Source organism: Coloeus monedula (assembly GCF_965178545.1).
Source record: "Coloeus monedula genome assembly, chromosome: 32".
NCBI lineage: Eukaryota > Metazoa > Chordata > Aves > Passeriformes > Corvidae > Coloeus > Coloeus monedula.
Genome location: NC_138812.1, coordinates 1,937,898 through 1,990,884, shown reverse-complemented (window position 1 = coordinate 1,990,884; position 52,987 = coordinate 1,937,898). Strand labels below are relative to the sequence as shown.

At 57.3% G+C, this 52,987-nt stretch overlaps 1 protein-coding gene across 1 annotated transcript; it reads left to right on the top strand.

The window, feature by feature from the left end:
- Positions 1-39,028: 39,028 nt before the first annotated feature.
- Positions 39,029-39,877, top strand: LOC309583755 (olfactory receptor 14J1-like; the record flags this gene model as incomplete). Its single annotated transcript, XM_082299547.1, has 1 exon — positions 39,029-39,877. One exon carries the CDS (start codon positions 39,029-39,031, stop codon positions 39,875-39,877), a length of 849 nt encoding a protein of 282 aa, XP_082155673.1.
- Between the last annotated feature and the right edge of the window lie 13,110 nt (positions 39,878-52,987).

Genomic DNA, 52,987 nt, shown 5'->3' with positions numbered 1-52,987 from the left:
TCTTTCCCATCAAACAAAGCCTCTTAGAACCTACACAGCATCACCACAAAGGCCCCTGCACCAGGGATTCTTCCCAGCAAAAGGAGCACCCAAACGTGGCCAGCACAGGATCACACCTCTCATCCTCACTAAGGGGGGAGACTTTGTCATCCCTCTTCTTTTAGAAATCTTGCTTGATCAACAAGAATTCAATCACTAAATAATCATGAAATCAACTAAAGAAGCCTTTGCAGCAACGTTCAAAAGCTCTCAGCCCAGCCCCTTCATTCCCATCCAGTGGGGTTACCTGAGCAAAGGGAGACCTTTCAGCCATGGATCTCCTGATCTCCCGAATCATTGCCTCGACCTGAAGGCCCAGATCCACTGAAGGCAATTCCTCTTGCCCAGGTGCACTCCGTGTCTTGCTGGAGGCCTTCCATGCTGCACAAGCAGCACTGCCAGGAGGAGCACTGGAGGCTGAACTGCCCGGTGTGGCTGCAAGAATCCAAACACATTGGTCAGGCTCCAGAATGTGGCTTTGGGACACAGAGCTCTACTGCTGCCTTGCAGCAAACATCACAGGAAGCACACAGGAAAACCAGACAGAGATTCTTCTGGCTTTCCAGGTCCCCCTTCCTAGTAGGTTTGACAATTTCTGTCTGAGAATGACAGAGCATTGTGGGGAAATACTTCAAACGGTCACTTTTCACGACCTTTTGGAAAAGCAAAGGGAGAACACTTTTCCTACCTGATGGCTTGCAGGCTGGGGACTGCTGCTCCGTTTGGAGCTGCTGGAAGCTGCACGGCGGGATCCTGAGCAGCTCCCGCCCGGCCGGAGGCGGCCGCTCCGTGTGGGGCTGCTGGAAAGCCCAGGGCGGGAGCCCGGCCGGCGGCGGCTGCAGCCCGTACAGCTCCTGGAGGCGGCTGGGCCCCTCCCGCCTGACCGGCAGCAGCGGCTCCCCGTAGAGCCCGAGGAGCTCGCAGGGCGGGATCCTGGGCACCTCCCGCTCGGCAGGCAGCGGCCGCTCCCCGTACAGCTCCTGGAAGCGGCTGGGCCCGTCCCGCCGGGCCGGCTGCGGCCGGTCCCTGTGGAGGAGGTGGAAGCCACAGGGCGGGCGCCGGGCCAGGAGCGGCCGCTCCCTGGGGGGCTGCTGGAAGCGGCTGGGCCGCCGGCTGCGCAGCTCCCGCCCGTCCGGCAGCGTCCGCTCCCTGTGCAGGAGCAAGAAGCCGCTGGGCGGCCGCCCCGCCGGCAGCGGCGGCCGCTCCCGAGGCAGCGGCCGGAACCGCCCGCGCCCCTCCGGCCCCGCCGGCCGCGGCCGCTGCCGGGGGCGCTGCTGGGAGCCGCAGGGCGAGCGCCTGCGCCGCTCCGCCCCGGGCACCAGGCGGTGCTTGTTGGCCGTGCTCCGGCGCCTGATGCGCAGCAGGAGGTGGGGGCGGTCGCGGCGAAAGCAGGGGTTGCGGTAGTGGAGCCAGGCTCCGGCACCGCCCGGCACAGCCGCGCCAGCCCGCCCCGGCACCTTGGAGAAGCCGTAGCGGTTCAGCTGGCGCACGATGCTGCGGAACTGCGTGGCTCTGAAGGTGCGCGGGGCCGGCCCCTGGACGCCGGCCGGGCTGAGCAGCTCCTGCTCAAAGAGGGCGCGGTCGATGAGCAGCCCCCGGCCCTGGGTGTCCCAGCGCACGGAGCGGACGCGGGGGCTGTTGGCCAGGCGCCACAGCTTGGCGGGGAAGGTGCGGGCGTCGAGCCCGGCGGGCAGCGGCAGCTCGGCCATCGCGCCTGTCGCCCACTGGCGCCGCAACGGCCGCAGCGCAACGGCCGCAGCTGCAGCGGCGGCGCGCGGCCTGAGGGGGGCGCTGCGCTCGGCCCCGCGCGGGAACGAGCGGCACAAAGCCGGGGCTGCGGGCACAGCGCGGGCGGGGCGTCCCGGGGCGCTGCCCGGAACGGACCGGCATGGACCGGACCGGCACGGACCGGCATGGACCGGCACGGACCGGCACGGACCGGCATGGACCGGCACGGACCGGCATGGACCGGCATGGCACGGACCGGCACGGACCGGCATGGACCGGCATGGACCGGCATGGCACGGACCGGCATGGCACGGACCGGCATGGACCGGCATGGCACGGACCGGCATGGACCGGCATGGCACGGACCGGCATGGACCGGCACGGCACGGACCGGCAAGGCACGGCACGAACCGGCATGGCACGGCACGGACCGGCACGGCACGGACCGGCACAGCACGGCACGGACTGGCATGGCACAGCACGGACCGGCACGGACCGGCACGGCACGGCATGGCACAGACCGGCATGGCACGGACTGGCACGGCACGGACCGGCACGGCATGGACCAGCACAGACCAGCACGGCATGGACCAGCACAGACTGGCACGGACCGGCACGGCATGGACCGGCACGGCATGGACCGGCACGGCATGGACCGGCATGGCATGACACGGGAAGCCCCTGGCGAGGGCTCTGGGAGCAGCGGCGGGCTGTGTCCCCACGCTGCATGCCGTGCCTGGGTCAGCATCGGTGCCAGAGGGAAAGGACATTGCTCTGTGTTGGCTAAAGAAAGGATGAAAAAGGGAGATTAGAAAACATTGGTTTTGCCTCCTTTTCAGCAGACCCGCTGTTGTGTTCTCGCCATCTCTGCCTGTTGTTGGCAGATTTGGCACATTTCTCATGATTTGGGGTCAGCAGCAGCAGCAGCAGCAGCAGCAGGAAGGGGCAGCAATTTTGTCAGCATTGTCATCAAAGCTGAAGTGCTGCGCCATGGACGGATGGTGCTTTCCCCAAGGGATTAATGGCCTGCAGCTGGAGTGAACTCATGCCGGTGTCTTCCCAAAGGGAATCACATTTTCTTTTCTCTGGAATCACTTCTTTTTTTTCCCCCCAGTCTGGGGAGAGTTCCAATGCAAACCCCTCCTGCAGCCAGCTCTTGTCAATGCAGACACAAAGGAGATCTTGCAATGGACAGAGCCTCCCTAGAGCTGGTGTGGAGAGGTGAAGGGGGAAGCGTTGTCCTTTGGTCACTTGAAGTCTTGTTGGGGAGCTGCTTGTGCTCTGGGGGACGGACACAAATGATGTGTATCCAAGCCTTGCAGGTTCATTCATGAGCTTCCTGACACACCACAGAGACTTAGGGGTTTTTGTGTTGAGGCAGAACTTTGTGTCTGGGAACGTTTTGAAATGCTTCCATTCTTTTTTTTTTTCTTTCTGCACAACTATTGCCATAATCTTTTGCTTCCAGAGAATCTTTTCCTTCTTTTTGGGGCACTTGCCTCTGCTGGGCTCCCAAATCAGGCCATTTCCCTGGGTTGGGTTCCTTCCCAAGCAGAGGAGTAGCCCATGGCCTCCGTCCTCCAAGTGGAACTTAAGGAAGCGCAGGGTTTGCTGTTGTGGGAGAGGAGCTCCTCTTTCCTGCCTGCTTTCCCTTTGGGACAGGCTGGGCTGCGTTCAGTTGATAAAGGGAGGTTTAAACTCTGAAGGAGCTGCGTTTCAGACCGCTCCATCCTCGAGCTCTTCTGCGGGTGTCCTTGGACAAAAGGCCTCTTGGTGCGTGAGCTCCCAGGGGGCAGGTTAAGGAAGGAGGTTGGTATTTCAGGACTGGCGCTGCTGAAAGCAGTTGGTTTGCGGAGGAGCCCGGAGCTGGGAGTGGATCCTTTTCTCACCTGCGGGCAGAAAAGGAAGCTGCAAAGTGGGAATTTCATTGGCAGAGATGGCGATCAGGAGTGTTTTCCAAGAAATGGGCTTGCAGAGAGGCAGGTCTTGTGCTGAACTGGCTGTGTGTTTGTTTGGATGATGGGGAGGGTCAGAGACACAGACACAGACACCAGCTGAAGGAACAGTGTCATTTACTCTAATGCAGAAGTACAAGGAAATAATCAGGAAAGGACAAGCTAAGCAGTGGAGCTCATCATTGTTACAAAACGTTGCCTCTAGTGATTAAGAGGGATACATCACCAGATACCCTAATCCTTTCCCCTTCATCCAGATCTGCACATCAGCTGGGGGAAGCTGTCCCAGCAAAGCCCTGCAGAGCCACGGCTGGGAACGGGGACATCCTGCGGTGCCTCCACCTTTGCCGGCCACGAGGCTTGCGAGGGCGCTGTGAGAGTAGCCCGGCTTGGACAGTGCTGCAGGAGCATCTGACAGAACTTCTAGTGCAGGGACACCTGATTTCATTCTCCTCTTGGTTTTCTTCCCAAGCCCAGCCAGGCCTCAAGGAGGAACCGAGGCCAGATGTGGCCTTGTCTGGTTTCTTGATGCCAAAAGGTAAAGACACGTTCCTTGAATGAAGGGATGCACAGATCCCATTGATGGTAATGCCTGCTAAGGAGCAGACCCGAAGAACATTTGGTCGGAAGGGCCATCTAGAGGGCAACTTTGGCTCAGGGCCTGTTGTTGAGGCCTCAGTCCTTCAGTGTTTTTGTGTTGCAAATGAATGCCCTGGAGGGCTGGAAACGAACAAGTCTCTCTTGAGCACGTTGCAGACAGGGAACGGGATTAGCCCTGCCAGGCCGGGCTGGGGCCAAGAGCAGAAGGCCGGCACGCTGCGTTTGCCCACAGGCAGCCGTGCAGAGCAAGGAGGCCGCTCCTGCCCAGGGGCTGAGGTGCCCGAAGCTGCCTCCCTGCTGCGCAGCTCTGCGGGGCCCGTGGTGCGCAGCGTCCTGGGCAGCCAGGGCAGCCCGGCTGCCTTGGAGCACCAGGAGCGTCGCAGAGAAGCTGCGGCCCTTTGCTTTGGAACTATTTCTCCCAGTAGTTCTTCCGAGTTCTTCTTTGGACTATTTCTTCGAGTCATTAATCCATAGATTCTGACGTGTTTTCCTTTCTCCTTGCAAATTTAAGACATCTTTTTGAGAGAAGTGACTGACGTAGCTTCTGCTGCTGCTGGTGCTTTAGTCTGCAGGTCAGGGCAGGTGATTTTAACCAAGGATGGAGTCCAAAGGTAACGTTCCAGTTTCGCCAAGTCAATAAAACCATTTACAATGGGGGTACTGATGCTGAGCAGCTTTCCTAGTTTTTGGAAAGTTGCAACCTTAAAAAACCCAACAGGTTTTCCTACCTGAGGATACCAGCAGTAGTAAGATGCCAATTCTTTGCAGCTCTTTTCTGTATCTTTGGTGCTTTTAAGAGTTCCTCAGTCCCCAGCAGGAAAGAGAGCACGTGAGATAATGTAAGTGATTTGAGAGCTGTGTGTTGTGCCTTGCCACATCAGCGTTCGTGACAAGCTGGACACCCCACTCGTAGGTCTGTCGAGTTGAATTCACCCTAATTGTGTGCAAACAGCAGCGCAGAGGTGCCGAGAAGAGTGGGCTGATTGCTGTGTGGGCAGAAGGCTTTGGACAGCAGTACATCTTCACTCTCCCAAGTTGGAAAAATATTTCAAATCTACATGAATTGAAAATATTTCTCAAAATTTATCAAAAGGTATCAAATAATCCATACTAATTTATCATCTATTCAATTTATCCTATATAGTATGATATACTATATATTTTAATAGATATAATAAATAGAATATGTAAAATATATACTTGATCTTTTCCTAAGCCATTGCCTGTGGGGCTTATAGACCATCTCCTAGCAGTGCTACATTTTTGCCTTCTGGTCCTACTTATTATAGCATCAGTTCCCCTGCGAGTTCCTTCAGGGCGCTTCAAAGGGCTTCCATCACTTTAGCACTTGTGAGAACTTGTTGCTTCCCAGTTCTGCAGCATCCTTCTGGATTTTGGAGCATTTCAGCACTTGGGTCAATGGCCCTTCCCTCATCCCTGCCCTGCAGCAGTTACACTCACTGTTCCCTCGCCCTTGCTCCAGACCCTTTGCCAAAGTGCTGCCAAAGGCAGCGCAGCTGGCTCAGGATCCCTGGTTGCTGCTGCTCTCCAGGATGACTTTCAGAGGGGCACTTGGAGCGCTCCCTAAAGAGCTCCCGGTGGGAGGGGGGTGGATTTCTCCTCGCCGGGTGGCTCCTGGCTGCAGTTCTACGCTCAGGGTGATGCCTTTTTCTGGTCTTAAAATCAAGAGTCATACACGGTTAGAAGGGAAAAAGGGAATTTACCTCAGTATTTATTTTAAGCATCCTTAGGTGCACACGTCCAGGTCATATGCATCGAGAATTACAGCAGTGGAAAAACTCAACTGGGAAGTACAGGGACAACCCAGAGAGAGTAGCTATGTGTGTAGAAATGGGACCCTCAAAACCCAGATTTGCAAGATTTGTCAAGAGACATCCATGACGTGGGTTCAAGCCCTGCCTGTAGCCTTGCTGAGAGTCCGCATACAGCCAAGGCAAAGGGACAACATCAGTCCCTATGAAATATTATATGGCAGGCCGTACCAGGTTCCACATATCCCAGGGGAAATTCATACGAGAAGTAAAACTGATTTGCAAAAGTATTTAATGGCTCTGAGTTCCACTTTGCAGAAGCTCCAGAGATTCATTGTGTTATCCAAACCAATAGGATTGGACACAGCTGCTCATCCGTTCCAGCCTGGAGACCGGGTCTGCATCAAGTGCTGGGACAGCGACCCCTTGCAAGCCAAGTGGAAGGGACCAGTCCAAGTTTTGCTGACCACTTTTACTGCGGTCAAGGTTGCTGGCAAGGGACCGTGGATTCACTACTCCAGGGTGAAGAAAGCTTCTGCTCCCAAAATCACCAAGAAGACAGAGACTGATTCAAATCAGAAAGATGCAGTCTAAACTGTTTTTTACATGTTTGCTGTTTGCCCAACTGGTAACCATGGTTCAGGGTTCACCCCATGATTTACATAAGACTGTGGTCCAAAATGTGTCCAAAATTCTTAATAAGAGCGATTGCTGGATCTGTACTCAGTTACCACCCCTAGATGGGAAGGGTCACTGGCCATTGATTGGCATTTTAATAGAAGAATTAAGAAAGATTTGGATGAAATTTGGAAGGGAACTCAAATTCTACATGAAGTGGCTTCTAAAAATAACACTTTAAAATTTGATCATATTTTTGATACCCTCACATCATGGTTACCAAACTGGGCCTGGGTAAAAGAAATATTCATAATAGTTGTAATTGTAGTTATTATCTGTGTAATTTCCTGTGGAGCAGCCGGTTGTGTAAACCGGTTCTGTGGTTAGAAAGGTAGAGTAGAGTAGAGACTAGACAAGGTAGAGTTTTGTTAGTCTCTAAAAGGGGGGAAATGATGCCATGAAGATTTTTGCCTTTTCTTTTTTACCCGTTATACCTTTTTACAACTTCTGTATTCCCAGTGCTTTTTGCCTACATTCTTGGACTTGTTAGTCAAGCTAAGAGGCTAAACATTTTAGAAGCTTCGTAGCTAGGGATCAGTGTGCCCCAGAGCCCAAGGTCCTCTCCAGAACATATTCTGTAAACCAAGATAGAACCATCCAGGGGAAGGTTCCTTGGGGGAGGGAGGGGCTCACTTGAGTCTCTCATTGGGGAATCTTTGATAGATCTGCTAATTAGTAACACCTATAATGTTATACCCAATGTTGGGGGGAGAAGAAGAGGAGGAGAGACACAGAGACACAGGGAAAGACTCGGCGGGGTGCATCTCGATGCATATGACCTGGACGTGAACACCTACGGATCCTTAAAAATAAATACCAAGGTAAAATCCCTTTTCCCCTTCTAACCGTGTATGACTCTTGATTTTAAGACCAGGGAAAGGCATCACGGCCTGCGCTGTTGCCTGCTGTGCTCTGAGGCTGCTGCTCCCCGCAGAGGGAACTGCACTGCCGTGCCAGAGGAGACAGAGAAGCTTCAGCTTAAGCCAAACTGAGCTGGGTGGCTGGGCTGGCAGGAGTGGCGAGGGTCAAGGGCATTCCCAGAGCTCATCCTGCTGCAAGGACGAGGAAAAGTGGCAGTGGGAAGCCAACAGTGAGGAGAGCTGAGGCCTGGAGAGCAGCTCTTGAATGACGCTCAAATCTCACCGGACTTCTGAGACATTGCTGTTCTTCTGCCAGTGAAAGGATGAGTCCCTAAACCTGGGGCTCGCTCCTCCTCGTGGTCAGGGGCATCAAGGAAGGCTACAGTGCGACAGAGACTGCCCTGACCTGGCAACTCACTGGGGGAAAAGAGGGAGCACTTGTGAAGTAAAGGCAGGTGGGACAGAGAACTGTGCAGAGAAGGGCTGAGCTAAAGCTTGAGCAAGATGAAAAATGTCATTTGGGGTCATCCCAGATTGATTTCATTTCACAAGTTATTGAACAAGTTTCTTTTGGGCGGGGGGGTGTCATGTTTTCCCCTGGAGGCGTGCACTCTGCAGGCTTGAGCTGCGTTGCCGAAATGCTCGGGCACGTCTCTGCTGCAGCTCACACCGGTTCTTCTTTGGCTTCTTCCGGCCCGGTGCTGAGCCGCAGCAGAGCCCTGGCGGAGCCCAGAGCAGCCTCAGCATCCACAGAGCCCGGCTGCAAGGAGAGAAAGCAGAAACCGCCCGTCAGCTGAAGGCTCCCGTCCCCCTTGTCCCAGCCGCCCGCGGTGCCCAGGCCGTGCTGGCCGTGCTCAGAGCGGTGCCCGAAGCCGCCCGTCCCTGCTGCCTTTGGCAGGAGAGCAGGAGGGCAGGACACGTGCCCAGCCTGCAGCCGGCCGTGGCACAGCCACCTCCTCAGCAGCTGCCCAGAGCGGGATGCTGCTGCGCTCGCTGCCATCTCCCAAAAGCCCTTATCCCAGCCGTGCCAAGAAGACGGGGACCCACCGCACGCCACCCGCCGCCGGAAGAAAAGCTGCTCCCAAGCCATGTCCTCGGCCTTCTCCAAGGCCACGTCCCATCCACGCCGCAGCTGCTCCCAAGCGCTTCCCGATCCAGACTGGACACCACCTACAACGCTTCCTTGAAGAAAAACAAACAGCAAATTAAAGAAAAGGCATTACAGACAAAAAGGAGAAACAAGAAAAAAGCTAAAAAATCTTCTCTCTGTCGGGGGCCTGAGCAAGGCCCAACCTTCCCTACATGCTGGGGAAAAACCCACCCACGGGCAAGGGAAGCCCACGCTTTCTCCCTTCCCCCCTGCACTGCCCCCCAACAGGCACGGCGAGCCCAAAGCAAACAAGGGGAGTGGAGCAGCCCAAGCCCTTCCTTTCCTGCAAAAGAAAGCAGCCCGTGCACAGCTCCTGGAGTGCCACCTCTGCTCCTGCCATGGGGGCTTGTTTGTGTCGGGCTGCCAGCCCCAGCCCCAGCCCCAGCCCAGGGAACAGTGGGTGGTGGGGGCTGTTGGCAGGGCCAGGGGCTGACTCCCATTTCGTAAGCACCCCAGCCCATCCCGCCCGCCCTGCCCAAAAGCAGCTTGGCAGCCGGCTGAAGGATTGGTTGCATCTGCCCCAGCAAAGGGAGGAACCTTTGCTTCCTGGCCAGGCCGTGCAATGCCCAAATCTGGGAGCATCCCCCTGCGTGTGGACTCATCTGTAAATTCGCTGTGGAGCCTGGCTTTGAAGAAGGTGCCACAATTGAAGTCCATCATCTTCAGCTTGCCAGGTGGAGGAAGAGCTTGTCATCCTTGATGTCACCCTCCATGTCTCCAGCAGCAGCAGCCGCACCTGGCACAGCTTCTCCAGGGGCTTCTTCTTCCCTGGGGCTGGAGCAGGCTGTCAGTGCTCTGCCCAGGGCCCCGGCTGTTGCTGAAGCAGGACAAGCAAAAGCAGCTGGCACGGGGGCCACCAGAGCTGGGAAGAGCAGCTCAGCTCCAGCAGCAGGGCTGCGCGTGCCCAGCTGAGGAGCCCTGCGCAGCGATTCAGGCAGGACAAAAACTCTGCCTTTCTTTGCTGCTCCTTGCCAAGGCGCGTGTGCAGCTGGAACTCACCGGCTCCCTGGCTCAAAGCGTGCGTGTGGCTCTCTCCCTTCTCCTATGGCACGCGAATATCCTGCATCCAAGGAGCACAGGACAGGTCTTCTAATGAGGGCCTTTCCGAGGAGAGCACGGATAAACACCGTCGGATGAGATCCTGGCACTCTGCGCAGAGAAAGCAGAAAGCACCAGTCAGTTGCAGAAGGCTCCTGTCTGCTTTGCCCCACTCTTGCCATGGCCAGGCCGTGCTGCGTGTGCTCAGGGCTGTGCCTAAACTTTGCCACCAATTCTTTCTTTTGGAGGAGAGCAGGACATTGCCACCTCCTCAGCAGCTGCCAGTGTGGGATGCTCCTGAGCCCGCTGCTGCCTCCCAGCACTGCTATTCCCCCCGTGCTGCAGAGACGAGGATCCACCTGGAGAGAGCCGTCGTGGGAGCGAGAGCCGGCCCCAGGTGCTGTTCCAGCCCCTCCTGAAAGGGTGCTCCCCGCAGACCATCTGGTGCAGCACGATGCCCAGGGACCAGACGGTCGCTGCCTCGCCGTGGTACCAGCCCAGGTGCGTCCATTCCGGGGGGCTGTAGGACGGTGTTCCTATGGAATAGAGATGGAGTTCTTCAGGGGGACGCTGCCTGCTCCCAGAGCCTCGCCCCAGCATCCCCGGGCATGCGGGGGCTGCACCAGCGGCACGCGGCCTGACCCGCTGCCCTCTCGCCAGCACCTGGGGCTTGTGTACAGACTGGGGGTTGGAAAAGAAGCCGCCGGTGTCGCAAGAGGGCAGCGGAAGCCCTGGCAAGGCCCGAGCATTCCATGCAAAGGAAAAACCCACTTGGTGCTGGGGAAAAACCACGCTTTCATCCTCCCTGCCTGCACTGCCCCAGAAACCATTCTTAAGCCGAGGCAAGCACGGGCAGCAGAGCAGTCTGAGCCCTGTCTCGCCTGCACACCAAACGGGCTGGAGCACAGGTTCTGGCCCCCCCTCTCTGCTACCCCCTCCCACGGGTGTTTCTGTGGCGCTGGCTGCCCCAGCCCCAGCGCCAGTCCTGGGCAGAGGGGCTGGCAAAGGCTGCCAGCAGGGCTGGAAGATGGGCCCTCAGCCAGCGCCGCTCAAAAGCAGCAAGGCTGAAGACTCCGGCTGCCATGACTGGCAGCAAAAGGGAGAATCCCCCCTGCCACAGCTGCCTTGGGCTGTGAGCTGTTGGGCTCTGAGATGCCGCTACCAGGAGCCTCCCCCTGCGTGGGCTCACCTGCAAAGCTGGTGTAGGCTGCGGCTTGCAGGTAGGTGCCACAGCCAAAGTCGATGAGTTTGGCCTGCCCGGTGGCCAGGTCAACCAGGATGTTCTCTGGTTTGATGTCCCGGTGCAGGACCCCGCAGCTGGTGCAGTGCCGCACGGCCTCCAGCACCTGGCGGAACAGGTGCCGCGCCACCTCCTCGCACAGGAAGCCCCGTGCCCGAATGAAATGAAGGAGGTCCTGAGACCGCTCCGGGCGCTCCAGCACCATCACCACGTTGTTGGGGAGCTCCAGCCACTCGTGGAGCTGGACGATGCCAGGGAAGCCAGCGGACACCTTGGCCAGCAGCACGATCTCCAGTGGTGCTCGGGTGCCGTCGGGCTGCGGGAGGAGCACGATGCCGTCAGCGGGGCCCATGCCGTGCCGGGGCTCGGCAAGCCCTCAGCCAGCCGGGGACGCTCTGCGCGCTCCGCTGGCCCCACGGCCGCTCTCCCCCGAGGCGTTCTGGCGGCTTCCACCCTGCCGGGCCTCGGCTCATCCCCGCCCGTCGCGCCCCGGCTTCTCGCGCTGCCCCTCGCTCACTCACCAGCTGGCCCCAATGGTGGATGCGGTTCCGCGGCACCCGTTTGATGGCCACCTGCAAGGCAAGGGGAGCAGCGGGCTGAGCTCGCCGCCCGCCCTGCCGAGCCCCATGCTCCTTCTCCTCCTCCTTTGCCCCCCGCCTCCCGCGCCCGCCGCCGGCCCCGCCACTCACCGGGGCTCCGTCCGAGAGCCGCGTCGCCGCCAAGACGCTGCCGAAGCCGCCGCGCCCCAGCAGCGAACCCAGCCGGTAGCGCTCCTTCAGGCCCTGCTGCGCCTTCCGTGCCGGCGAGACGCGGCCGTCAGCGCTCGGCCCGGGGCCAGGAACGGCCCCCGAGCGCCGCTCAACCGCCCCGGGCCGGCCATCCCCACATGTTGCCTCTTTTGAAGCGGACACCGGCGGCTCGGGGCCGGCGGCCGCGCTCAAGAGCGGCGGAGTTCGGAGCGGGGAAGACGCTGCCGAGGCGGCGGGAGCGGCCGCGCCGCCTGTGTCCCCGGCGGGCCCCGGGAGGAGCCGAGGCCGGGGCCGGGGCCGGGGTGGGGGTCGGGCTCGGGCCAGCCGGAGCCAGGGGCTGGCGATGGTGCCCAGGAGCCAGGCACTGATGCCCGCCCAGCAGCGCCACAGCCAGGACGGCGAGAGCCGGGCGGAGGCGGGACCGCGGCGGGACGCCCGGGGGCGGGGAGGGGGCAGCCCCGCCCGGGGCCGGGGGCGGGCCGGGGGCATGGCCCGGCCGGGCACGGGGAGAGGGAGGCCGCGGGACGGGGGGGTTGGGGAACGAAAGGGAGAGCGGGAGAGGGTGCGAGACACTGGGAGAGGGAGAGGAGAGCAGGAGAAGGGACTTAGCAGAGGGTTCGTGGACTCGCTGCTCTTCTGCTGCTCTTGTGCTGCTGCCGCTGCTGCCGCTGCTGCCGCTGCTGCCGCTGCTGCCGCTGCTGCCGCTGCCGCTGAAGCGCTGGGAGCGTTTGTCCGCGTGTCCGTGTGTCCGGTGCCCGTGTGTCCGTTGCCCCCCGCGCGCCCCACGGCCGAGCCCCGCGCGCCCCGGGGCAGCACGGGCCGCTCCGCTCCGGGGCCGAGGCGGAGTCCCGGAGCATCTCTTCCTCCCGCAGCCACAGCAAACCCGCTCGGCCTTTGGGAGCATTTTTGCACACGTTTCCCTTTGAAGGGCTCCTCTCTCCTCCCATTTCCAAGGAGTCTCCCTGGGGTTTTGGCACCTGCAGCGACAGGGTAGCGATTGGGCTTCAAACTGCAAGAAAGACATGGAGGGGCTGGAGCATGTCCAGAGATGGGAATGGAGCTGGGGAAGGGTCTGGAGGACTTCTGAGGGGCAGCTGAGGGATCTGAGGGGGCTGAGCCTGGAGGAAAGGAGGCTCAGGGGGGAGCTGGCTCTCTCCAAGTCCCTGACAGGAGGGGGCAGCCAGGAGGGCTGGGGCTCTGCTCCCAAGGGAAAGCACGAGAGGAAATGGCCTCGGGGGAACCTTTGGGGTGGATGGTGGGGAAATTCTCATCCTCCATGTCTCGACAGAGCGGGAGAGGGGGAGGGGTGGGGCGCGACCTGGGGACACGGGGGTGGTGACGGTGGGCTGGGGACACGGGAAAGGGCACGGGAAAGGGCACGGGAAGCCAAAGCCCCGCTGAGCGCTGGCGCTGCGCTGGCACGGGGTGAGCCGGCAGCAGGGCCCCAGAGCCCTAAGGGACTCGCCCTGACGCCCGGGGAGTATTGATCCTGGTCTCTAAAAAATGTGACTCAATAAAATACCATTAAAAGATGCCTCCTTCTCCTTCTCCTCCTCCCCCATCCCTTCTCCTGCTCCCCCCGGGCCCAGCGCCCACCCTTGGCCCCCCGTTTTCCCAGCGCGGTCGCATCCCGCGGGAGGAGCCGGGATGGAGCCGGGGCAGGTCGGGCTGGGGCAGGGCTGGGCTGTGGGCCCGGCCTGGGAGCCCCCCACGCGCCCCCTCCTCAAATTCCCCTGGCGGGGGGCGCTGGGGGCGAGGGGGGGCGCAGGTGGGGTCCGGGGGGGGAGCGCTGGGCGCTGCGGGTCTGCCTGGCAACTGGTGAGTCACCAGCGCCGCGCGCTCTGATTGGCTGAAGGTTGTTCAGCGCCTTCTCTGATTCTCTGACACTCGCGGGGAATTTTGGTTGGTCCTTGGGGGCTGTGGGGCGGCTTGGGGGGGGGTCTCTGCGCCTTTGGGGTTCGCTGGGTGGCGATTTGGGGTTGAGGTGCCTCCCAAGGACCCCCCGGGGGGGGGCGACACACGGGTGACACACGGGGGTCCCATTCCCGATCCATCCTGGGGCCGGTTCCGCCCCCTCCACTCTCGGTCCCCGCGCGGGATCCCCCAAAGTCCCTTCCCACTGTTCCCCAATAAACGGGACCGGGGCGAACTGGGAAGCCTTCCTGGGAACACTGGGAGCAGCCGGGCAGGGGCAGAGTGACAGCGGGGCTGGGGGGGACACACGACCCCCCAAAATCAGTTCAGTGCCGCAGCGTGTTGTGCACAATTTCTATGCTGATAAGAGAAGGGGGTGCTTTTGGAACGTTTTCCTTCCTGACACGTCTGTCTGTGGGAGCTTCAGGTGCTTGGGCTCAGGGATACGGAAGGTGTGTGAAAGTGACTGGGCTGCGAGAATCATGTTGCACAGGGAAGAGGGAAGGTCAGCAAATGTTTCCTGTCCTGGCACATGTCTCAGTCTGAACTGCAGCTGGAGATGCTTCACTTGCGCCAAGGACTCTGCCACCTGGAGAGAAGGATGTGCTAGATGGAGTTGAGAAAGAAAGTGCGTATCACGAGCTTGTTTCCTCTAGTTCCTAGACAGCAAAGGGGCTGTGAAAGGCAGCACTGGCTTTTTGTTCTAGGACTTTTTCTTGACAAGCAGCTGCTGGATGTTTGGAAGGGGGTTTGGGATATGCAAAAATGAGAGGGTAAGATGGTACACTGAGCTTGAGAGAAAAAGCCTATCTTCAGGGATTTGGATGCATTTCAGAGGCTGTGAGTTCCATGCTGAGCAGCTGATGGCACAGAAAAGGTTCTAAAGAAAGAGGCCGTGCTGGAATTGCCTTTTCTTTTGCAGCCTAGAAACTGCACAGCCAACAGCAAAAACGATTCCTCCTCCTCCTTGCCTGCTCCATGCAGGATCCCATTCCTTTCTGTCTCCAAGAGGCAGGATGCACAGCCGAGCTCTTCCACCCACTGCTCACACACGACTGGGGCCGCGCCAGCCAAGTGCTTGGCTTTTTGCTGGCCACTGTCAGCGCTCATGGAAACAAGCACACGATAGCGCTGCCCACTTGCAGGAGAAGGAATCACTGCGAGGCCAGCTCGAAAGCACCCCAAGGGCAGAGGCAACTTGGAAACTTCCCTGCTCTCAAATCAACGGTGTCAGGACAAAAAGATTTCCCTCATCTTCCCCTTGCAAGTGCAGACTCCTCTTTGCACCCACACTTCAAGAGCAAGATGAACTCCTTTGCCCTAACTTGCACTTTCCTTCTCAGCTCTAGGCACCATCCTAAGCCTTCCCTCTCACAGAGTCAGGATCCAAAGACAACGGCACCAGGGACTGCTCACACACGAAAGGCACCAGGACAAAAGGCTCCCGAGCTTGGCCTTTGCATTCCCGCTGACAGCTCAACAGCTCTAAGCCAGAGAAGTGCCTGGTGGGAGGAGCCTTTAGAATCACTCCAAGCACCTCATGACAAGGAGCTGCAGCGTGTGGGGATGAATCTCCAGCAGCCTCCTGCCCCAGAGTGTCCCCCGGGAGCAGCCATGCTCCAGGCCGTCACTGCCAGCTGCACAGCCAAAGGAGCCGGTGTTCCACACCACGGCTGTGCCTGGGACAGAGACACGAGTGGCCACAGAAGTGGCCATGGCACTGTCCGCACGCTGTCCCTGCTGCTTCTCGCCCAGCCGCTGGCGGGGCACCAACTGCCAGCCAGCCACTCCTAAAGCCACGGGCCCACTGGGACACTGCGGGGGCTCGTGGAAGCCAGCGGCCATTGTGACCCAGCGGGGCTGCCCAGAACCCACGGTGCTTTGTGACCCGTGGCTGCCAGGAGAGCCTTTGTGATGCTGGGGACCTACACGGAAGCCTGGCTCCACTGTGACACCAGCACAGAAGCTCGGGGAGCCCTGGAGAGCGTGGGGATGCTGGGGAAGCTGACGGAAGCCTGGGCACCACAGTGACGCTGTGGAACCTGGTGGAATGGAGGGGCTACAGTGACACTCTGGGGCCTTTTGGAAGCAAGGAGACCCTGGTGGGAAGCCACGGGATGATTAATGCTGGCAGGAACCTGCTCCAGGTGGGCTCCTCTCTCCCGGCTTCCACAGGTGCTGCTAGGATGCCCCTGCGGCACTGGCTTGTCACGGGCTCACGGCTTCCTTTGGGAATGGCTCTGCTGCAGGATGGCATGCTGCAGAGAATGCAGGTAGATTTTGTGCTCCCTCCTGGCATGCAGGTGGACAAGAAAGCCTGATCCAGCCCCCCATCAGCCCGGCTGTGTCATTGGGGCAGGGCAACTTTGGCAGCAGCCCCAGCCCTGCTGCTGGTCCCGGCTGGGCACGCAGCTGCTGGGACACAGGTGTGTCCTGATGGCCCCGTGTACTCGTTTGAGAAGGGAAGGACAGAGTGCATCAGTGAGTTTGGTGTGGCTTACATGCGGCAAGGAGAAGCTGCAGCCCAGAGCTGGCTTTCACTTCTAGAACCTTTTGCTATTGCGGGAGCAGCTGGTGGACATTTTCAACCGAGCTGCAGGAGTGAAAAGTGTGATGGCATGTCTATCTGAGAAGGAAGGTTCAGTGCCGCAGCGTGTTGTGCACAATTTCTATGCTGATAAGAGAAGGGGGTGCTTTTGGAACGTTTTCCTTCCTGACACGTCTGTCTGTGGGAGCTTCAGGTGCTTGGACTCAGGGATCCCGAAAGTGTGCGAGAGTGACTGGGCTGCAAGAATCATGTTGCACAGGGAAGAGGGAAGGTCAGCAAATGTTTCCTGTCCTGGCACATGTCTCAGTCTGAACTGCAGCTGGAGATGCTTCACTTCCACCAAGGACTCTGCCACCTGGAGAGAAGGATGCGCTCGATGGAGTTGAGAAAGAAAGTGCGTATCACGAGCTTGTTTCCTCTAGTTCCTAGACAGCAAAGGGGCTGTGAAAGGCAGCACTGGCTTTTTGTTCTAGGACTTTTTCTTTCTTTCTTTTTTCTTTCTTTTTTTTTTTATTGTTTCTTCTTACTTTGTTTCTTTTTTTCTTTTTCTTTCTTCTTTCTTTCTTTCTCTTTCTTTCTTTCTTTCTTTCTTTCTTTCTTTCTTTCTTTCTTTCTTTCTTTCTTTCTTTCTTTTCTTTCTTACTTTCTTTTCTTTCTTTCTTTCTTTCCCTTCCTTCCTTCCTTCCTTCCTTCCTTCCTTCCTTCCTTCCTTCCTTCCTTCCTTCCTTCCTTCCGAATTCCTTCCTTCCTTCCGAATTCCTTCCTTCCTTCCGAATTCCTTCCGAATTCCTTCCGAATTCCTTCCTTCCTTCCTTCCGAATTCCTTCCTTCCTTCTTTCCTTCTTTCCCTCCCCCCCTCCCTCACAGGCTGCTTCTCGCCACATTGAAGGGGTGCAAAGCAGCAGGATCCCCTCCCAGTTGGGGTCCTCTCACCCTCCCAAAATGTGGGGACTTCACCTCAGCCACCCAAATTGCAGGGGGTTTACGGCACCTTCCCCAAATTCACTGCAACTTCCCAGAAGCCACTTAGAGGCCCCAGAATTGTCAAAAAGCAGCAGGAGCCTCCCCAAAAGCAGCTCCTGCTTTCCCTCCCTGAAATGCCCCACTCCAAGTGCCCAAACCACCCCATCAATCCCAAACTTCAACCAACCCCCATCCCATCCCACCCCACCCCTCCTGGACACCAATTCCCCTTCTGTGCTTCCTGACTCCCCACAGCCGGGCCTTGGGGCTGACGGATCGAGCCATTTGGGGCTGCCATCGACACATTGAGGCTGGCATTGAGTTTATTGGAGGCTCCTGCTCAATCCCTCCATCCCAAATGGGAGCTTGGAACCTCTCCTCAGCCCTTGCTGTGCCCATGGGCTCACCTCAAGTCCCAAAATGAGAGCCAGGGCCCCACAGCCCATTCAGAACCTCTCAACATTGCCACAAACAGCAGCATCCTTCCCAAAATGGGCTCCCCGCATCCCTGACAATAGGTCCCCCTTCCAAGGAACAGAGCCCCCCTCTCACAACCCCTCCCTAAGCATTGGGGGGACCCCAAATCTGCCTCAGGAACGGGACATACCCTGACATCCCTTCAGGAATGTGGGATACCCCAGAACCCACTGAGGAACGGGGTCCCCCCGGCCTCATCATGCGCAGCCTTCAGCTGTCTCAGGCAGAGCCCATCCCGCCCTCAGCAGCCCCAGCCCAGCCCAGCCCAGCCCTCCTGGGCAGGAAGCCCCAATGGCCGAGCCGGCCTGGGACACTTGCAGGGATGCGGGGGCAGCCGCAGCTTCTGGGGCCAGCCTGGGCCAGGCCCTGAGCGCCCTGCCAGGGAACCATTGCTGCCCCACATCCCATCTCAGCCTGCCCTCGGGCAGCGGGAAGCCGTTCCCTGGGGCCCGGCCCCGCAGGCCCTTGGCAAGAGTCTCTCTCAGCCAGCAATTGCTGCTCCTCCCTGCTGCGGGGCCCAAGCTGCAAGTTGATTTTCTGCCGCTGGCCCCGGCCCAGCCCCGAGCCAGGGCCAGGACCTTGCCCTGGAGCTCTGCGGGCGCTGTGGAAAGCTGAGAGGCAGCTCTGGCTTCTCCACTTTTCATGAGCTAAAGCTGCCTGGCAGAAGAGATGGAGGGACAGCTCTGGTGGCACAATCCCTCCCGGCCCAGGGCCCAGCGCTGGGAAGGTCTTTCCGTGCCGAGGCTTTGCTGCGGCCAAGGAAAGCTCCTGGCTCAGGGTCACCTTTCCTGCTGGGCCAGAGCCCCCGAGTGGCCCAGCAGCAGCAGAGAATTCCAGCACAGCCCCGGCACGGGCAGGGCGGCCCTGGGCGGGCTGCGGGAGCCGGCAGCGCCTGAGCTCAGAGCAGCTGAGCCCGGGGGCTCTTGGCCAAGGCCGAGGCCCAGCGAGCATTTCTCAGCTCGCAGGGCGGCCTGGAAAGGTGCTGGGGGGGATCATTCACCCCCCAGGGCGGTCCCAGTGGCTCCCAGGATTTCCATGTCCGTGCTCCCAGCGCTGCTCCCAGCCCTGATCCGTGGGGATGGCAATGTCCCGCTCCCTTCCCGGGGCAGGCTCACACCTGAGCCAGGTGTGCAGGGCAGGACCTTGCCCTGAGCCCAAGCCCTGTCCCCCCTGCAGGATCTGCTTCCCATCGGCCTCTTCCTCCTGCGGCCCCAAGCCCAGCTCGGTGCTGAACGAAGGGCGCTGGGCCGGGGTCATCCCCCGGCGGGGGCTGCGCACCCCCTCTGCCCCCTCCCCAAATTCCCTCCCGGGGCAGCAGGGGCTGCCTCAGGAACATTGTGGGCAGGGAAAAGGGGGTGAGTCCGGGAAGGGGGGGGTTCACACACGCTCTGGGGGGACACACACGGCCCCTGGGGACCCCCCCTCACCTTCTCCTGCAGTGCCAGGACGATTAACCCCAACATGGAGCCCCTGACCCCCAGCAGCATCTTGGGGGTGGGGTCTGGTGGCGAGTTTGGGGGTCTGGGGGAGAGAGCACAACTGCCCTAAAACCCCCTCCCAGCCCCACAGCCACTCCCGGACCCCTCAAACCACCCCACAGCTCCCGGCCAGGAACCCCCCAACCACACTCTGCATCATAAATGACCCCAAGAACCACAAAATTCTCTCCAAGCCACACAGCCCAGCCAAGATCACCAAAACTCTCTCAGAGACCACCCCAAAAGGCCCCTCCAAGCACCACAAATGCCCTCAAGAGACACAAAAGCCCCTCCGAGTCCCCCAAGGAGCCCCCAGACACCCTCCCACCCTCCCCCATAGCACTGACAAGAACAGGCTGGGGGATAGGAACATCCACAGCCCAGAGCAGCTCAGGCACTTCAGCAGTGATTTGGGCACTTTGGAGGTCACACCCCAAAGGGGGAGACACAGGGCAGGGACTGGGACACACAACCGGAATTCCTGGAGAACAGATGGGCTCAGGTGGACACCTTCTGCCAGCACAACTACGAGATTGTGGCCCCAATCTGGCTTCACAGCCCCACAACACTCAGATCCTCCCGAATATTCCCCTGAACAGCAAAGTCACCCCCAAATTCCGGTAAAATGGTGGAACTTTAGATCTCTCTGTTTAATTTCTTTATTTTTACCCCAATTTTGGTTGTTTCAGTAGGATTAACACAGAAATTACTTAGGCTGCAGAAGATCTCCAAGATCATCCAGGGTTGCTTGATACCACCAGAGAAAACAATTGGACAGAGCAGATGAAAATTTTAGGGTGTAAAGGTAAAAAATCAGCTCATCCCAATGGATCTCCAATGTTGATCTGAGTCCCGATGGATGTTCCTGCCCCTGCATTCACCCAGGTGCCTACAGGGATCCAGGGGAACGTGGAGAGCACCAGCCAGGGGTCTTCCCAACCTGGATCACAGGGAATGTGGGTCACCAGGGCTCTGCCAAATGTGGCTCCTCTGATGGGAGATGGAGTTGGAGCAGAGGACAAAGCTCTTGCCACAGTCGGGGCACTCGCAGGGCTTCCCTTAGCGGTGCCCCTGTTGGTGTTGGGTCAAGTGAGAGCTCTGTGAGAAGCTCTTCCCACACTGGGGACACTCGTAGGGCCTCTCCCCGGTGTGGATGCGCTGGTGGACGATCAGGTCAGAGTTGTCTCTGAAGCTCTTCCCACATTGCCCACACTCGTAGGGCCTCTCCCCTGTGTGGGTGAGCTGGTGGCGAATCAGGTGGGAGCTCTGGCTGAAGCTCTTCCCACATTCCCCACACGTGTGGGGCTTCTCCCCATTGTGAAGCTGCTCATGAACCACCAGCTCTGACCTCTGGCTGGATCTCCGGCCGCCTTCCCGGCACAGGGTGGGTCTTTCCTCCTCAGAGCACCCTGGGCTGCGTTTGCAGCCCCTCCTCCTGCAGAATCTCCGGGGCTTTTCCTCCCCGTTGGATTCCTGCGCCGTGGAGCCGCTCAAAACGGCCTCTTCCACCAGGTTCTGCTGCGGGGATTTGTCCTCCCTGGGCTCCGTGCTCAGCTCCTTGTCTGGGGAGGAAGGACAAGGAGAGGATGGGATTTGCCTCCGTGCCACAGGGAAGGGCAAGGAGATCCCCCCAGTCCGTCCCCGGCAGGACGGCGTCGGCAGCGGGGTTGTCCTGCAGCCGGGGGCGATGCTGGGCTGGGAGATGGAGCAGGAGAGAGGGGAAAGGGGCACTGACTTCCTCCTCACCTGCCTGGGGCTCCCGGGGCATCTTCCTCTTCCTCACAGCCTCCTCCTTCATCTGGCCAAGGGCTGGGAATGGGAAATCCTGGTTTGGGGAAAACAAGGGATGAGCACATTGAGTTTAAGGTCCCTCTGCCCAAGTCCATCTCTAGAAGTCACTGGGCACTGTGTGTCCATAAAAATCTGCTCTGAAAAAGCCTCTCAGCAGTTCCCTGTCTCTGGTCTCTCCCCTTTGGTGTCCGGGGGTTCCCCCTGTCCCAGCTGCTGGGGGTCCCTCTTTTACTGGGGTCCCCCTCTCTACTTGGTCTCCACCCTCCCCAGGCTGCTGGGAGTCCAGGAATCCAAAAGCTCCCCTCTTTGGTCTCCCCACTTAGGGATGCTGGGGGTTATGGGGTCCCCAGGTCCCTTCTCCCCTTATTCTCTGCTTCGGGGTGCAGGGGGTCCAAGGAGTCCCCCCTGCCCCTCTCCAGGCTGTTGAGGGTCCCGCGAATGGCGGCGCTCCCCCCTCTCTGGGCTCCCCACTTTGGGGCCCTGGGGGTCACAGGGGTTCGCTCCTCCAGACTGCCGGGGCTCCCCTGCTCCCGGTACTGCCCCTCTCTGCTCGTCCCACTCTGGGGCTCCCGAGGTTCCCCCTCCGGCTCTCCCAAGGGGTCCCGCAGCCCCCTGGCTCCGGGCTGGAGGTGGCCGTGCCTGACCCGGGCAGACCCAACCCCCACCACGGGGCGTACCCCACATCCCCCTGCCCGCTGCCAGGGCTCTGCTGGCACCGCCACCGGGACCCCCAGAAACACCTCCTGGGGACCCCCAATGTCCTCACAAGGGGCATTTTCTGCTCAGCTTTGGAGTTCTTCATTCTCCAAACATCCCCCCAAAAAACCCAACCCAGGGAACCCCCCGGGATATCTGGGCCGAGCTCCCCCTCCCCGGGCACCTGCGGGATGGGGGGCGATGATCCCACGCGTGGGGGGCTGTGAATTCAGGGAACGCTCAACCTCATGTGGGGAGTGACTGGGTCTGAACTGGGGCAACTGGGTTCAACTGGAACCACACTGGAAGATAATGGGAGCAGCTGTGCCCATGCTGGGGTCATACTGGGATCCTACTGGAACTGACTGGGATCATACTGGGAGTATCTGAGAGGGACTGTGATCATACTGGAATCAGACTGGGAGGGACTGGAAAGGTGCTGGACATGACTGGAACCATACTGGAGGTGACTGGGAGCAACAGAGACCATGCTGGGAGCAAATGGGATCGTATTTGGAGGAACTTGGAGTGACTGGATTCATACTGGGAGCAACTGGGCCCACACTGGGAGTGACAGGGAGGCACTCTGGGCATGACTGGAATAATACTGGGAGTACCTGGAGTGACTGGGATCATACTGGGGGTGATTGGGTACAACTGGGATCATACTGGCATTGAGAGGGAGCAGCTGGGATCACATTTGGGGACACTGGGACCATACTGGAGTGACTGGGATCATACTGGGGGTGATTGGGTACAACTGGGATCATACTGGCATTGAGAGGGAGCAGCTGGGATCACATTTGGGGACACTGGGACCATACTGGAGTGACTGGAACCATACTGGCAGTGACTACGGGTCCTACTGGGATCATGCTGGGAGCCACTGGGATTACAGTGGGTGTGAATGGAACCTGACTGGGGGTTACTGGGAGCTGCTGGGCCCATGCTGGGAGGAAAATGTGGACACATTGGGAGTAACTGGGATCAACTGGAAGGTACTGGAACCACGCTGAGGGGACTGAGACCACAACTGGCATCATACTGGGAGCAACTGGGACCACACTTTGGGCAACTGCAAGAAACTGGGATCATGCTGGAAGACCCTGGAAGTAACTGGGAAAGACTGGGATCATTCTGCGGTAACTGGAACCTTACTGGAGCAACTGGGAGTGCCTGGGTATGACTACAAGCATGCTGAGGGCAACTGGGATATACTGGGAGTGTCTGTAACCATACTGGGGGTGACTGGAACCACACTGGGAACAGCTGGGATCATGCTGGGGGGAAATGAGACCACGCTGGGGGCACCTGGGAGCAACTGGATCTATGCTGGGGGCAACTGGGCGTGACTGGGACTATTCAAGGGGCAACTGGGATCATACTGGGAGGAACTGGGAACAACTGGAACTATGCTGGGGGCAACTGGGATCATACCGGAATCACAGTGGGTCCATGCTGGTTGAGACTGGCATCATACTGAGGGTGACTGGAATCATACTGGGATTGACTGGGAGTGGCTGTGAGCAACTGGAATCGTGCTGAAAGCAGCTGGGAAGAAGTGGGAAGGAGTGGGAGCATGCTGGGGGTGACTGGGATATACTGGGAGAGACAGGGAGTCACGAGGATCATACTGGAGGCTACTGGGCTCATGCTGGCATTGACGGGGAGCAACTGGGATCACACTGGGGGCCACTGGCATCATACTGGGGGTGACTGGGATCATCCTGGGATTATAGTGGGTGTCAATGGGGGTTACTGGGAGCGACCAGGCCCATGCTGAGAGCCTACTGGGGATGCACTGGGAGGAACTGGGAATGATAGGATGCATGCTGGTGACAACTGGGATGTACTGGCAGTGACTGGGATAAATCTGGGGGCAACTGATCCATGCTGAGCTAACTGGGAGTGCCTGGGAATGACCACAAGAATATTCAGGGCAACTGGGATATACTGGGAGTGTCTGAGACCATGTGGGTGGTGACTGGGACCACACTGGGTGTGACTGGGAATGTGCCAGGGAGAACTGGGACCATGCTGGGGGCAACTGGGAGCAAATGTGAGTGACTGGGGCCCTGCTGGGAGAGACTGGTATCATACTGGGAGTGACTGGGACTATCCTGGGGCAACTGCGAGAACTGGGAACACACTGGACAAAAGTGGGAAGAACTGGGAGCAACTGAGACTGTGCTGGGGGCAAATTGCATCATAATGGGGAGTGACTGGGAGTGACTGGGTTCATACTGGGAGCAACAGGGATTCTGCAGGGAGTGAGGGGAAGTGACCAGGATCATACTGGGCCTGACTGGGCTCATACTGGGACTGATGAGGAAACTAGAACCACTCGGGGAGGGAACTGGGCTCATACTGGGAGCAGCCATTTCCCAGCCCCGGGACCCCCGAGCCCCTTTCCCAGCCCCGGGACCCCCGAGCCCCTTTCCCGGCCCGGGACCCCCGAGCCCCTTTCCCGGCCCCGGGACCCCCGAGCCCCTTTCCCGGCCCCGGCACCCCCGAGCCCCTTTCCCGGCCGTGCCGCCCCTGCAGCCCCCAGACCCCCCCGCCGGGGTCCCGCCAATCCCAGGGGTCCCCCCTCTCGGGCTCCCCGCTTTGGCCTTCTGGGGCTCTCCTCTCTCCGGGGTCCCGCTTAGGGAAGCCGCGGCTCTCCCGGGGCTCCCCAAAACCGGTGTCCCCCCGCCCCCGCCGGCCCCGCGCCGTCCCCACGGGGCCCCGGCAGAGCTCGGAGGGCCCGGCCCGGGAAGCCCAACCCCCACCGCGGGGGGACCCGCATCCCCCCGCCCCCGCCGGGGCTCTGCCGCCACCGCCACCCCCAAAAACACCTCCCGGGACCCCCCGATATCCGCCCCCGCCGGGGCATCTGCGGCTCGCCTTTGGAGTCCCGCAAGCTCCAAACATCGCGCCGCCCGCCCCGACAGACAGCATGAAACAGCGAGCCCCAAATCGATTCCCTGCGAGCTCCAAATATCCCTCCCCCCTCCAAAAACACCGCCCGGCATGTTTGGGCCGAGCTCCCCCTCCCCGGGCACCTGCGGGATGCGGGGCGGGCGATGCTCCCGGCCCGAGCGACTGCGGATCCAGAGAGCGCTGCCCGCACCTGGAGCCTCCTCCGCCTGCTCCGGCTCCTCCTTCTTCCCCCCGTGCCTCCTCTTCCTCCTCCTCTGGCCCGCCTCCTCCTCCTCCTGCCCTTCCTCCGTGCCTGCGGCCGCGGCCCGGGAGCTCTCGGGGCAGCGGGGCCGGGCCGGGCCACGATGGGAAAGGGCTGGGTCACCCCAGAGCGAGCTGGGGCAGCGGAGCTTTGGGGCAACAGCGGCAAAGGGGTGCGAGAGGGGGGATCCGGGCAGGTGGGACAGCGGCAAAGGGCTTCCAGTGGGGTCCCCCAGTTAAGCCCAGCACCCCAAAGCCCGTCCCAGCCCTCCCCGTTCCCTCCCCAGCCCCGGCTGAGTGCGGGGCTCAGCCCAGGAGCCGTCGCCGTTCGGGGCTCCCCCGAGTGCAGCAAACGGGAGAGTGCCCCCCGGGTGAAATGTTGGGGTTCGCTCTACCATCGGCGCTTTAAGATGCCCCGGTAAAGTCGGTGCCCACTGTAACTCCCGTTAAAAGGGCAACACCACTCCCGTTGATTCCGGCAGCGGAGCCCCGGGGGGGTTTGGGGGCCCCGGGAGGGTTTGGGGCCCCGGGAGGGTTTGAGGCTCCTGGGAGGGTTTGGGGGTCCCGGCAGGGTTTGGGGGTCCCGGCAGGGTTTGTGGGTCCCGGCAGGGTTTGGCGGTACCTGGGTGGTGCCGATGATGGCGATGGGGACCCCGTGCTGCGTCTGAACATTCGCGAGGGGCTCCTGGGGGGTTTTGTGGGTCCCGGGGGTTTTTGGCGTCCCGGTGTTTTTTGGGGTTCCCGAGGGGAGTTTTCAGGGGTCTCAAAGTGGGGGTTTGGGCGATCACAAGGGGAATATTTGGGTGTCCCAAGGCTGTTTTGGGGTCCCTGCCGGTGATGGAGATGGGGACCCCGTGCCAGGTATAAACCTTCTCAAGAGGGTCCGGGGGGTGTTGGGAGGTCCCGTGGGAATTTTGGTGTCCTGAGAGGATTTTGGGGGGTGTGTATGGGGCTTTGCGGTCCTGGGGAGTTTTTGGAGGGTCCCGGGGATATTTTCGGGGTCCCAGGAGAGGTTAGGGTTCCCCGGGGGGTGTTGGGGATTCCCGGGAGGTTTTGGGGTACCTGGGCGATGCCGGTGACAGAGCTGGGGACCCCGTGCCGGGTATGAACCTTCTCGCTGCGCACGGGCAGCGTCAGCGTGTTCAGGGAGATCCTGGGGGGCCCGGGGGGTTCACCCCAAATCCCAGGGGACCCCAAATGCTGAGGGACCCCTGAACTCCCCTCACCGCTGGATCTGCTGCAGGCAGGGGGGCACCAGCACTCGGCCTCCACCCCCCACTCTGACGGGGGGGCTGCAGAAGAAATCTGGGGGGCACAGACGGGTGAATGGGAACACCTGGGACCATGGTGGGATCATAGTGGGATCATCCTGGGAGTGACTGGGATCATACTGAGTGTAACTGAAAGTGACTGGGATCATACTGGGGGTGACTGGGAGCCCCAGGGCCCATGCTGGGAGTGACCTGGGCCCCACCCCGGGTGGAACTGGGGGAACTGGCCCAGCCGGGGCTCAGGGTTGTTCTCCCCCAGGGCTGCTGCCACCCCCGGCCCCAGAGAGCCGAGGGACAGGGGACAGCCGAGGGACAGGGGACAGCCAGGGAACACGGCCTGGCGCAGGGACACTGTGCTCCAGCACTCTGGGCTGTTGTGCCCGGGGCGTTGCCCTTGGGCTCCCAGGACAGGCAGAGGGGGCAGAATCCCCTCCAGGAGCTGCTGTTGGCTCGAAGCTTTGGTGTTGGACATTCTCAACCACTCAGTGATTTCATAGTCTCCTCTATGATGTCAGACCTCTGCCCAGTGATATCACAGCCTTATCTGCGATGTCACAGCTCACTCTATGATGTCACATAGCAACCCTGTGATGTCATAGCCACTCTGTGATGTCACACCACCTGTGATGACACAGTCCTCTCTGTGATATCACACAGCTGCTCTGTGATGTCACAGCTGACTCTATGATGTCATACAGCCACCCTGTGATGTCACAGCCTGTTCTGGGGTGTCACACGACCACTCTGTGATGTCACACCAGCACCCTGTGATGTCACAACCTGCTTTGTGATGTCACAAGTGCTCTGTGATGTCAGTCTGCTAGATGATATCTGACCTCTGCCCTGTGATGTCATAGCCCAATCTGTGATGCCACAGCACCACTCTGTGATGCCAGAAAGGTGCTCCTTGATGTCACAGTAGACTCTATGATGTCATACAGCCACCCTGTGATGTCACAGCCCACTCTGTGATGTCACACAGCCCCTTTCTGACATCACAGCTGCTCTGTGGGTCTGTGACACAGGCACAGAGGTGTTACCAAAACTTCAGTGAAACAAAACCTCCTCAGCACCAGCGCAGCACGAAGCAGCAGCATTCTTTATTGGGCCGGATGCACGAGGGGAGAGCCCCTCCCAAAGCCGTGGGTGCCGAGTTCAGGAATGTTCCTGTTTGCAGACTGTGCTTCACAGACACATTCCCAGATTGTCCCACCAGAAACACACACACGATCATCATTGCCCCAAAATCATTGCAGATTTCCCCCACCCCTTTGCACATCCCTTCTTCTGCCCTGGGGGTCTCTTTGGGGGTCCCTGGTGGTCGCTGACCCCAAAGCCAGCCCTGACTGCCCGGTGAACTGGTGAAAGTTGGCACACCTGGGCTGGTTGCTGCCCACAGAATCAGCCTTGGGCGGGTCCATGGCCAGTGGCTTTTGGAGAAGAAGCATTGTATGAACCCACCAGGTGCAAATGGTTTTTCATCTGGCAAATTTCCCCTCCTTGGAGGGCTGTGAAGCTTCTCTTCCCTTCAAGCCTTCAGAAGCCTCACTCTGCTCCTTTACTCACATCCCACGAGTTCCTCAGCTGCTTTCACAGCCATGTTCTTTACACAGCTCAAAGCAAGTGTCACAAGCACAAGTAGTGCTGTGATCCCAGTTAGACTTTGCAAAAGTGAGGCCAACCATCAGTCAGGGAAAATCCAAGTCCTCTAAATATTTTATTCAAACAATTACAGTCTAACCCTCCCCTTAATTCCCTGCTGGATGCAGCAGCCGATTTTATCCTCTCTACCTGATCATCCAATCCAGCATCACATTTGGAATGTGCACACAACAAGTGTTGCTGTTTCAGTTCAAGAATCCACACACTCCCTGTCCATGTAGCAGCAATAGGGCTAAAGCCAATCTGCTCTGGAAGGTCATTTTAGCTGGGGCTGCCAATTGTTCCTTTATTTCAGCAAACCCCAAAGGAGCTGCATTCACTGAAGTTTCCATTTGCAGAGCCCAATGGTGTGTGGCTGGTCTGTTCCTAAAGGCAGATCTTTGCGGAGCAGAGATGGATTCTAAAATCCATCCCGCTGGAGTTCCCGCACTGGGATGTTTCCCAGTTCCATCCCCTTTAACCTTTCCCCACAGTCGGGTTCCCAGTGGTGACTCCTTGCACGAGGGACGGAACGTTCATACCCCCAGTGTCCGTGGTGCTCCTGATTCTCCCAGGGGCAAACGTGTGCTCCAAATTCCATCCCTTCCCACCCATCCTGGGGCTCCTAAGGATCTGACCGTGTCCTGCTGACACTCTGTGCCTCTCCAAGGCTCCTTGTTTGTTGGCTCAGCCCAGGTGTCCCTGAGAAAGGCAGAATCATTTCTACAAACACAGCCCAGCCTCAGAGCCTGGGCCACAGCCAGGAGCCGCTGGACCTCAGCATTCCAAACAGCTCAAGTGTCTGTCCCAGGGCAATCCCACTTTTCCTTGGTCCTGGATCCTTTGGCCTTGACCTTGTTAAATCTGGATATTTTATACCCACCTCTAAGGGGTCCTGTGGGAGGCCTGGGCTCCCTGCCCAGCCCAGACACCCCTGAACTGGCTGCAAACATTCCCAGTGTCCTGTCTGAGGGCCATTCCATACTGCTGGAATTTGACAGCCCCAGGGGGTATCAGTGCAATCTGTCAGCTGATCAGTATTTCCTGAGGTAATTTCCAGATCCGCTTTGGAAATGTTACAATTCTCAGCACTATTGTTCTGATGTGTCCATGGTAAGGAATATTCTCCTTCCATCCCTGTCCAGGTGCCCTGGGTGCTATTTCCTTCCCACACGCGTTCCCAGATTTTTGTCAAATTGCTGACTGAAGCTCCCCATGGCACTGGATTTTCTGCAGAGGTTGGTGTTGGCAAACAAGCTGTTACAGGGGTTACATTCTGTCATCTGCCAACATCTCGCACTGACTTTGAAAACCGCATTGCCCTTCCCAGAAGTCAGGAACATCATTTCGATTATTATTATAAATACACAATTATTGATCATCTCCATCTAGATCCAATAAATAGTATCCCCTTAGAAAATCAGATTCAATACCTAAAACAATAGGATTTATGTAAAACCCCAAACCCCACGGTGTCAGTCAGTCTTGTTTCTGCTGTGTTTAATGTGTGCTCGCTGGTTTTACCCACATGTGATGAACCCCAAGTTGGATTCCTTCTACCTTGAGTGCAGGGTAGGTTACCAGGAGGACTTGAGATGGTCCCTTCCACTTTGGCTGGATTGTTCCAGAATTCCAGGTTCTGGTGCACACCGCATCTCCTGGTTGGAAAGGATGCACAGGCGAGTCCAGCCCCAATGATCTGTTGAGAACCATGCACCTTTTAAGGCTTACAAGAGTTAGTCCCAGTGCTATTAAATATTCATTTCTGCAAAATTCTGAGACTTCCCTTGGCTTGTTGGTGCCACATGGGAAAGCTTCTGGCCATCCAGAAAAAGGATCCATCAATGCCAAAATGTGTCAGTCCCCTTCTGCCTGGGCACTTCTGCAAAATCAGTTGGCCAAAATCACCTGGTGATTCCCATTTAACCAGCCCTGCAGGCAGCCTTCTTCCTTCAAAACCAATCCCATCTTTCTCAACAACTGATCTATCATTTTTTTGCCATTTTGGTGCTTACTAGATGCCTTTGTAAGCTGGCCACCAGATTCTCCATTTCCTCCTGTGTTTGCTGATGTTTTAGTTCCGTTCTACATTAATTGTGGAGCTACAATTACCTGCCCACACGGGGTTACCAATCACCTGCTGGGATTTTCCGTAGCTGCTGCTGCTGCTGGGGCTGACTGCCTGTCCTGATCACTGGAATCTGGTTGTTGTTGCAGAACATTCCAGTTTTTGCTAGGTATTAGTGCAAGGAGAGCTTTTGCAGCACCCTCTTGAGCTGCTTGGTCAGCCAATGGATTCCCTGGATTACCTGGGGAGTCTCCAAACCCATGGGCTTTACAAGGGCAGCAGGGCCACTTCTTTTGGCTTTGGCACACTCTGCAGTAGGGGACTGATTTCTTTTTGTGCTCACTGGAGACCTCTGTGCCCTTTCCTTCCACGTGGCTCCCTGGGCGTGTATTATTCCAAACCCAGAGTTCAAATCAGTCCATATGGTCACCCTTTGTCCTTCAGGGATTTCTAGGCAAGGTCATTCATTCTTTTTGTGCTGCTCTGTTCAAAGCTAAAGCCTGGCCTTCTAGGACCTGGCTCGAGGTTCCCCCTGCACACCCAGCTGCCCGTTTCCCATCCGCACCACGCTGCTCCCACCAGGGTGCAGGGCCAGTGCTGGCTCCTGCATGGGATTGCTCTCGAGGTCCCAGAGTCTGCCAGAACACACTTGTTCCATGCATCCCAGGCAGTCATGGCACAAAGACTCCAAGCCTTCTCTTAGAAGGGACTCCAACACTTCCCTGTTCCCACCTTGGGGACCTTGAACCAAACCGTGCAAAGCTTTTGCTGCACCTTACAGGCAGGTCAACAGTTTACACCAGGAAAGGAAAAGGGAAAGGAAAAGGGAAAGGGAAAGGGAAAGGGAAAGGGAAAGGGAAAGGAAAAGGAAAAGGAAAAGGAAAAGGAAAAGGAAAAGGAAAAGGAAAAGGAAAAGGAAAAGGAAAAGGAAAAGGAAAAGGAAAAGGTGCCTTGATCTGAGCAGGGCTCTTTCTCTGATGTCCTTTGGAGCAGGGATCAAAGGCTCTCCCCAGAATCCTTCCGTGCTGCCTGCAGGTGCTGCCATCCCTCAGATGTGTTGGAATTCCAGAGGATGAGGCCACGGGGTGTCCCAATGGTGCCTTGGTTCCATGGCCCCGCAGTGTAACCATGGTGTCCTTGGCTCTGCAGTGGCACAATGGACCCTTCATTCCATGAGGCCCCACAGTGTGGCAATGGTCCCTTGAGTCCAGGAGGCCCCACAAGGTCCCAATGGTCCCTTGGTTCCGTGGCCCCGCACTCTCACAATGCTCTCCTTGGCTGCACAAGGTCCCGCAGTGGCACAAGGGTTTCATTTTCTCCTGGATTTCTTTTAGCTTGCTTTCTTTCTTCATTCTTTCCTCTTTTTTCTTTCTTTTTCCTATTTTTTCGTTGCTTTCTTCTTTCTTTCTTTCTTCTTTCTTTTATTTTTTCTTGTGTCTTTCTTTTTTTTCTTTTCTCCTTCTTTTTTGGTTCTTTCCTCTTTTTTTTTTAAAGTTTTTTTGTTTCACATTACTTAGTCTTTCTTTCTTCTTCTCTTTTTCTTCACTTTTTAAATTTTCTTGTGGATTTCTTTTCGTTTTCTTTCCTTCTTTTTTCTTTCCTTCATTTTTTTACCTTTTTTCTTTTTCTTGTCTTTGTTGCTTTCTGTTTTTCATCTTTCTTTCTTTTTCTGCTTTCTTTGGTTCTCTTGTTCTTTTATTTTTTCTCATGTCTTTCTTTCTGTCATTTTCTTTCTTCCTTGTTTCTTTCTTCTTTTTTTGACTTTTCTTAACATTTATTTTCTTGTTGGTTTCATGTTTTCAGTCTTTCTTTTTTTCTTCCTTTCCTTCTTTCATTTTTATTACCTTCTTGCTTTTTTCTTTATTTCTTCATTTTTCAATATTTCTCTTGGTTCTTTAATTGTTTCTTGCTGCTTTCTTCATTTTATTTTTTCATTTTTCTTCTTGGTCTCACATTATTGAGTCTTTCCTTTATCTTTTACTTTCCTTTGCTTTTTAAATTTTCGTGTTGATTTCTTTTAGCTTGCTTTCTTCATACTTCACTCTTTTATCTTTTTTTCTTTCTTTTAAATTTTTTTTGTTGCTTTGTGTTTTCCTTCATTCTCTTTTGGCTTTCTTTCTGTTCTTCTTTTGGTTTTTTCTTGTGTCTTTCTGTTCTTTTTTTCTTTCTTCCTTGCTTCTTTCTTTCTTCTTTTTTTTTCTTTTCCTTTTATTTTTCTGTTGGTTTCATGTTATGTACTCATGCTTTCTTTGTTTATTTCTTTGTTTCTTTCTTCTTTTCTAATTTCTTCACTTTTTTCATTTTCTTGTTAATTTTTCTTTTCTTTCACTTTCTTTCTTTCCTCTTTTCTTCCTTTCTTTCATTTTTATTATCTTTTTGCTTCCTTGCTTCATCTTTTTAATGATTTTTCTTTTCTTTTTAAATAATTTTTCCTTGTTGGTTTCATGTTATTTAGTCTTGCTTTCTTTCTAATTCTTTTCATTTTTAATCACTTTCATTTCCTTTTTTATATGTCTTTTGATCTTCTTCCTTTCTTCTTTTCTTTTTTTTCATTTTTATTATATCTTTCTTGCTTCCTTCCTTCATTTTTAATTTTTTCTTTTTTTTTCTTTTTTATTATTTCTTGTTGCTCTCTTTCCTTCTTTCTTTTTTTCTTTCTTCTATTTTTCTTCTCTTCCTTACTTTCCTTGTTCCTTCCTTCCTTCCTTCCTTGCCCAATTCTCACCCCAATTAAGGGGTGCAAAGCAGCAGGACCCCCTCCCAATTGGGATCCCCTCACCCTCCCAAAATGTGGGGACTTCACCTCAGCCACCCAAATTGCAGGGGGTTTCGGCACCTTCCCCAAATTCACTGCAACCTCCCAGAAGCCACCTAGAGGCCCCAAAATTGTCAAAAAGCAGCAGGAGCCTCCCCAAAAGCAGCTGCTTCTTTCCCTTCCTGAAATGCCCCACTCCAAGTGCCCAAACCACCCCATCAATCCCAAACTTCATCCCACCCCCACAATGCCACCCCCATCCCATCCCATCCCATCCCATCCCATCCCATCCCATCTCATCCCATCCCATCCCATCCCATCCCATCCCATCCCATCCCATCCCATCCCATCCCCATCCCACCCCATCCCATCCCATCCCATCCCATCCCATCCCATCCCATCCCATCCCATCCCATCCCATCCCACCCCTCCTGGACACCAATTCCCCTTCTGTGCTTCCTGACTCCCCACAGCCGGGCCTTGGGGCTGACGGATCGAGCCATTTGGGGCTGCCATCGACACATTGGGGCTGGCTTTGAGTTGATTGCAGGCACCCGCTCAATCCCTCCATCCCAAATGGGAGCTTGGAACCTCTCCTGACCCCTTGCTGTGCCCATGGGCTCACCTCAAGTCCCAAAATGAGAGCCAGGGCCCCACAGCCCATTCAGAACCTCTCAACATTGCCACAAACAGCAGCATCCTTCCCAAAATGGGCTCCCTGCATCCCTGACCATAGGTCCCCCTTCCAAGCACCAGAGCCCCCCTCTCAGAACCTCTCCCGAAGCATTGGGGGGACCCCAAAACTGCCTCAGGAACGGGACATACTCTGACATCCCTTCAGGAATGTGGGATACCCCAGAACCCACTGAGGAACGGGGTCCCCCCGGCCTCATCATGCGCAGCCTTCAGCTGTCTCAGGCAGAGCCCATCCCGCCCTCAGCAGCCCCAGCCCAGCCCAGCCCAGCCCTCCTGGGCAGGAAGCCCCAATGGCCGAGCCGGCCTGGGACACTTGCAGGGATGCGGGGGCAGCCGCAGCTTCTGGGGCCAGCCTGGGCCAGGCCCTGAGCGCCCTGCCAGGGAACCATTGCTGCCCCACATCCCATCTCAGCCTGCCCTCGGGCAGCGGGAAGCCGTTCCCTGGGGCCCGGCCCCGCAGGCCCTTGGCAAGAGTCTCTCTCAGCCAGCAATTGCTGCTCCTCCCTGCTGCGGGGCCCAAGCTGCAAGTTGATTTTCTGCCGCTGGCCCCGGCCCAGCCCCGAGCCAGGGCCAGGACCTTGCCCTGGAGCTCTGCGGGCGCTGCCTTTGTGCGGCCGCAGCGCAGCGGCCGCAGCTCGGAGCTGCCCTTTGTGTCCCCGCCGGCAGCTGCCAGAGCTGGCGGGGCCGGGCCAGGGCCGGGCCAGCCCCGGCCTTCCCGGCTCTGGGACACAGCGGCGGCAGCCCCAGCCTTCCAGCCCTGCACACGCTCCCACACAAGCCTCCAGAGCCGCGGCCACGCAACGCAACTGACCGGCCGCTGACCCCCCAGCCTGGCCTGATGGCCATTCCTCTGCCCACACCTCGGCCAAGCTCCCCTTGGCCACCTCCTGAGCCACAGTGCCACACACAAGTGGCACATACAGCTACACAGCTCTGCCCACAGCTGGCAGGGAACGTTCCTTCAACAGAAAAACCACCAAGAAAAAGAGAACTGCCCCCAGCAGAGCTGTTCCCTCCTGCAGTAGTTACACCTGCACACCCACAGCGCCTGAGACTGCAAGCAATGAGCATTCCCTGGGCACATGTGCAGCCCAAGCAGCTCGAGGACAGCCTTGCAGCAGGACTGCTCTCAGCTGAGCCAAAAAGGCCCCTCTGGCAGCTGCAGGGCCATTGCAAAGGGCAAGGGCCAGAGCCTGGGCCCACGGCGGAGGAAAGGGCTCTCAATTCCCCTGCCCTGCCACCTCAACCCTGTTCCCAGGCTGCTTCCCACACAGGATTGCTCTGCAGGACTGCGGAAAGCTGAGAGGCAGCTCTGGCTTCTCCACTTTTCCTGTGCTAAAGCTGCCTGGCAGAAGAAATGGAGGGACAGCTCTGGTGGCACAATCCCTCCCGGCCCAGGGCCCAGCGCTGGGAAGGTCTTTCCGTGCCGAGGCTTTGCTGCGGCCAAGGAAAGCTCCTGGCTCAGGGTCACCTTTCCTGCTGGGCCAGAGCCCCCGAGTGGCCCAGCAGCAGCAGAGAATTCCAGCACAGCCCCGGCACGGGCAGGGCGGCCCTGGGCGGGCTGCGGGAGCCGGCAGCGCCTGAGCTCAGAGCAGCTGAGCCCGGGGGCTCTTGGCCAAGGCCGAGGCCCAGCGAGCATTTCTCAGCTCGCAGGGCGGCCTGGAAAGGTGCTGGGGGGTATCATTCACCCCCCAGGGCGGTCCCAGTGGCTCCCAGGATTTCCATGTCCGTGCTCCCAGCGCTGCTCCCAGCCCTGATCCGTGGGGATGGCAATGTCCCGCTCCCTTCCCGGGGCAGGCTCACACCTGAGCCAGGTGTGCAGGGCAGGACCTTGCCCTGAGCCCAAGCCCTGTCCCCCCTGCAGGATCTGCTTCCCATCGGCCTCTTCCTCCTGCGGCCCCAAGCCCAGCTCGGTGCTGAACGAAGGGCGCTGGGCCGGGGTCATCCCCCGGCGGGGGCTGCGCACCCCCTCTGCCCCCTCCCCAAATTCCCTCCCGGGGCAGCAGGGGCTGCCTCAGGAGCCCTGGGGCTCCTGGGGCTCCGTGCTTTCCTTCCTAAAGAAGAGAACCATCCTTCATCCAGGCTCCCATGGCCAAAACTGAGATTCTACCTCCCAAATTCTGTCTATCCAAGGATTGCTCCCAGACAAAAGCTGCCATGAGAGACAGGTCTGGCTGACCTCGCCCATGGTGGCCACCTCTCATCTTCTTTCCAAACTCTTGGACTTTGTGCTTTTCTTTCATGTGGAATAAACCCATCCTTCTCAACAAGGTGCCCATGGCCAAAATTGGGATTCCACCTCCCAAATTCCCAATATCCAAGGGCTGCTCCCAGACAAACCTGCCAGGACAGACAGATGTGGCTGGCCTTGGCCTCTGGTGGCTGTGTCTCATCTGCCCCTGAAACCCTGGGGCTCGGTGCTGCCCTTCCTCTGGAGACCACTGTGACCCTGCGTGGCCTCGTGGAACCCAGGGGCCATTGTGACCCTGCAGGGCTGGTGGCACCAAGGGGACCATTGTGACCCTGTGGCGTTCCATGGAACCAAGGGGCCACTGTGGCACTGCTGGCCCCAAAGAACCAAGGGGCCTTTGTGACAGGGCAGCTGGGGAGGCCCAGAGTGGACACCAGGAGAAAGGAATTTCCCTCCCAGGCAGGGCTGGGGTGCAACACGTCCCCCAGAAGGAGTCTGGAGCAGCCCAAGGCTTTGTGTGCCCAGGCAGAGGCAGGCAGGACGCAGAGCTGCCAGCAAAGGAAGGGGCCAGCCAGGTGGGGCAGCCGGGGGGATGAGGACAGCCTGCAGGGACAGAGGCGCAGGGCAGGGACACCGTGGGACAGCCTGGGCTGCAGAGGGCAGAGGGATGGGCAGCAGCTGCAAGGCCCTGACAGAGCCAACTTGTGCAGCCCTTTGGCCACGGCTGCTGGCCCTGGCCCTGAGGCCAGGAGGGGACAAGTGACCCCTGCAGCCCTGGGGCCTCAGGGCCTCCTTGTCCCTGCCCAGCAGCCTGGCAGGGGCTGCCCCATGGTGCTGCCCTGGGCACTGCCCATCCCCACATCCCAGTGCCCCGGCAAGAGCCCTGAGCACTGAGGGAGGGACAGGATCTGCCTTGCCAGGGGCTGGGGCTCAGGCCTTGGCCCTTTGCACTCATGGAACACAGCCAGCTTTGCTCAGCACCAGAGACACCTTTCCCTTGCTTGTCCCCCCCTGCCATCACTGCCTCCAGAGTTCTGCTCTCACTGGAACCTGGGGACACTTTCACGTGAGTCGTGTCCCTCACTGGGACCCATTAAAAGTTAAAGAAACTTTGGACTTCGAATCTGACTTTGAGTTCTTGGGAAGTTTTTTGAAGACACTCTGAGGGACTGAGTCTGATGTGAACAACACCAAAGCCCCGAGAGGGTCATTAAAATCCTTGTGCTGCTGCTGTGCTGCTGAGCTGGGCTGGGCTCCTGGCACAGAGGGAACTCTCAAGCTCCTGGCAACCAGTGAGAGCTTCAAAGAGGCAGCTCTGCTGAGGAGCAGCTCCTCTGCCAGCCCAGCAGGGCTGAGGGCACTGCCTGCAGGTACCTGGGAGGAGTGAGCAGAGAGCTGGCTAAAGCAGCTGGGAGGGCAGCTCTGAACTCATTCCTGGAGAAACCTTCCCAGCGTGGGACACAGTGAGTCTCTGGCTGCAGGGATCCTCTAGAGCTGGCCCATGGCACGGCTGCCATGGCTGTGAGGATGGCTCTGCTGCTGTTCCTGCCTTGGGGGAGGATGTGCTGCAGAGCGGGGCTGCCCTGGGCACCGTCAGAGGGACAGGGCAGGATGGCTCCTGCTGCCAGGGCCGGCTGCAGGCTGTGAAGGTGGGCAGCAGCCAGGGGTGCCCAGGGCTGTCCTGCAGAGCAGCTCCTGCAGCCCTGAGGGCTCTTTGCCAGGCCAGGGCATCTGCCACCTGCCAGGGGCAGCTCTCAGCCTGCCTGGCAGCTCCCCATGGGCGGTGCAGGGGAGCTGTGGCTGCAAGGAGTGACTCCTGCAGGGCAGGTCCTGCTGCTGTGGAGAGGCTGCTGTGGGGGCCAGGGCTGCTCAGAGCTCCAGCTCATGCCCAGCTCATTCCTGAGGGGATTTTCATGAGCACATTCAGGGCAGGAGATTCCTGCTTGAGTCTCTGCTTTCCTCAGTTTGTGCTCCCACTTTTCCCAGGCTCAGCTTGGTGGGAATGGAAACTCAGCTGTGCAGGTGGAGCAGGGGCTGAGGCTCTTAAACCATCCCACTGAGGATTCCTGGGAGCCTCAGCAAGTGCCTGCACCTCCGCGGCCTCCAGATCCAGCCAGCATCACCTTTCCATGGTGCCCAGGCCCGGGGGAGCTGCTCTTTAATCCCCGCAGCCCCGAGCGGCTGCCGGGCAGGGCTGGCCCAGGGGCTGGGCTGGGCTCCGGCAGCAGCGGCAGGGACGGAGCCCGGGCCGCAGGAGCAGCTCCCGGCTGGGACAGCTCCAGCAGCAGAGCCGTGGGCAGGGAGGGAGGGAGGCAGCGCTGAGGGCAGCCCTGCTGAGGGGAGCTGTGGCAGCTGCCGGGCCTGCCCTGCAGTGCAGACACCGCGCTGAGCAGCGCAGCCCCGGTGTCCCCTCGCAGCCAGCACAGCCCTCAGCCCGGGGGCTCGGGGCCCTCAGCCCGGGGGCTCGGGGCCCTCAGCCCGGGGGCTCGGGGCCCTCGGTGCCCTCCTGGGCCGGCAGAGCAGCACCAGAGATGAAGGGCATCTCTGCGGCCGCGGGCCCGTTCCTGCTGCCCGGGGCCTGAGGGCGACTGTCCTGCCCTGGTGCTGCCCGGGAGGGGCTGGGCAGCGCTGCGCAGGGAAAGGCTTTTCCTCAGGGCCCGGCTCTCTCTCCTTGCCCTGCTCAGCTGCTCCTGGCGCTGCTCAGGGGCTCTCTGGGAATGGCAGCTCCAGCTGCAGGCTCAGGCCCAGCCCTGGGGCTCCTCCTGTGCAGGCTGAGCACAGCAATGGGGTGTCCCAGCTCCCTGTGCCCCGGGAGCTCTGGGCACGCCGGGCTGGGAGGCTGGCAATGAGCCGGCTCTCCTCCAGCAGGGCCATGGACAGGACCCTCGCTGTGCCCTCGGGATGCCATCCCAGCTGTGAGCTGCCTTCCAGGGGACACTGGGGCCGGGAGTGTCCTTGGCCAGCAGTGGGGCTGAGACTCTGAGAAAGGCTGAGCCACTTTGCTCTGCTGTGGGTCCCTCTGCTCTCAGCTGTGCCAGGCTGATTTTCAGGGGAACACAGTGACTGCCCTCGATCTCAGGAGGGGCAGCTGGGGACAGATGGAGCGACAGAGCAGCTCCCCTCACCCTTCTCTGAGTTACAGCCAATGCTCTTGCCTTGCACAGCTCTCTCTGCTCTCCCTGGGCACAGCAGGAAACCCTCTCAAAGTGCCTTTGGCCGTCACCGTTCCTTAGCCCTGGCACAGGAGATGCTGCCCAGCTCCTCTGCCTCAGGAGCACTTTGGGCTGATGGAGTCCAGCCCCAGGACCGGCCCCTGTCCCCATTCCCATGTCCCCGCTGAAGCAGAGCAGAGCTGACTCCTCGCTGTCCATGGGCACAGCCCCTGCTCGTCACAGCAATGGGGCCAGATCCCAGCAGAGCTCCAGGCACGGGGCTGAGGGAAGGGCTCTGAGAAAAGGAAAACTGGGGGGCAGGGCCAGGAGAAAGGGCTTGGACATTGCTCAGCAAAGTCTCCCCTGACTCCTCACTGTCTCCTCCTTCAACAGCACTCCATGGCCAGAGGCTCAAAATGTGCAACAGCAGCTCCATCAGCCCCTTCCTCCTGCTGGCATTGGCAGACACGCGGCAGCTGCAGCTCCTGCACTTCTGCCTCTTCCTGGGCATCTCCCTGGCTGCCCTCCTGGGCAGCGGCCTCATCATCAGCGCCGGAGCCTGCGGCCAGCACCTGCACAGCCCCATGTTCTTCTTCCTGCTCAGCCTGGCCCTCACCGACCTGGGCTCCATCTGCACCACTGTCCCCAAGGCCATGCACAATTCCCTCTGGGGCACCAGCCACATCTCCTACTCAGCATGTGCTGCTCACGTGTTTTTCTTTCTGTTCTTCCTCTCAGCAGAGGATTTCCTCCTCACCATCATGTGCTACGAGCGCTACGTGTCCATCTGCAAAGCCCTGCACTACGGGACCCTCCTGGGCAGCAGAGCTTGTGCCCACATGGCAGCAGCTGCCTGGGCCAGTGCCTTTCTCTACGCTCTCCTGCACACGGCCAATACATTTTCCCTGCCCCTGGGCCAGGGCAATGCCCTGGACCAGTTCTTCTGTGAAATCCCACACATCCTCAAGCTCTCCTGCTCCAAATCCCACCTCAGGGAACTTGGGCTCATCGCTGTCAGTGGCTGTTTGCTCTTTGGCTGTTTTGTGTTCATGGTTTTCTCCTATGTGCAGATCTTCAGGGCTGTGCTGAGGATCCCCTCTGAGCAGGGCCGGCACAAAGCCTTTTCCACGTGCCTCCCTCACCTGGCCGTGCTCTCTCTGTTCCTCAGCACTGTTATGTTTGCCCACCTGAAGCCCCCCTCCATCTCCTCCCATCCCTGGATGTGGCCCTGTCAGTTCTGTACTCGGTGGTGCCTCCAGCCCTGAACCCCCTCATCTACAGCCTGAGGAACCAGGAGCTCAGGGATGCCCTGAGGAAAGTGAGGACCGGATACTTTTCACAAGTTAAAATCTTTCTATTTCCTTCTGCCATGCGAGGAAAATTATGACTAGGATGCTTCTCAGAAGCAATAAACTCTCTCTTTTCTGCTCCAGAACCTTCAGAATTTAACTCTTTACAATCTTGGCCTCTTTTTCCTCTTTGTCCATATTTTCATTGGTGCTTTTTCTTATTCTTTTTCTGGTGTTATTCTGCTTTTTATAAAGTACTGTAGTACTACTCCTTGCATTTCTGCATGAACATCTACCTTTCTTTTGAAACACAAAGACTTTCAGGAGGCTTCTTCCCTGTGCATTTGAATATAAACAAGGGGCTGTCCTGACCTTTGTGTCCAAGGTTTGTTCCTCAGCCCTTCTCTGGCTCTGCAGGGGCAGTGCCTGTGGGCAGAGCTGGAGGGAAGAGACTCCCAGCACAGCAGCACGGCCAGGGACAATGGCCCAGCCTCTTCCCACCTCTGTTCTTCCCAGCTCCACACTCCCTTTCCCAGCCCTTCTGAGGGTGCAAGGCCGGAGTGCTCGGGCAGCTCGGTCACTGTCCTGCTGCGTGTCTGTGCTGTGAGCACAGGCAGGGACAGGCCACGGGCACTGCTGGGACACAGCCGGGCTCCAGCAGAGCAGCTCCATCAGCAAAGGGCATCTCCTGGGGGCAGGGCAGGAAGGCTTTGCTCTCCTCCAGAGCTGCTGTCAGGAATGTGCCCCAGGAATGCCCTGGCAAAGCAAACCCCAGTGCCCAGGGGCAGGGGGGAGTGTGCAGGGGGGGCAGGCAGCAGTGTCCTGGCACTGCCAGAGCTCCTGGGATGGACCTGAGGGAGCAGCAGAGCAGGGCCTGGGCTGTGCCTTTGTTCCGGGCACAGCCTGGGAAGGTGCCCAGGGCAAGTGTCCCACACCAGCCCCTGCCACCAGCAATCCCAGCACTGGCCTCTGCCCTCCCCTGCAGGAGGTTGTTTGTCCCTGCACGGAGGGACACCAAGTGACCAGGCCAGCAGTCCGTGTTTGCTGTGTCCTGAGGAGCCTTCAGCAGTGCATCGAGTGGGTGTGGGGAGATGAACCCGAGTGAGCACAAACACCATCAGCAGCACTCGGGGCTGGCACAATTCCAGGGGCACAAACTGTGCCCTGAGGCCACTTCACTGCCAGAGTAATGTCCTCTGGGAAAGCACCTGAATTCTTTGCTGTGCTGAGAACTGCATGGAGAGAAATGTCCAGGGCAGGGAGGCTCCAGGGAAAGTGCTCAGGACAGCCAAGGGCTGCACAGAGAGACACCAGAGTGGTGGGTCTGTGGGGAGAAATCACAGCTGCCTCCCTTGGGAATCGCCCCCAGGACCTGGACAGGCTGTGCTGTGTTCTGGGAACTGACCTGGAACCGAGGGATGTGGAAAAGGCCTTTGGTGTCAGGGACGTTGGGAAGGCTGGGCAGGCACTGGCATTTGTCCCTCAGGGATTCCATGAGGGTCCTGCCAAGATGAGCTCTGCTCCTCCCTGGAGCCCTTCATGGGCACAGAGGGCTGAGAGACCTTTCCAGGACAGGCTCAGGCCAAGGAGCCCTTGAGTCTCTCAGCCCCCCGTCGGTGCCTGCTGGAATTCAATCCCCCTCCCCATCCCGCAGCAGCCCCGCATTTCCCTCCTCCAGCCTTGCTCTCCAGCACAGCCACGGGGGCTCTTCGGGCTCTCGGCTTTTCCTGCAGCCACCGAGGCCAGCTGAGCTCTGCCTTCCCCACACTCAGCCCTGCCCAGCGCAGGCAATGCCCAGAAATTCCCTGTGTGTCCCTGGCCTCGCTGTCAGCCCCGGCAGCGGCTCCGTGGCCCCTCTGTGCCCCGCTGCCCCAGCCATGGTGCCCCAGCCCCTGTGCAGGCCCAGCCCAGGACAGGAGCGCTGCGGGTGGGAACGGCCCCTGGGCCCTGCTGCCCACAGCAGCCTTGGGGCTCTGCGCTGTTGAGCTTTGGACGGGGTACCCTTCCTTCCCGGACCAGGGTGAGAGAGCAGAGGAGGCTGCTGTTCTGCTGAGTTCTGTATTTCATAGTCTCACAGCTTTCTTGAAGGCAGAGTTCGAAGGGGGTTACATGATAAAGGCAAGCAGCAACAGCAACAACAGGCAAAAACAGCTTCTTCTTCTTCTTCTATATGCTCTATATGCTCTATATGCTCTAGACTCTATATTTTTTCTTGCAGAAGTGTGGATTATATTTGTTAATTGACCAATAAGATTAACACACGATTCCAGTTTTCCTTTTCTTAACCTATCCTGGTCTAATTCTAACAGTCGTAAGCCTCACACCAGTGTTACACAGGTATTACACAGATTTGCGGATGCAGTTTCTATCAGCTCTTATTGTTTACGTGAATGCTCTATGTAAAAAATGTGAACAGTGTCATTCTATCCATATTTTGTCTAAAGTAAAGAATTCTGTGAAAAGGTAACCCTGCTGCAGTAAGAACTGTGTTTAAGGTCTCTGCTGCAGCTTTTCAATGTTTAAGGCACTTAGCATATATTTCTACTAAAGGTTAAAAAATCTGTATTTCTATTTCACTTTGGTGTGACTTCATGTATCTCAGCTTGTCCAAAGGTTTTAATTCAACCCCTGTGCTTTGGCTTCCCTCTGGGCCTGAGTCCAGAGGAGCTTTCACTTCAACAAAACAGAACACTTACAGGAAAAGTAAATGGAGTGGGAACTCATGAGAGATTGAATTTTCTCTGATTCAACTCAAGGATTGATGCCATAGACTTCTGAGTGGAAGAATAATTAATTCATTCTCCTTAAGACAATAAATCAAGAGAATAAATTAGACTTTTGTATCAGGTATGAGTGAAGAGATTGCATCCAACACAAGTTTTTCCTGTAGGATTTTTATTTTATTATTTTCTCATGAGATTGTATCAAGGCAGAAGAATTAAATTCAAGATATTTGTAGCAAAGAGACCTCTACTGAACTCATTGTTCCAAATAAACATATCCCTTACCCCATATTTCCATGACTGGAAATTTTTCTAATTCTGGACTCTAGTATATTGTACTGTATGTGTATTCAGAATACTTTGCAACAGTTAAATTTGCTTAAATTTCATTTCGGACATTTACTTAATTTTAAGAATTTGCCTCATTTCAGCCATCTTTTAAAAAGTATTTTCACACTTTCATTTTTTTTGTCTGTTACCTTTTCAGTGAGGAGGATCATCATTTGGGTTTTCTCTTGGTACCTCACTAATGCACTCTGAGAGCCATGTTCTGTGTTATTAATGTAGTAGTGATCCGGGGTTCATGGATGGCTACTGCAGGAAACTTGATGGCCAGTAGTGAAAACAGCAAAAATAATGATGAGAGGAGCCACAGACGTTCTGCTGTCTGAGAACTGTGAACTGCCAAAATCAAAAAGGTCAGTGCTCTTCTGGTTCAGAATGCCCTTCAGTTGGAGCTGGAACATACTTTGGGCTAAGAGCCTGAGCACAAGAGGCTGTAGCACCTATTTTGTTCAGCAGTTCCCTATTGCCCTACTCCATACTCCACTGCATTCCAGCATGTGATTTGCTGAGCTGTAGACTGTCCCTGAGTGGTGTGATTGCCTGGAATGCTTGAAAATTTGGCTTCACATTCCTCCGTTTCTTTTCAGCATTTTCTCTGTTGCCCTCGTTGCCTCACACCAGCCCCTGTTTTACTTCTAGATGGAGAACAAGGTTACAAACTACAACTTCTCTTCCTATGTACTTAGAGGGGTTCTCACCTGTAATAATAAATGAAATAGGTTTCATTCCTTTTGATTCCTCCTGGTATGATGCAAAGAAAGGAAAGGTAGCTGGAACTATGGCTTTTTGGGGTGGCTGTTATACCAGAGCCCTGGATCTGTATTAGGGATATTCGTGTTGGCCAGACTGTCTCAGCAGAAAGAGGGAGGAGTGCAATATTAATGTCAGGAGCTCATCCCTGTCCGTGATTTATTAAAAGAAGCCTAGCTTCATGTCTTAGGCCCTGAATGAAATACCTGCAGTTTGGCTGCATGAGTTTGTATCTATGGATCCCACTTCTGTGCAATGTCTGAAGGCCAGGGAACTGCCTTTGTTACCTCTCCTACTGGCACTGCTACAGGAGAAGGAAAGAAATCCAACTAATTTTGAATCAGCTAACGTGTCCCTTTTGGATACAGAATTCACTGAGAGCCATAAATACAGTGCGTGGCTTTAATAAAGCACAAACGTGAATTTTAAACCACACCTGGCATTGATGTTGCTTGGACTGAATGTGTGCACAGCCCAATGTTTCTCCTCATTGTCCCTGTTATGAATTTCTGCCATTTTTCCTCTTCATTCCTGTCTGAACAAAAGCAGACTTTGTGCCACTGAGTTGAGAACGTTATAAATAAGGTATGTAATTCGTGCTATTATGTATAAAATTGGAGTGTAATCAGACCCTACAGAGACCGAGTTTCAAAATCCCTTCACCAGCCCGGCTGAGAGAAAAATTTCACAACACTAAAAGAAGTTCTCTCACAATAAGTGAGGATTCCACCCAGGTGGGGTTAGATCTTATCACCGGGACATTTGCACCATAACGACTTGATTGCCACCTTCTGATATCTACATCTCATCTGATAAGGAATCAGACATCCCGGGAACTAAAAATAACTGTTCCAGGAAGCAGAGATGGCCCATTCATCAGCAGAAATGGCCCACTCATCACCCAGGATGGACAATTCCTGGGATCCAGGAAAGGCTTTGCGCAGCCCAGCTCTGGGACAAGAAAACTTCATGAATATGCTAAAATGACGAGAAGAATAGAATTAATTCGGACTCTGCCCAAAAAATGTATAAGAAGGGACCAGCCAAAGCAGCATCTGTGAACTTGGGAGGTCTGGTGCGACAGAGATCAGATCTATGTGTGTTCACCCAGCTCCGACCCCAGGCTCGGAGCTGCTTTTCTCCATCGTGGCTTTTAAAACCGATATTTCGGTCGCATAATAAATGTCATTTCTTTATAAATTTTGATTGGGCAATTTTGTTTATCTTAAGAACATCCTTCTCAGGCATCAGGAAACTGCCCCATCTCTTTGTTCACCATCTCGAGTGCTTTTCTCACTCGGAGAGGATGGTAACACCACAGGGATTCGTGTACTGACTCTGAGCAGCAAGCTTTGGCCCTGGTGAAGCTGAAGGACCATAAAGCAAGGCAGGAATTTGTTAAGAAGTTCTCACTAATCCCTGGATTTGAAGGAATGATGGAATAAATGGCAAACCTTTTGCTTCAGGCACTGGAGCAGATGATTTTTCTAGCAAATAATATTGGTTTGAGTGTTACTGAGCTCATTCACCTTGTGAGGGATTTTTTCTTTAAAAAAACATTGATTTCTTTGTACCTTAACTGCACAGCTTTTGAACAGCTGGGTGCTTTTGTGTTCCTTCTCCCGTTTATGATGTCAGTGTGCTTTTTACTGCATATCCAAGAACAGCTTTTAATTTTTCTCATTTTTAGCTTCACTTCCTAGTTTTTACAGTTAAGTGCATTTTTTATGTTGTAGGTCACCTGTCACATTTCCCTCGGGCAGTATCTGTACACTGCAAGTGATTCAGCCTCTCTCTTTCTGTTCCATCTCATGCTAATGGCTGGGAGATGTTATCTGGGTTAGCCAGGCTAAGGAACATCCTGTTCTTGCCTGATTTTCTTGAGCTGAGAATCTTCTGGCTATCTCACTGCTCCTTGGAGTATTATGTTGCTCTGGGTTCTGCAGATAGTTATCTGAGGTGGGAACTGGCCAGATGAGTTGCTGCCCTTTGTAAATGGCTCTGTTTAAATTTCTGTGCTATCTTGGACACCGCTTAAGGTGTTGGGTCCTTCTTGCTTCAGGTGCTGTAAAATGGGAAGATGAGAAATTCCTTCCCATCACTGATGAAAGTCCTGGCCAATCTCAGTATCAGGGGAGATCTGTAATGTGATGAATTTCCTTTGCTGCAGTGTCTGTGCCAGGCTTTTCTCCCTTGTGTTTGATCGTTTATAACATACACAGATACATGTTTTACTTAGGGAAAATCTGGGAGCATGGTGTGTTCATAGCTACTCGGTAACGTATTTTCAGTATATATAACACGTGAATGGAAAAGGGGAAGTGCAGCACAATGAGTGTGTTTTGGGTATCTCCTGCAGATGTTGAATCTGTCCATAAGAAGAGATTTCTAAGAAAGTTTTATTAATGAACGTTGCATCATTGTTTTTTTTATGCTTGCAGCTGCTCAGAGGGAAGGAAAGTCCCACGTCTCTCTTACACTTGTTGAAACACAGCATGATTTGTTGGTGTATATAAATTTAAGCGAGCTATTTCTCATTTGACTTCATTTTGCTTTGTGCCAAGGTCCTCTGGAGTAACTGAAACAAAAGTAAAATGCCTGTTCTGATGGAATGATTGAATAAAATGTAAAAGGATAGCAACAGTCAAATTAGATCCCCTTGCTGCTCATTGCCAGGAAGAGCTGGTTCATTAAACCAAAGCAGGATGGAAGTGATGAGCAATGTGCTTGCTTAAAGGATTCCTCCCTTGAGAGGGTGATGGTGTCACCTGGATCCTTGAGATCATCATCTGCTGCTTGCTGACTGCCTCTGAGGAACAAGCCTCAATGTCACCTTACCTGTCTGTGACCCATCGGCCTCGGGAAACAGCTGCTTTCTCTCATGCTGCACTGGTTTGGAAAGGAAGGAAGAGGCAGGAAAATTGTGACTTTCACCTGTGTGAGTGCTTTGGTGGCAACAAGATTGTGTCTTTCTATGTAAGAAAGTGTGTGTGTGTCTCTCTTAAAAAGCCTGGTGCTTGTTATCTTTGCTAAGCAATTGCAAAGAACCAATGAAATAGAGAGACAGTGTTGTGGTGGATATTAACTTTTAATGAGTTTACAGAATAGAGCCTTTCATAATCGGAATTCCTTAGCTCTACAGAGATAATGAAAATAAGAATGTAGTGAAGTTGCTATATACGCTAGCAGATGATTTCCAAACACTGAAACCCAAAGGATTTAAAATTTATTCTGCTAAGAAATTGCTTGGGACATGCAACTCTTGGACAGGAACTACATTTCATGCTAAGTAGACATCATCTGGTTATGTTGAAATGTAAAGACTCAATTGGGGTCTTGCAGAAAGCAGTGGTAGAAGTACTGTTGGCTTTGCTAAACGCAGACCTGGGGCAGTGGGAACTATCCTGGTGCTGGCAGACAACAAGGTCTGCATGGAGGCAGGGGTGGGGGAAATCACGGGTAGGGCTTGGCCCCAGTATTTTCAGAACTATAAAGGACTTGGAATGGCCTGGGAAATTCTGTTCCGGGTAGAGCTGATGATGGGATGGGTCAGCATTTAGGAAATGCTGATTAAATGAAGGGCACGCAGGGAGTTGAAGACATTGTGTTAAGGTGAGGAACAAGACCGGGACACCGCGCTGGGGCCCCGCGCACTTTTCCAGCCCGGCCGCCCCCACGGGCCGGGCCCCGCGGCTCCCGCTGCCGCCCCCCAGCACGGGGCTGTGTCCCAGACCCCACGGTCCAGCCCGAGGGTTGGGGGCGGCAGCGGAGCTGCTGGACGGAGCTTCCAGCCCCACCAGCCGCGGCTCCGATCCCTTGGGCCGTGACGCCGGGGACGGGTGTCCGTCGGCGCTCAGGGTCTGTCAGCTTTTGCAATGCAGAGGGAGAAACTGAGTCCCAAGGGGTGTCGGTTTCCATCAATCGCTATTTCTCCTCTCTTTTCCATGATGGATTTCACAGCGCTTCCTTTCGCCCCAGAGATTTGGAAAACAAAATTCCCGGCTGCCCCGGATCCCTGCAGCTCTCCACAGCTCCAGCCTCGTCCCTCCTCTCCGTTTCCTTCTCTCCAGTCTCTCCCGCCTGGCCCTGCCGGCTCGGAGGAAGGAGATTCCCCCGGCACCCCCTGCCTCCTCCTCCTGTCCCGTGGGGCGCAGTTGGTGCTTCTGGAGCCGCCTGCCCGCGCAGCCGGACCCGCCCTGCGGCCGCTCAGCGCTGCAGCCGAGGGAATGAATTGCAGGCACCGCTGCGCTGGGCTGGCCCTGGCCGGGTGCCCGGGGCCACCAAAGCCGCTCTGGCACTCTGCTCACAGCTGCAGCACACAGAGCACTGAAGGAAAGGCTCGTGGGCTGGGATCGGGGCAGGGAGAGTACACTCATTGCTTACTGCCAGGGCCACAACAGACCCAAGCTGGGGAAATGAATGGAATTTATTTCCAAACCAATCACACCAGGACAAGGAGAACTAAAACAAATCCTAAAGAAACACCTTCCCCACCCCTCCCTCCTTCCCGGGCTCCCAGTCTCCGCCCGCAGTCCCTCCTCTGCCCTCCCTGCACGGCAATCGTGTCACCAGCCATGAACTTGGCTTTTGCCTCATCCCGGGATCTCTTCCCGGACAGGAAGAACTTTCCCCAGCACAGATTCAGGCTGTGGCAGCCTTTGAGGCTCAGGGTGTTTCTCCTGCAGCTCCTTGCAGGTCTCCTCTCCCCGTGCCGGCTCTCCTGCGCCACAGAACTCTGCCGGCTGCAGCTTTGCAAACGTCAGCTCCAGGTCTGGATGTTCCTGCACGATTTGCTCGAGGTCCTTGGGGGCTGCATCCGATCCACTGTTGTTGTGTTCCCCCTCGGCACGGAGCCCATGGATCTGATGGCCCCTGGCCAGGGCCTGGCACAGGAGGTGGAACCTGGGTGCTGCTGCAGCGGCGCCGGGGGAGCCCCAGGACTCGCTGTGGCCGCTGTGGCAGCCGCAGCACAGCCCGTTCCCAGCGAGGAGCCCAGGGCTCCGTGGGGCTCTGCAGGACCTCGGCCCTGGGGCTCGTCTGCATCAGCCCGGGCAGCTGGGCTGGACTTGGCTTCCTTTGTGTCTCTGGCTGCCCTGGCACAGCAGCTGCCCAGCGCCCAGGGGACAGCAATGGGAGCGGGGCAGGTCGGGGTGAGCTTCAGTGTCTGTGCCCGGCAGAAATGCCAAAGCCTTCCCTAAGGAGCAGCGAGTGCTGCCAGAGCACAGGATGATGCTGCTGCTGCTGCTGCTGCTGCTGAGCACGGGACGGCCCCAGGGCTGATGCCAGACAAAGCCGGGATGGGAGCCACAAACAACGGGAGGAGGGGGGGAGGGGCAGGAGAGGACGAGGAAGAGCGAGGGGGGAGGGCGGATGGAGGAGCAGGAGCGGCAGGAAGAGGAGAGATAAAAGGGGAGGAGCGGCAGGAAGAGGAGAGATAAAAGGGGAGGAGCGGGAGGAAGAGGCAGGACAGAGGAGGCAGGAAGAGGAGCCTCCACGTGCATCCATCGCTCTCTGTGTCCGCAGCTCTCGGCCTCGCTCCCCCCATCCCGCAGGTGACCGGGTAGGGACAGCTCGCCCCAAATATCTTGGGCAGTCACTGGGGATATTTTTGGGAGAGGGGATTTTTGGAGCTTGGAGGACTCCAGCACCGAGCCCCAAATATCTTTGTTGGTTCCTGGGGGAAGGGGGTTTGGTGGGGCGGGGGGGGGAGGCGGATGTTTGGATCTTACAGGGCTCCAAATGTGAGTCGGAAATGCCCCTTGGGGGATATTGGGGAGCCCCCGGCACGCGGGGTTTTTGGGGTCCCGGTGGCGGCTGCCGGGAGAAATGGGATGGGGCGGGATGGGGCCCGGGAAGGGTGGGGTGTGGATTGGGGGGTGGGATGAAGTGTGGCGGAGGGGGATGGGCGGGATGGGGCCTGGGCTGAGGCAGCCGAAGGTTGGGGATGATGAGGCCGGGGGGACCCCACTCCTGAGGGGCGTGCGGGGTATCCGGCAGCTCGGAGGGAGTTTTGGGGCACCCCTAATCCTGAGGGGGTGGTGCCGGCAGCGGGGGACACGTGGCTCCGGCAGCTCTGGCCCCAGCTGAGCCCCCCCCGCCGCCAGCGCCCCCCGGAGCGGAATTTGGGGAGGGGGAGGTGGGGGCGGCCAGGCCGGGCCCCCCCGCGCTGTCCCGGCGGGGGCCGAGTGCGGGCGGGAGCCCCGCGGGGCCCGGCCCTGCCCGGGCACGGCTGATGCCGCCCGCCCGCGCTCCGCACTGGTCCGGACTGGTGCTCCCAGTGCCGTGCGGGGCGGGGCCGCTCTGGGGACCCCCCAGGGCACAGCGCGGCTGCTTTGGGGCTGTGGGCAGCGCCCGGCGCTGGGCATGGGGCGTGTGGGGGCAGCTGGGGCCGCACTGGTGGCACTGGTGGTGCTGGGATCCCCCCGGCCGCGGGCGAGGAGTTCTGGGGTGAGGGGCGGGGGGGGGTGGGGGGGGGAAGGGAGACCCGTTTTAAAGAGGGGGAGAGCAGTGAAAAGGGGATCGGACTCCCCAGACTGAGTGGGAGAAGGAACTGAGAGCCCCAAACCAGGTACGTGGGACACGGAGGCTTTGGGGGAGGATGAGAAAGGAGAGGGGGATATCGGAGAGAGGGAGGAAAAAGGGAGTGGGACCCTTCCCCTTCGTGGGGTCCGTTGGTGGATGAGGATTGGGGGATGATGGGAAAAGGGTGGAGGAGGGGAAAGATGGGGGGTGGGACCTCCAGAGGAGTGGGAGGGGTTCTGGAGAAGCCCAAAGTTGCCATCATTGCAGGGGACTGATCTCCTGTGGGAAGAGCTTTGGCCGGAGCACGGAGCTGATCTCCCAGCACAGGATCCAAGTGGGGGAGAAGTCCTGTGTCTGCCCAAGCTTTGCCCAGAGGTGCCATCTCAGAGGAGAGAGACCCTACAGGGGCCAGGAGGGCAGGAAAAGCTTTCATAGGAGCTCCAGCCTCCCCAGACACCAGGGGATCCACACTGGGGAGCCCCTATGGATGCCCAGACTCTGGGAAGGGCTTCACCGTGAGCTCCAAGCCCCTGGAACACCCGTAGGAGCCACCTGGAGGAGGGTCCCTACAAGTTCTCGGCTGCAGGAAGAGCCCCAAGGAGCCCAGGTCCCTCCAGAACCACCACCTGAAGCAGAAAGGTGGTGACAACTCTCCATCCCAGGGCCCTGGGAACACTCTGGGGTCTCCGGGCTGACCTCTCCCAACAAGAACTCACAGCAGCCCTCGTCCTGCCCCTAAAATCCCTTGGGATCTCCCATCAGTCTCTGCATTCCCCGCTCCCCTCTCCATCCTGACATGAGACCAGAGGGGTGGAAGTCTCCACCCAGGGTGACCACAACACCCAAGTTTTTATCTCCACCCACCAATTTTGCATCTTTTCCCTTGGCCAGGTTACCCCAGGGCGTGGGAGCAGCCCAGAGCCCTGCACTGCCCATCCCGACCTGTCCTGGCTCCATTCCCATTCCTCCCGTGGGATGTGAGGGGCTTGGGGAACAGGGGAGGAGGGATGGAAGAGAAGAAGGGGGGAAGAAGAAGCAGGAGAAAGGATGGAGAGAGGAGGAGCAGGAGGTGGGATTAGGGAGAAGGAGGAGGACAGATGAAGGAAGACGAGAAGAAGGTGGAGGAAGAGGAGGGAGCTCGTGGGTCCAGCGGTCCCAGAATTTGCAGGCCCCTCACCCCAAGGAGCATCGACCCCCCCATCCCACAGGTGATGGGGAGGGGGAGCTTGGCCCAAATATCCTGGGGAGTCCCTGGGCCAGTGTTTGTGGGGGGGATGTTTGGATCTTGCAGGAGTCCAGAGCTGAGCTGTAGGTGCCCCTTGAGGGGATACTGGGGGGTCCCCAGGCGGTGTTTTTGGGGGGTCCCTGTGCTGGCTGCTGGCAGAGCCTCAGTGGGGGGTGATGGGATGTCAGGTCCACCCCATGCTGGTGGGTCAGGCACGGCCACCTCCAGCCCGGAGCCAGGGGGCTGCGGGACCCCTTGGGAGAGCCGGAGGGGGAACCTCGGGAGCCCCAGAGTGGGACGAGCAGAGAGGGGCAGTACCGGGAGCAGGGGAGCCCCGGCAGTCTGGAGGAGCGAACCCCTGTGACCCCCAGGGCCCCAAAGTGGGGAGCCCAGAGAGGGGGGAGCGCCGCCATTCGCGGGACCCTCAACAGCCTGGAGAGGGACAGGGGGGACTCCTTGGACCCCCTGCACCCCGAAGCAGAGAATAAGGGGAGAAGGGACCTGGGGACCCCATAACCCCCAGCATCCCTAAGTGGGGAGACCAAAGAGGGGAGCTTTTGGATTCCTGGGACTCCCAGCAGCCTGGGGAGGGTGGAGACCAAGGAGAGAGGGGGACCCCAATAAAAGAGGGACCCCAGCAGCTGGGACAGGGGGGAACCCGCAAACACCAAAGGGGAGAGACCAGAGACAGGGAACTGCTGAGAGGCTTTTTCAGAGCAGATTTTTATGGACACACAGTGCCCAGTGACTTCTAGAGATGGACTTGGGCAGAGGGACCTTCAAACTCAATGTGCTCATCTCTTGTTTTCCTCCAAACCAGGATTTCCCATTCCCAACCCTTGGCCAGATGAAGGAGGAGGCTGTGAGGAAGAGGAAGATGCCCCGGGAGCCCCAGGCAGGTGAGGAGGAAGTCAGTGCCCCTTTCCCCTCTCTCCTGCTCCATCTCCCAGCCCAGCATCGCCCCCGGCTGCAGGACAACCCCGCTGCCGACGCCGTCCTGCCGGGGACGGACTGGGGGGATCTCCTTGCCCTTCCCTGTGGCACGGAGGCAAATCCCATCCTCTCCTTGTCCTTCCTCCCCAGACAAGGAGCTGAGCACGGAGCCCAGGGAGGACAAATCCCCGCGGCAGAACCTGGTGGAAGAGGCCGTTTTGAGCGGCTCCACGGCGCAGGAATCCAACGGGGAGGAAAAGCCCCGGAGATCCCGCAGGAGGAGGGGCTGCAAACGCAGCCCAGGGTGCTCTGAGGAGGAAAGACCCACCCTGTGCCGGGAAGGCGGCCGGAGATGCAGCCAGAGGTCAGAGCTGGTGGTTCATGAGCAGCTTCACGATGGGGAGAAGCCCCACAAGTGTGGGGAATGTGGGAAGAGCTTCAGGTGGAGCTCCCACCTGATCATCCACCAGCGCATCCACACCGGGGAGAGGCCCTACGAGTGCTCTGAGTGTGGGAAGAGGTTTCACACCAGCTCCAATCTCCTCCAGCACCAGCGGATTCACACGGATGCGAGGCCCTTCCGCTGCC